General features: G+C 48.3%; 1 protein-coding gene across 1 annotated transcript; it reads right to left on the bottom strand.

The window, feature by feature from the left end:
- Positions 1-3,493: 3,493 nt before the first annotated feature.
- On the bottom strand, positions 3,494-31,200 carry Phgdh (phosphoglycerate dehydrogenase). Its single transcript, XM_052179654.1, has 12 exons — positions 30,930-31,200; positions 24,999-25,150; positions 23,517-23,582; positions 20,144-20,198; positions 19,944-20,042; positions 11,583-11,715; positions 11,007-11,155; positions 10,041-10,193; positions 6,424-6,556; positions 5,312-5,442; positions 4,498-4,732; positions 3,494-3,766 (listed from the first exon to the last, which is right to left on the bottom strand). Exons 1-12 carry the CDS (start codon positions 31,065-31,067, stop codon positions 3,612-3,614), a joined length of 1,599 nt encoding a protein of 532 aa, XP_052035614.1. The 5' UTR covers positions 31,068-31,200; the 3' UTR covers positions 3,494-3,611.
- Positions 31,201-54,602: the final 23,402 nt, after the last annotated feature.

Raw genomic sequence — 54,602 nt, 5'->3', positions numbered from 1 at the left:
TCACACTCACCACACACACACTCACATTCACCACACACACACTCACACTCAACACACACACACACACACACACACACACACACACACACACACACACACACACACACCTCTTGCTCTTTTCTTCATTAGCCCTTTATAAGGCCAGAGGAGGTCTTCCTTTGGTCACTCTGGGATACTCTTCATTCAAACTGACTGTCCAGGAGTTAGCATTTAAGGCCAGTTCTATGATACCATTCCAACATTGCCCTGACTCACAGTCTACATACTTGAGAGTGAAACTCCACAATGGAAGTTACAGGGAATAGATGCCACAAGGCAGAATATGACAAATGGCACTGACTGGGGGCAAACACCTTTCTTCACAAAGTCTACCCAAGTGACTCCCCCGACACCAGCTGCCTCTGCTCAACTTAGTTCTTCCCTAGACCCAGGAGAATCTTTACACAGTGTTCAGCCATGCCCACAAGACTGCTGGTGCCAGGTCCACCATGCTGCGTGAGGGGAGGTGTGACACAGTTCCTGCCCCTGGAGCATCGCCAGGCCATGGATGCCATGACCCCCACATGTGCTGATGGCTGCCGTTGCCCCAAAGTTGATCTGCTGTCTTTACTGCTCTACTTTCAATCTTTCTTTCTGAGGAATATACTTCCCCTCCATTACTCAGAGCTAATGGAGGGGAAGAGCAGCACAGTACATGAAACAGATGTGGTTCTGAGGAATGAGGAGTGGAGGTGGTCGTGGGGCTGTGGAGGGCGAGGAATAGGACTTCCACTTGGCCTTCAGGGCCGTGGGAAAGGATCTACCCAGCATCACCACAAGGGCCACGAAAGCCTACACGATCCTTTGTAAAAGTAGTTCATCGCCAGACTTGGCCTTGAATTTGGAATCACGAGGAGACACGTATACCCTCTGGTCCAGTGACTGCTGCATTGATCAGCCAGGATGAACTCGGAGACATCGAGGATAGCAAGTTAGAGTGACCTCAGGAGGAAAGGGTGTGGATAGAAATGAAGGGATTTATATATGATTTAGGAATAAATAGTATTAGAAGGAGAGTACGTGAGGCTATGGAATTGCGAGGATAAGGAAACAAAGATCAGAGATGGTATAGAAGCATATAAAAAGTTACGCTGATGGAAGAATTGGAAGTAACAGTCCTGGAAAGATGCTAGGGAGAGATGTTTTACTGTTTTACCGACATAAAGTCAAAACTTTGTAAGGAATTATTTTAAGTTTAGTACTTTGTCATTTTTCTTTTCTTACATGGAAGCAGTGACTAAAGACTGCTGTCTGCTGTACCATGGGGTGTAGCTCTGCCCAGGTACCTGTGAAGAACAGGCTGTGCAGGACTATAAGGAAATGTGCTGTCGCTGTGTGCTCAGTCCTGTTCTAAGGACTGGGGCAATTGATCCAGACTCAGAGAGTTTATGTAAGTCTAAAAATTCTTGATGATGATTAGCAATGATCAAAGCCTTGATGATGTAGCATTAGTAAGTGGAAGGCTATGTTCGGGCTCCCTCTACTATTAAGCTTAAGCTGAAGTTGTGGAATGAAGAATCCTGAGAACTGTCAGGAAACAGAGAGAGCCTGAACTGGCAGCCTGCATCCACTACTGACTCCGAGTCACTACTGAGTCAGCACCGTCCCCATTCCTGCCTTCCTTAGGACCCTCCTCACGCTGAGGCTGGACCTCGGCAGGTGCAGGTGTCCACTTCGAATTCTTCAAAAGTCAGTCATTATTTAATCAAAAAACTAATTCTAGATCAAGTGCAGCTATCTGGAGAACGTCCTTTAGAATGAGTGATAGATTAGGTTTGAGATCTTCCAATGGGGTGGGGGTGTGTGGTTGATTCTGCCTTTTCTGTTTGTGTGGATGTTACATGATTGGCCAAGGGCCACTACTGCAAAGAAATGTCCCCATCCCCTCCCACATGACCCTCAGCTGTGAAAGCATTTCCAAGTCAGCCCAGTGGAGCTTTTGGAATCGTCCCAAGCACCTTAGCATGTACTGTGCTTTGTGTGAAAATGGAAGCCATTTTTCTTAGCCTCACACACACACACCCTGGCCTGTGTTCCAGCTATGGGTGCCGAGGTCACACAAGCACAGCTACTTCTTTCCCAGATGAAGACGGGTGGTCTGTTATCAGGATCCCCAGCAAGCAGATGCTGGACCTCACTGGAGAGTGTGCAGAGGGCTGCCTGCCTGCTCTGAGGAGCCAGTATGCTCACACCCTCATATTCACTGAGGTCTCAGTGCTGCACTTTGAGCATTGTTATGTAACGCCCCCACTCTCCACCGCCGCCCTCGTCCGATTGATTAATAAGGTCTACAGCCAACAGCTGGGCAGAAAAGAGATAGGCGGGGTCTTGGGTTCCTGGGCTTAGGGCCAGAGGGAACCACGAGGAGAGAAGGGGAAAGGTGCAGAGTAGGAAGACACCATGGGTTAAGAGTCATGAAAACGGCCATGAGGGCTGGCCAACTGGGGGTAAGAGCAGCCCCGAGGAAACATAGTAATAACTCACTCGGAGTTATCAATAGGAAAGTAGATCCTAATAGAATAGAGGGAGGGATCTGCCCAGTTCTAGTGCTGATACAGGCTTCTTGTATGTAATACGAGTTGTGTGTCTTCTGTCTGGGAACTGAATGCACCAAGGCGGGGTAGAAGCCCACAATTGAGAGTAAATATTTTCCACACCAATTCCTCTTACAGAAGAACCAGCAGAGCTCAAGGTCATCCCACTGTGTTCCAGGTCAGACCCTGTATTCTGGTGGAGGCCCATGGCTTTCAAGGTGTGCTAGAGCAAGGCCAGGATCGGCTGCACTGAGACGGGCGCAGGCCTTCGCTGGAGTTCTCTCCCTGCAGGAAGCCGAGGCTGTGTGGCTTAGTGCAGAGGGCAGGCTGGGAGTTACATCTTCCCCACCACTGGGGCTAGAAGCTCTCAACAGACGACCATTCCGATGGAGTTCACTCTGCCATCTTCTGCGAAAGTTGTGTAACACACTATCCAACTCACACTAAGTTAGCAGCGCGCACCTTGCAAAGGCTGTCCAAAGTGACTTCCCAGGAACATCGACGTCATCTGCTCAAATCACTTCCTCTCCAGACCCAGAATCTCTACACTGCAGAACATAGGACCTGTGTGTTTAGTCATGCCCATGAGATTTCCAGTAGAGGAAGGCTCACTTTGAATTCTCTGAAAGTAAAGGACCAGCCAGGACCCGGCATACACTGTGCCGGGTTTTACTCTGACATGTGTACTCCCTAACATGAAAGCGTTCTGAAATACTAGCGATGTTTCTGTGAAAAATCCTCTGGATAAGCTTAGAATGGAAGGGAGGGGCTATCTTCAGGGCCCAAACAAGCCGAGGTACTTTGCAAACCCCAACCTTCCTCTCTCTCTCTATTCTGCTGGTCAGCTGCCAAAACCTAGAGAGGCGGCCTGTCGGCGCCCTCTGCTGGCTTTTCTGGATAATAACCACACAGACACTACGTGAAGTTAGATTCTTTACTAGATATTAGTCCAGGCCGATGCATCCCCTCTCCCTACAGGTCACAGCGAGCAGGTTTCTTCAGAAGAGCCTGAGGCACTGGGACCACGGAGCCCCAGGGTCAGAAGCAGAACTGGAAAGCCTCAGATACATGCTGCTTCCATGTTTCCAGGCTGGGCAGCAGGGAGGAGAGGCCCATGACGTGCCAGGTCTCTCCATCAGATACCTTGGAGGTTTGGTAGGACAGCAGCTGCACACCTGCCTCTGCCAGGAGGCCTGGGAGGAAAGGAAAGCCCTGGTTAGCATGGCGCTTGAGCCAAGGGGTGAGAGGGCAGGCTCCGGAGCATGGAGAAGTCAGGCTTCACAGCTGCATGGGGGAGGGAGGGGGAAAGGGGGGGTGGTGGAGCTTCAATGGCAGGACACGTGACTTTCCTCTGCTACAGACTCTTCTCAGCACCGCCTGAGCATCAGGTGAGGTGGAGGGAGGAAAGAAAAACAGAGAACCTCCCTCTGGGCAGCTGACAAAGATGGCGAGATAAGACGACTCCCCCCAACCTCCCAAAGTCTGGGGACACACCCTCTGCCAAGACCCAGAACCCTCAGCAGCTCAGGTCCCAGGGAGACAGGGGTCACACCACAGAAGAGGTGCTCTGACACACTTTGCTGTGTGGCTAAGCAGCCCACTAAGACCTACAGAAAGACAGCCCGTGAAGGAAGCTGCCAGGATACAAACTGAGAGGGGAACACGGCAAACTTGTGCCATAGGATAACAGGCACTCTGCCCACACTGCTGTGATGTCAGATAAGCCACACCCCCTCAGCCCCTCCCCCTGCCTCAGCCATTTCTTCCTAATGTAGAAACAATTCAGAAACCCTCTGTGAGAGACAGACAGACATGCCTGAGGCAGAAAGAGGCTCAAAGGAAGGACCTCTCCAGGGCCCAATTCCCCCCCCCCCCATCTCTACTTCAGAAGCCTGGCCAGCCTCCCCCACCAAAGCCTCCTCACCGATCATGGTGGGCAGCGTCACAGGGTTGGAGGGCGGAGCCCGGAACATGAGCAGGGGCTGGCCCCTGCGCAGTGGCACCTCTGGCATAAAGACAGCTCCGTTGAGCATCTGCAGCATTGGCGTGGTGCCCTGGACCAAGCCCACAGCTTGGTAGGGAGCACCAGCCAGGGCCACAGTCAGGAGGCATTCACTGCCCTGCTCCCCTGGGCCCCCAGGGCTGTGGGAGGTGGTGACCTGCAGAGAGAAGACAGAGACACAGTTGGCCTCTTCCCCCGCCCCCACCCACCCAATAACGTGTGTGTGTGTGTGTGTGTGTGTGTGTGTGTGTGTGTGTGTATGTAAGATCTAGCCTGGCCCACCAGTCCAGTGATTTGGGGCTAGGGACAAGTGTCATGAGCCTTACGCCCTGGGACATTAGCTTCTTGGGACAGTCAATATGCCCCACAAAGGGAGGACCCCCTCATTCAGAGCATTTTTGCACTATACAGACAATATTTTTGTGAGTATGAGCTCACTCCGAAATGCTCAGACATATGCTCTTTCCCTTTGCAGATGAAGGAATTAAGGCTAGCTCTAGTCAGCAGGCAGGGTGGATGGCAAGAAGCAAACCTGAGTGAGTGAAACTGTGAAGAGGCTTCTAAGATATGGGGTGGAGTGAGGCTCGGGGGCACATGCTTATAATCCTGGCATTGGGGGGCAGGTAGCAGGAGATTGGGAGTTCAGGGACAACCTGGGTTTTGTGAGAATGTCTCAGAAAAACAAATTAAAAGAAGGGGGTGGCAGAGCAGTGCTCAGAGCACAGAGGGGGCGCACATTGAGGCCAGCATCTTTCACCAGCAGCTTAGCGTTCACAAGGTTCACGTCTGCCTGCTTGGATGCTTCTCTCAGAAGGCCGACGATGACGGCGGGGCTCAGGCAGGTCCCAGCATTCTTCAGAGATGTCCCTGGGGACACAGAGAGCTGCCCTGAGGATCACTGTTCACTAGGGACCACAGGAGGTCCAGGGAGTCACAGGCACTTAACTCCCAGCTACAAGGCCTTTGCTGCCCTGGGAGCCCCAACTGCACGCTGCACTGGGCACTGTGGCTGCTTCCAAGTGCTGAAAGCCAGCTGGGACCTATCTGGGTCCAAGCCCAGAGACCTAGGAAGCTTTAACCAATGGGAGCAACTCCCCTCTAAAACGCAGACCAACTCCACTAGCCACCATGGCCTGCCTTGTCCTCCCAGGAGATACTTGGAAAACTGGGTGATGGCATGAGAGGCCGGAACTTAAGACCCTTGCACACACTCAGATAGGTGCGACTCAAGTAACTACAGCCCCCTGGCATGCTTCCTCGGGGCCTGGGTACTCAGGCCAGTGGGCATGGCACCTCCTGGCTCTGTGTGTTTCTGGTAATACTAGTGTTTAGGGTTTACCTGTCCTGCCCCACTACACATTTTCTCTCCATGTGGGAGGTGCCAAACAGGCAATGAGGGAAGATAGCCCTGTGTATGAAGGGACCACCCGACCCCATCTGCGGAAAGGTGGACCCGATACCAAGAAAGCAGAGTTGCATGTAACTACAGTCAGAATCAGACCCAAACCATTTTGCTGGCAAGTTTAGATTCTTTCTATAGATTCCAATGTCTTTAACATGAAACCTTCTGGTCTCTCTTGCATGGGAACATGTGTATCCTAAAAACATTGCATAAGCTATCAGTGACAATGAGATGTTTTCCCAGGGAACTTGTATCCACTTACACACTTCCTTTGTCCACCTCCATAGTGAGTTACACCCGGAGCAGGACCCGAGTCTCCTGAATCTGCTACTAGATCTGCAATGAGCACTGGACACACCCAGCAGAGGTAGGTCCACATCACAACTTCCCTGTTTCTAAGCAGTACCCCTAGCTCATGCTGTGGATCTAACCAGACGTAGGCTCACCTTGTGTAACCACCTGGATAGTCCCTTTAGGAGAGCCAGCCCAGGCGTGCATCAGTGTGCCCAGTGCTTCCGCCAGACCAATCCAAGGCTTGGTGTGTGGAGAGAAGGCACTGGTAAGGGCCTGGGCATTTACCTGCAGAAAGATGAGAAGGAGGAGATCAGGGCACATCTGCTGGAATGAATAGCTGAAATCAACGTGTGGCCATGGAGAGGCAACTAAGGTGCATGACAATGTCCACCAGCCACTGAGCAGGAGACAGGGACTTGTCCCTGTAGGTGGGAAGAACTGCCCAGCCCAAGGGGACACAGAAAGCTTCAACCACGCTGCATGGCCAGAACAGGGGTAAGAAGCCTGGCTTCCCTCACTGAGCAGCACTGGTCCTGGTCCCCCCTGTGGGTGGCTGGTTCTTATGGATGGAGGGCTCTGGACAGCACAGGAAAGCAGGGGAGGCACAGAGGGCCGGGAGGCAGAGTGGTGTTTCTCGGGGATGGTGATCTAATTTGCCTCTTTCTGTTTCTGTTTTGAGATAGGGTCTCACTCCGTAGTCTAGCCTCACGAAACTCCAACCTTCCCTGACTTCTGAACGCTAGCTAGGATTATAAGAGTGAGCTACCACATCTGGCTCATTTTATTTTCTATTTTGATTATTTTAAATGACTGTTCACATTCACCACTGAACACTATGCTCAGTTACCATGACTTATCCTGGCAGGTCTGATTATATTATATTATGCCTCAAACAGCCACCAATGCCAAGAAGCTGAGGCATGCTGGGAAACTGAGCATCCAGAACGGCCCCGGACATCCCAAGTATAGAGTCTCAAGGCACTCTCCCCCTCCCACCCCAGGGACCTCTAAAAACAGAGCTTCCTTATTCTGGGGTAAAATTCCTACTCCTTTTTGTGGTTGCAGATACTGTAGCTCCCAGTCAGGTGTTAACAATTTCTTTGAGGCTACTTAGAAAGAATCCATCCAAGAAGGATTTAATTAGAAAGCTGGGTTTTAAATCTGGGTACGGAGGCTCCTGCATGTGACCTCTAGCAATAAGGAGGCCAAGGTAGGCGGTTCTCTCTGTGTCCCAGGCCAGTTGTAGATTCAGAGTAAAACCCTGTCTCTACACACAAGCCAAATCCCTGCCCTACTGGCAAACAAACAAGAACTCGGGTTTGATGAAGAAAATCAAATAAGTGGCTATAAGAAAAAAGCCCCAGCGCTTCTATTCTTGCTTTCAGCTATCACCAGACGAGCCTCTAGTGCTACTTTCAAGCTGCAGAAAATGAAGGAGGGAAGAGCAGAGGACTAGGAGGCGGGCCTGACAGAGCCGATGTGCTTAGCTGAGAAACCGTGCGCGGGGCCCACAGTGCCCAACCTGGGGATGTGCTCGCTGACCGAGGTCTGTGAAATAAAAGGATGTCAGTGGTCAGTCTCAAAAATAAACAGGAAGATGCTGTGGCAGAGTCACGTGCCTCTGGAAACCAGCCTGGTCCTAGTGCTCTCTGTGCTATGGTCAGAGAGCTGGGAAAGATACAGGAATGGCCAGGGAGAGATGTCCTCTTGGAACAAAAACTTCTCTTTCCAAAGGCTACCAGTAGCTCGGGGTGGTTCGTTCCGATTTGCTAATGTTTATTGTGACTAAGAGATTCCATATTTTATATAGGATGGTAGCACTCTGTCTTTGTATTCCTATGGAGTTTGCATGAATAAGTTCCTGTCAGAAAGTCATGAGATCTCACCACCACCTCAGGGCAGGTGGCTAACTCGAAGGGCTCCCAGGGAGGGTGGGTGCAGAAGCCTGCCTTTGAAAAGGCCGAGAAGGTCAAGCTCTATCACGGTGCCCAAAATGGGGGACATTCATTAGCAGGGCATCAGCTGAGGCTGTTTCACTTAGACTTCCATTCTCTGACTGGACAACTGTGCCAGGAGCCCAATCAAGGTCACCTGCTCAAAACCTCACTGGGAGGACAGATGAACAGGAAAATGTGCTCTGGTCTCATGGAGCCAACACAGTGTGCAAAGGAGAGAGAGGACAGACAGGTCAATGCCATACAGTCACCACAGGCTCTGCAGGCTCTCATACCACAAGTGGCCCTCGAAGAGGCCCCTAATCTCCACAGACCAAATGGCATCCTGACTGTTTCGAGACAGAGAACTGAGATGTCTAAATGGAGGAAGGAGGGCTAAGTGACCAGGGAGTGTTTCCAGGCTGAGCCAGCTAGGAAGGCCATGGGGCCTCACATACCCAGTTGGATCCACTGATTTTTGCAACGTATTAAGCACTTGCTTGGTGCTCATTCACATAGGCTGAGAAGAAACTTAAAGACAGCCTTTCCGTCTTCAGCAGAACTTGGAATTCTGCTTTAACAAGACAATACCATTATACTGTATAAGCTGTGGACAGTGGGTGTGACACACCTTTAATCCCAGCACCCAGGAGGTAGAGGGATCTGGGTCTGAGGCCAGGGCTACATAGTGACACCCTGCCTCCAAAAACCCCAAACCAAACCAAAATCAATCAACCAACAAACAACACAATCATGGGTAGCAAAAAACTGAGGCAGAGCTGCAAAGGTTCAGCAAATGTTGAAGGAGGTAGCCAGTCCCTAGGAAGGACTGGGGCAGAATGTGGGGGGCGTCTGGGATTCCCCAGACTAGGCAAGGGGCAACTAACAGGGAAGGTTCACAGAGAAATCGGGGTGAGTTCTGACTGAGGACATGATGCAAAAAATGCCTAGTGCACACCCACCTCCCCCATCTCACATGTGTGCGTGCACTCACACACACACACACATCACACATACCACACACACTACACACACATGCCCTCCCCTATCTCACACACACATACTCACCCCCATCACACACACACACACACACACACACACACATCTCCCCCATCTCTCTCATACACACACACACACACACTCATGCCTCACCTTCCCATATCTCACACACACTCACCCCTCCCTCATCTCTCTCTCTCACACATACACACACACCACACATACCACACACACACCCCTCCCCCCCATCTCACACACACATACTCACCCCCATCACACACATACATCTCCATCTCTCTCTCATACATACACACACACACACACTCATACCTCACCTCCCCATATCTCACACACACACTCACACCTCCCCCATCTCTCTCTCTCTCTCTCTCTCTCCCTCCCTCACACCTCCCCCATCACTCTCTCTCACACACACACACACACTCTCCCTCCCTCACACCTCCCCCATCACACACACACACACACACACACACACACACAGCCTTGCTCCATCACCCTAGCAACACTTCCCCATTCCCAAGGCATGTGGACAACAAAGGAGCCTTTTTTCTGGGGCTGAGCCTGGGAAGGGTCACAATCAATCTCTGCAGCAAGGCTACAATATAACAGCTCAGAACCAGACTCCCAGCTCCCTCCAAGGTCTTAGCTAGCAAGATCACAGAACTGCTCCAGCCAGTCCATCTATCTAAGTGCCGACACAAGTCCAGGTTCCATCTCTTCAGTTCCCAGGGCTGAGCCTGCCCGCCCCTAGCTGCTTTGTCTGTCTTTTCTCTCTTCCCAGACTCCAGGCCCCAATCTCATGCTGAGATACTTACGACTCCCGTTAGAGATTTCCCCTTCACCATGTCCACAAACTGGACTGCGATTTCCTCCCCACAGCGGCTCTGGGCCTCCTTGGTGCTGGCGCCCAGGTGGGGACAGCTGATGACATTCTCGTGGTCCACTAAGGCCCGGTCCCGTGGTGGCTCCTGCCCAGAGAGATATCTCTAAGTTGGTTATGAACTGGCTATGCACCCTCTGCTGTTGATCCCACTGAGCTTTGAGAATTGCAATCATGGGGATCCCAGCAGACAATGCAAAGATACTCATGGCAGAAGATGCTACTGCATTATTAGGAAGGCGGCCCTACACAGTAGAGCTTGTGACAGAGTTGAGAACCAGAAACACAAACCAAAACACTGTGCACACTTGGCTGGGAATATCCCAGGGCTGTGGGGCTTCAGAGGGGGCCCCATAGCTAGAACTCTAATTTAAGGTCCAGCTCTTTCCCCTGGGGCCACACCAAGGAACCCGGAAGCCAAGATGACATCTCTGAGGACTGCTGGAAGTGCATACTCAGCACTCTATGCTGAGGCTGAACCCTTGAACGTGCTGGGAGAAGAGAACACTCTGGGGACTTTGGGAGAATACTGTCATCACTACTCAGCTTCTGATCCTCCCTGGGAAGGGAAGAGGCAAAGGGGAAAGCTAATGGGTACCAGGCGGGCCATCTCCTTAGTCATATGGCTGACTTAAGTATCAGGAGTGACACACTAACTCCATCTGTCTTCCCTAAGTCATCAATATGGAGATGCCCTGACCAAGAACAGGTACTATTTAACACCCTAGTTTTGCATAAGACAGCACAGTGGAAAGGCCTCTTCAAAACCACAGGTGTGATCTTGCCATGCTAGAGACAGTGAGTGGGCTCCTGTCCTTCAAGATGGCGCACTGTCTTACCCAAGGCCTCTCTGCTCCTCACCTTTCCCCTCTGACCCAACATAGAGGCTGCAAGCACTTACTTCCGTAAACACATCCAGTGCAGCCCCAGCACACTGACCAGACTGCAGGGCCCGGAGCAGGGCACCTTCATCCACAATGCCTCCTCGAGCACAGTTCACCACTCGCACACCTTTCTTGCACTGGGCAAAGGTGCTGTCATTCAGCAAGCCTGGAACAAAGAGGAGATGCTGACTGCTATGACGGCTCCTGACCCTTCCACTCAGCACAGGCCCCGTAAGTCACGTCTCCCCAGGGGCCTCTTTCTGCTGGAAAGCTACCTTGTTCTCACTGCTGTCTTCCTAGATGCTCTGGGATAACAGACCTTGTACTAGATGTGGGTTAGATTCAAGAAGTTTAGGAGATGATGGTGCTTTGTGTGGGTCCAAGAAGCAAATGTCCTGCAGGGTCCCATGAAGTACTATGCCAGTTGTACTATGTCAGTCGATTTGACACCTGGGCGTTTCCAGCGAGCTCACCCCTCCTCCATCTGAGGCAAGGGCTTGTGACAAAGTGTCATTGTGCTCAGCAGGCCCCAGGCAGCCCCCTCTCTACACTTGCCTGATGGTGTCTGCAGAAAACCCACACTGAGAGCCTACCTGTGGTGGAGGGCAGGAGCGGGGTATGGACAGTTATGAAATCACACAGAGGCCAGATCTCCTCCAGCGGCAGCTGCTGAACACCAAAGGAGGCCGCGACTTCAGGAGAAATGATGGGATCATAGCCTACAGTCTGGTCAGAAGTGAGAGAAGGGAGAAGCGCCTCAATACCAATACCGCCATCGTCGTCATCGTTATCATCAGTAACTGCACCATTAGTGACTGGCACCACACTAAGCCTAACACAATCCCCTAGTGTACTTCTCATGACTGTACGGTATGCTTGGAGCTGCTCTCCTGACAGCTGTAGGCCCGTGGAAGGAGGCTTGCAGAACCAGGAGGGAGCACAGCCAGAGCAAAGGGGAGGCTGTCTGTCACCAACCTCCAAACCCCTAAGCAAATATAGGAGCCCTCAGGTGTGGCTGGACCAAGTGGATCTTGGAAGCCCCGAGAGACAGGAGCGCTGGTAAGGGAGGGCGCTCCTGTGGGGAACATGATGCCTCAGGAAACAAGATAGGCTGATAGATGCAGCCACAAGGCCTAGGATAGACTCCAGAGAAGACAGCATTGACGGGATCGGAAGGGAAACTAAGAGGTGCCATTAGAAGGAAGGGTGAGAGCCAGGCAGTGGTGGCGCACGCCTTTAATCCCAGCACTCTGGGAGGCAGAGGCAGGTGGATTTCTGAGTTCGAGGCCAACCTGATCTACAGAGTAAGTTCCAGGATAGCCAGGGCTACATAATGAAACCCAGTCTCGAAAAACAAAACAAAACAAGAAAGAGAGGGAGGGAGGGAGAAAGAAAGAAGGGTGAGATACTAGGTAGGGCTGACTTTATCAGGGGGAGGAGCTCTCTCTCTCTTAATTTGGTTTACTGAGACTTAAAATGCCCCTGGTTTTGAAATAACCTAGATTACACAATATGCAGAGCTTAAAGTCTCAATTCAAACCGAAGTTCCAGTGACCAACGGCAATTTTTTTTTGTAAAGATTTATTCATTTACTTCATGTATGTGAGTATACTGTAGCTGTCCTCAGACACACCAGAAGAGGGCATTTGATCCTGTTACAGATGGTTGTGAGCCACCATGTGGTTGCTGGGGATCAAACTCAGGACCTCTGGAAGAGCAAGCAGTCAGTGCTCTTAACCACTGACTGACTGAGCCGTCTCTCCAGCCCCAGTGGGCATGTCAGCCTCATGAAACTGGTTCAGTGTCATCACCTGTCAGAGATGAGAAATGGGAAGTGGGCGGGGCAAAGTTCAGATGCTCACAGCTAACTAAGGCTAGCTGATAGCAGCAAGATTGTGTAATGTTTACTGTGTTTGGTGCTTTGTTGTTGTTTTTTTTAAAAGCCTAGGTTTGCCTTACAGTTGAAATCCTCCTGCCTCAGCCTTTGAAGTGCTAGGCTTACAGACCTGGGCGACCAGGCCTGGCCGTGAGGCTTTCATCTACCTGATGATTAAGTATTATTATTTCCCTGTGTTAGTGGGAGAAACTAAGTCACTCATTGGCATCATACTCGGGTCTCGGGCCTGCTCTTCTAGTACCTACATTCTTCCCAAGAAGGCAGAAAGGTGGGTAAGAGCAGGGAGCAGGTCAGCACTGGGGCAGTCGTGGGAGAGGGCAGCACAGTTCAACAGAGACAATTGGCTCCTCCTGACACACAAACACACAAACACACACGCGCGCACGCGCGCACACACACACTCCCACAACCCCTACACATAAACACCCCCACACCCCTACACACACACACACACCACACACAACCTCATGAGAGAATGGGAGTTGAATGCGATGAAACCCAGCATTGGAGACAATCTCAAGGAAGAATCACTCAAGTCTCAAGGAAGGGCCAGGACCTCAGTTTCATTATTCCCCATGAGCAGCCAGGCAGATTCAGAAAGCAGGCGTGCGGGGTTTACAATAACAAAGACTTAAGTACAGCAGGGCGGTGGTGTCCCACGCCTTTAATCCCCGCACTTGGGAGGCAGAGGCAGGCAGATTTCTGAGTTCGAGGCCAGCCTGGTCTACAGAGTGAGTTCCAGGACAGCCAGGGCTACACAGAGAAACCCTGTCTCGAAAAACAAAGCAAAACAAAACAAAAAGACCTAAGTACCCTTGCCTAAGCTACCCAGCTCAGCTTTTGTCTGAGATTCTGACGTGGAGAAAGGAGCACCGAGCCATAAGTCACAAAGGCCCGATGTCCTTATATAAAGGAAGGGTATGGTCAGGCCCTTGGGGCAGGTGTGCCTGGAACTTGGGACCGGCTGGAGCCAGGAGTCCTTCCTCAGCTGCTGACAGTGTCTGTCGGGCTCCTCTAGATGCCTGAGGACACTAACACCAAGAGCTGTGGGAGAGCTGACCTCGGCCACCCACTGCTCTAGCATTCACTCGTGTGAATATATTCTGAGAGAAAAGAAACTCCCCTTAACCCTTTAAGGGTGCTCACAGTGGACTTGGGTGTAAGAACAGGGAGGGAATGAGGCCTCTTCCTTGAGCAGCTGCTACCTCTGCAGAGGGGAGTGGTACCCACGCCCTTCCTGCGCTTCTATGTAGAGAGATCGTTTTGTATATAGTATGGATGTCTCGCCTGCCAATTAAAAAGCCTATGGTCTATGACTTAGGCAAGAACTAGAGGTAGGACATAGGGAGGAAGAATAATTCTGGGAGAGGAGGTGGTGGCAAGGGGAGTTGGGGGCTAAAATAGTCCACCGTACACATGGACAATGGTACCCGAGCACAGGTGACCAGACATATGGCAAAACGTAGGTTAAAATCAATGGGTTATCTTTAGTTATGATCTAGTCAGAGTAGAGTCTAGCTATACGGCCAAGGTATTTGTAAATATAATTTCAAATTTAATTTGTAAATATAAGTAAGAGTCTGAGTCTTGTTTCTGGGTGCCTGGGGCTGGGAGGCAGAAAGGGGACTTCAACACTTGTAGTCAGTCCTCTACAACATCACTTAAATCACTTAAAATTAGGGACTATAAACCTTTTTACACATAGAGCTTCTGGGAAAGAAAACAAAAACGCTAATGGTTATGAGTAAGTAAATACTTTGGGGCCACATTTTTGAATCATTAGCCTTGTTCACAAGTCAAGGAGCTCCCTTCCCCCATCCCAGCCACCAGCGAAGGCTAAAGAAAAAGACACTGTCCCTTGTGGCCCTGTAAGGGCCACAGCGCAGAGCATGAAGGGCTTGTGGGTTTGGAGGGCCCTAGTCAGACATTATTACCATCCTCTGATGGAGATTGCTCACTTCTGAACGGAGAAGGAAACGCTCAGGGGGAGAGATAGACTCAGGGGCCTCATCCTCACAATCCATCTTTGTCTGTGGGTGCCAACCCTGACCAGAACAATGGCCCCGTTCATGTCTAATCCAGATGTGTTGTCTTCTCAGATGCAGCGAGGAATGGAAAAGAACACCAGAGATCACACAGCCACGTGTGACTGAGGAGCTCCCAGTGGTCTGTGCCACTCTCGGGGACCAAGGCAGAGCTCCTGGCTGATGGCCAGGTCACTGTCCCTGCTGTGTCGGCAGGCACCTGGGGTGGGGGAGGGAAGGAGGCTGGAAAAGGAGAGGACAGAGAGCTCGGGCTCAGCTCCTTCCTCACAGAGAGATAAGAGCTTCTTCCTCACCTTCCTGCGGGCAACTGCCAGCAAAGAGTCTAGCTGGGAGAAGCCTGGCTCCTGCTTTTCGCTAGTGATAACTGGGGCATAAAGGAGATGAACTAGGCCGGAGTTCTCACAGACCAGTGACTGTGCTGGCAAAGTCAGACTGAATAACACCAGGCCAATATGCCTGGCTGGCTCCTACATGTCCAGGAAGGGCTCAGATGTCCTAGTGTACAGCAGCTGGGGAGTATGACGATTGGTTTGTGTGTTTGTTTTGTCAACTTGATACAAACCTAGAGACATCTGGAAAGAGGGGATCTTAACTGAGAAAAATCCCTCCATAAGATTAGTCTTAGGCAAGACTATGGGAAAGGGCAGTTGGCTGTGGGTGTGCCACCTCCTGGGTGGTGTAAGTAACAGCTTGAGCCAGCTAGTAAGCTGCACTCCTGGGTTGCTGCCATGTCAGTTCCTGCCTTGGGATCCTGCTTCCAGGTTCTTGTCCTGGCTTCCCTGTTAAATGCCCACCCCATTAAGTTGCTTCTGGCCAAGGTGTTTTATCAGAGCAGTAGAAAGGTAACACTTTCCTTTAGGGTCCCAGGGCCACCTTGCTGGATTACAAAAGGCAGAGCTGGGAGGCTCCTCTTCTAGCTCCAGGGTTCGAGATGAGGCCTTGAAGTTTAAGGGGCTCCAAGGCAGAGCTGGTCAGAACATGTCTTGCCCCTTTCCTCATAGTTGTGTTTTGAGCACTGGAATACCTTCTGCCAACCTCCATGGATTTTACACACAAACCTCACAAAATGTCATCTCACAGCTGCTTAGGTGAAGGTCTAAAGTCCACTCCCAGCTCTTCCCGACCCCATCTCCTCACTCCTGCCTGTGTCTATCCCATTGCACCTTTCCTGAACCTGGGGCTGGGTATGAAGGTCACTGTTCCAGGGCGGTTGAGAATTCTAGGTGTCAGGGGCAGTGTGGTGGCGAAGGCTACACACGGCCAAGGCAGACCACCAGAGTTTGGTCCCCAGCACCCACATGGAGAGATAGAACCAACACCTTCAGGCTGTCCTCTAACTTGTACACACACCATGACACACACACACTCATATACACACACAATTTTTAAAAAATGTGAAATATTTGAAATCAAATGGCAGTATTTTTTCCTGGGGTAAGAGCTGCCTCAGCTAGAGGGTGTCTGTCATTTGCACAGCTGAGCAGTGGCCACCTAGGGATTTAATGTGGGTCATGTGTGGAAAGAGCGTGACCCCAGAAGCCAGGATACCCCAAGTGAAGTAAGAACTATTAATTCTGGTCTTATTGTCTTAAGCTTGTACATGACCTTGCTGAGTCTCAGTTTCCCACAACTGTGACAACTGACACAGCAGACCTTAGGAAACAGGTTGGCCAGGAAAGACCAGTGACAGCCGGGACCTCAGGTGCTGAGGTCAAGATTCATCACAGCACTGGCCACAAAGACATAACTAAGAGCTGCTGATGGGCTCCCGTGGGGTCACTGGTCAGGAAGCACAGGGCTCAGTTCCAAGCTGGCTTGGACCTGGTCACATATCCTAAGGGACATGCCAGCATGAACAAGTTGTGCCAGTAACAATGGTCTGTTATTTAGCCACACAGTGAGGAAAAGTTCCAGGTAACAGCAGAGTGGAATCCATTCCTCTTTAACGCTGCTAAAGTCAGACACAACACTATTAGCCATGATTCATTGGTTCTGCAAAGATTCTTCCCTCTTCCCCCAGTGTTTCCAAAGTCCAACCCTGTCTAGTTGCCTTTTAGAGTCCCACCCCCACCCCCATACAGACAGAAGGATATATTCTAACTAAACTTCCTGTCAGGATGCCCATTCTATGCCTTCTAGGACTTAATTCTTTATACTTGAGTCAGGATCTCAGTGTGCAGCCTAGGTTAACCTTGAATTCTTGACCCTCCCTCAGTTTCCTGAGTGACAGAAATGATCCACCTGGCCTAATTTTAACTCCCTCCCTTGCTTTCTGGCATCCACTAATAAGGTATGGGACAGGCTGTTAGATGGTGGGCAGGGCAGAGCTCTGAACCATCATGAACCAATTTCCTCCAGCCTGAAAGGGCCCCACCTGGACCTTAATCCCTCTAACAGTGCTGGCAAGCCAAGGGGATGAGTTTTATCCCTGTGGGAATTATGAAAGGGCCTTTGCTGAAACCTCAATGTCTATCACTGGTGGAATGGCCAATAAAAAAACAAAACAAAACAAAACAAAACAAAACAAAAAAAACCAGTAATCCACACTACAGCACTCCACACACACGTTTAAAAACATAGGTCCAATTATTCTTCTACCTTAACACCATATGCAGCACTGTGTCCTACAGGGGCCTGCAACCTTCTCTGGGCATAGTGCACATTCTAGCCACATGCAGAGAATGCAGTGGGGGTGGGAGCGGGGGATATGTATGCCAGAGCAGTGCTACTAAGAGGAGGCTCATGCAGGGAGGCTGATCCAGGGGACACAATCATTTATTACATAGTTAAAACATTACTGTAAGTGGGGCATTCTGGATCATGTCTGTAATCTCAGCACTTAGAAGCCAAGAAAAAAGGGTCATAAACTCAAGGCTATTCTGCATATTTCTGCCAGACCCTGTCTCAAGACAAAATACTGAGAGGGACTGATGATGTAGTTCAGTGGTCTAGTAACTGGGCTTGTGTGAAGCTTTGGGTTTAGGACCCAGCACCCCAAAACAAACCAAACTCCCACATTTAAAAAGTCTAAAGGTAAAGAGACGTTTATAAATCTCCATGCTCTACCAGATTAATTATTATTTTTAAAGGGAACAAGACTAGTTTGAAAATGAGCTTAATAAGAGTTAATCACAGGGCTAGGGAGAGGGCTCAGCAGGCACAGGTGCTTCTCACTACCAAGGTGGATGACCTGAGTTGGATCCCCGGGACCCACACAGTGGAAGGAGAGAACCAAGTCTTACTATCTTTCTGACCTCCATAAAGTGCATTCTTGTGCACACGTGTGCGTACACACACAAAAATGTAATATAGTTTCTTACTGTGACCATTGTTTCCTGATCTAAATGCTCAGAACTATGTTATCTTGTTGTCCGTGGCTTCAGGGACACAGGCAGAGGCTTGGATGGTAGAGAATCTCTGTATCCCGAGATGACATTGACTAAAACCCAAGAACACTGCAGTGGAGTCAGCTGAGCGGGAGATCCCTAAAGACACTTGGCAGGGGAGGGCATTACAAGCCACGTTTTAGGAGTTCACAAAGAATGTTTCAAAACCAAGGCAGGTAGGAGTGACCAAAGCAGCCCCAAGTAAAGCTAACAGTATCCCCCAAACCCCAGGAGAAGTTAAACATGGCTACATTTGCTGTGCATTGCCAGCATAGCAGGACTCAGGAGGTCGAGGCATGGCGATTATAAGTTTGAGGCTAACCCAAACTACATTGTTAAATTTTATCCTATACACATTCAAGCATGTTGCATATGACACACTCAAAGCTACAGACCAACACTGAGATAAGCAGGCTCTAGACATCTGACACAAATGCAAGTCTGAGAAGTATCTATCACTTCTTCACACTGATGTTCAAGACCACGCACCTAGGTATGGGAGCAGCTGGGCAGCACCAGGTGGCTGGGCAGGCCTCCCTCTCACCACCATTACTCTGGAAACAAAACTGGGCTCTTTGGCTGCATTCAGTAACTGCCAAGGTCTCCCAGTGTTGGTGTTCAAAAGCTAGAAGAATCTAGGTATTGACGCCACAAGGACAACGGGAACCACGGGGAGACTGAGAGCCTCACTGTGTGCCCCAAGGCACTGCACACCAATGAAATGCTCAGCTAAATTGATTCCACATACTTAGGATTGCTTGGACCTTAGCTTAGGATAAGCATGGACCTTAGCTTTTAGATCAGAATTCATCATGGGATGATGATCTGATTATTGTCAAAACAATTTGCTTAGTATGTTTAACTAAAGCCTTCTGGCTGTTGTGTGACCACAATCCCTGTAATTCCCTCAGCAATCACATTAAATATGGAGTGTCCACTGGCATCCATTCAGCTGCCTTCAGCTCCCATGGCAGACAAGCACTGGTCACATTCGCCCAGCATCCAGCCAGGAGCTTCCTGGATCCCAGAGTTGGAAAAAGAGAAGGTTGAAGTTACTTCTGAGACAGACAGGAAGCTGTCTAGAAATTTCTTATATCATGGCATGCAAACAAGCATGTACTTTAAAGAAAGGGTCTTGTTATGTACCCCAGGCTGGGTTTGAACTCATGAATCACCTGCCAAAGTCTCCCAATTATTGAGATTATGCCCATCTATCAACACCTTTAAACTCTGCTGGGTAGTGAGGGAAATATGAAAGACAGAAAGCATTTCTTTGCTGTAAATCTGTTTGCTTTTAAATGATCAGAGGAGACACAGAATAACTAAGAGGTCCTTATAACACCACAAGAAAGGATGTGTGTCATAGAAGAACATTTGCTGGCCCACTGAGACCCACGGCTATTGATACCCAGGAGCTGAGGGACCTGCATCAAGTATTCTCAGCCTTTGAGTTCAAATGTCCCAATGGAGTGATCCAAGTTCCTTTTCTCTCTGACTTTACTGCCTATAAAATAAGAGGCTCTAGAGAGCCACACACAACAAAACCTTCAGCTTCGTCCATACCTAGCCATCTCTCCCAATACTGCTTCAGAGAGAACATGCCACAAGAGTCCTGAAACCTCTCACCTTCATTCCAAAGGACTGCATTCGGGTGGCCACCTCTCTTCCGATTCTGCCTAGGCCAAGAATTCCCAGGGTTTTCCCATTCAGTTCTGTCCCCATGAACTGCAACCAGAAAGGCAAAAAGGCAAAGATGACCAAGTCAGGACCAAGAGTGGAGGTTGGGTGTTGAGCCCCACGTGGTCGAGGCAAGGCAGCAGCTTTACCTTCTTCCGGTCCCACTTGCCGTCTTTCATTGAAGCTGTCGCCTGAGGAATCTGCCTGCAAGAACACGGCAGGTTCAGTGGCTTGCCCTACAGCCCAGGAAGAAGGTACAAGGGTAGCTCAGCACAGCCACCATCTATCCCTGTCATTTTCCTGGGAACCACACTCAGTGTGGGCGTGGGGGCTCAGCGCAGGGCCACTGTGTGTAAGGGAAGGCTGGGACAGCGAGAGCATGGGTAGGACATGACGTGGGAACCATAAGACATCTGTCTCTAGCCAGGCAGCTGGGGGAAGCATCTGATGTGCTCCACCACCAAGGTACCAAGAAGAGTGAGTGGGTTTGGCACGTTTGCTCCTGCAAGCAGTGGCTAGCCTTCCAAAGCTTACAGGGACAGATGCTCCAAAGACTCCTGTTTGGTTCCTCTTCTGGACCACTCTTGATGACTTCTCTAGTTAGCAAGGGGCAGGTGCTTAACCTTCTTCTTAAACCCCAAGAGAGCTAATCTGCGGCAGGTGGGTACCATACCAACACAGCCCAGACCATCCTACTCAGCCCTCAATGGTCTTAGTACTTCCGACACGTCCACCACCTGTCCTACCTGTTTCTGACCACACTCGCCCACACACCCCAGACCGTCTCTTTCTATCAACACCTGTGCAAGTCTGAGTTGCCATGTTGTTTTCTGGATCAAATAGAGAGGCAGTTAGGGCAAAGTCAGGACTTAAGGGTAAGACACGGCCGGCCCTAAGACCCCCTCTGGGAACAATGAAGAGCTGGGGAACCGTTTCCTGCTGGACACCTTCTCTGTGCTGGACTCTGAGAAGTGCTCAGGCCCACACCACCCATCTCCTGAAGGAAGGAGCCCACTGGTACTTGCTGTAGGCACACAGGCTAAACGACTCACCCAGACCCTGGGAGCTGTCTGGGTAGTAGAACACCCAGTAGTGTTCTGAGTCAGCTACTTCCTTCCTAATAGCTACACGCATCGAGGTTTACACCCATCTTGGATGAGGGGTATCAGCAAGGGATTCTGGGAGAGGGGGACCGTCTTCAAATTACAGTTCTCTGCCTGCTCATTTGGATAAGTTGACGCTGACACTGGAGGGAAACTTCCTCATTCTCAAACCTTTTCTTCACCCTCAGGGGTGGGGGAATCAGAAAACTGTGTTGAGGGAGACTCCGTTTACTCTGACAGGCAAATGTATCACCGAATTTAACAGCACAAACTAAACTATGGCCCGGGGCTTGTATAGTCCTCTTGGGAGAGGCACATCCCAGACATCCTGGGAGACCTCTGGGAAGCTTCTGAGGCCCTTCTGGTGCACGTGAGTGCTTTCTCCTCACCTTCCCTTCCCTAACCAGTGCAATGTTTGCACTGCTAGGCAGGAATCCGGAGAAGGTAGGGCAAAGGTCAACTCCCCCAGCAGGAGGGAGAAGATAGAAAAGAGATAACCTTTAAGGCTCCAGGCAAGAGTGCTAGGCTGTCTGGGTCTTCAAAAGGGATTCGGAACAGCTTCAGCCCCCTTTTACTAGAAAGCCCCTCTCTCTCTCTCTCTCTCTCTCTCTCTCTCTCTCTCTCTCTCTCTCACACACACACACACACACACCTAATAAGTGTGTCATATCTGGCAAACAAACTGTCTAGCTTGTTAGGATGCATTCCTTTTTTTTTTTCTTACTTTTTTTTTTCTTATTTTCTATAGTCTTTGTTTACATTCCAAATGATTTCCCCTTTCCCAGTTCCGCCCTCCCCATATGTCCCAAAAGCCTTCTTCTCTCCACCCATTCTCCAATCACCGCCCTCCTTTTTCTCTGTCCTGGTACTCCCCTACAATGCTAGATCAAGCCTTTCCAGGATCAGGACCCTCTCCTTACTTCTTCATGGGAGTCATTTGTTATGCTAATTGTGCCTTGGGTATTCAGAGCTTTTGGGCTAATTAATATCCACTTATCAGAGATTGCATTCCATGTGTATTCTTTTGTGATTGGGTTATCTCACTTAGGATATTTTCCAGTTCCAACCATTTACCTAAAAATTTCATGAATTCATTGTTTTTAATTGCTGAGTAGTATTCCATTGTGTAAGTATACCACATTTTCTGTATCTGTTCCTCCACTGAGGGACATCTGGGTTCTTTCCAGCTTCTGGCTATTATAAATAAGGCTGCTATGAACATAATAGAGCATGTGTCCTTATTGCATGCTGGGGAATCCTTTGGGTATATGCCCAGGAGAGGGGTAGCAGGGTCCTCCGGAAGTGTCATGTCCAGTTTTTAGGATGCATTCCTATTATGTATTATGCGCTCCATCCACTGGGTCATTAGACTGTCCCCAAGGAGGCTCACACATCCCAGAACCCTGCCTGAGAGCTCCCTTAGATAGGAATCCACAGGCAGGCACATGGACGATAAGGGTGTTTATTCCATGCATTACAATACAGGCCTAGAGAGCGGTTCTCAACCTTCCTAAGGCTGCGACCCTTTAGTTCCTTACATTGTGGTGACCTCTTACCATAAAATTTTTGTTGCTACTACATAACTGTAATTGTGTTACTGTTATGAATTGTACTGCAAATATTTTTTGGAGCTAGAGATTTGTCAAAGGGGTCACCACCCACAGGTTGAGAACCACTGGCCTAGAAGGGCAGCCATCAGGTAGACACTGGGGACTGTGGCCCCAACCAGTGTCAAGGCTTAAAACGGAAAATCTCAATGTTTAACAAGTTAGCAGAGATACCTGGATACACATGGTGCTTGAGGTTGCAGGGTTCAGAGAGCATCCTCAAAGGTTTGGGGGCTAGAGAAGGCACAGCACCCATGGGTGTGAGGATAGATAGTGTGTAGGAGGAGGGTGTGTACATTCTCTGTGAGTTTGCTGTTGGTTCATATATGCTTGGTCCAGGGAGTGGCACTATTAGGTGTGGTCTTCTTGGAGTAGGTGTGTCACTGTGGGTGTGGGGTTAAGACCCTCATCCTAGCTACCTGGAAGTCAGTATTCTGCTAGCAGCCTTCAGATGAAGATGTAGAACTCTCAGCTCTGCCTGCACCATACCTGCCTGGATGCTGCTATGCTCCCACTTTGATAATAGACTGAATCTCTGAACCTGTAAACCAGCCCCTATTACATGCTATCCTTTATAAGACTTGCCTTGGTCATGGTGTCTGTTCACAGCAGTCAAACCCTAAGACAACATCCATCCTCCCATGCAAACTTTCAAGCCACCAGGGAAACTACATTGTGTCTGTGCGCTCAGCACCCTGCAGAACCCCAGACTGAGACACCTGCACCTCGTTTCTAGGTCTGTTTGAGCACCAAGTGGTAATCATTGACCTTGCCAGAATGCAGCTGGGTCTTCTGAAAAGACAGGGACTTACCTGGCCAGGCACATGATCATGCCGCAGGTGAGTTCCGCTGCACTGAGGCTGTTTCCGTTGGGGGTGCTAAAGACCAAAAAGAAGAGATATCAGTAGGCCAGGCAGACCCAGTACTCTACACTTCCAGCCCCAAGCTCCCATTCTGGCTTCTCTGACGCTCTGCTGCCCTAAGAACCAGGTTACCTTGGCCTCCTGTTCCAAGGCAGAGGCCCTCCCTCAGGCAAACACAAGTCAGGGAAGTACCTGATGCAAGATGGAAGGGTGGATTGGCCCAGTTCTCTTTCATTGCAGGGACACTCCATCTACACTTTCCTCTGGCCCTTCCTCGCCTGAGTCTCTGAGCAAATCTACAACACTCTGGTGAGCCTGCTACCGGGTAACCTTCCTGGTGTCCCGTCACCTAGCTCGAATTAGGAATGAAGCTCCTGTTTTTATCTCTACCTGTTTGGTTTCTTCTTTTTCACTCAACAAATTTCAAACTGAGAAAAAGCCCAACTCCTCAAAACATAACAACAAACAAGCAGACCAGGAGATTTCTGGCCTGGCTCATCTGATGGAACGGAGAATAATGTTGACAATTTCACACATTTATTTAACCCTTCTGCTTCCTCTACAGGGTATGCTCATTTGTAGAAATGAAGGTTCCAAAGAGTTATGAGACTCTCTGAAAAACAAAAGGACTGTAAGAGTTCGTCTCCGTGCAAGATAAGAGAACTTCCAGCTCTTTCCTCAGCAAGCAGCTAGGGTGTAGGCAGAAGTGGGGCTGGCGGCCCCTGTGTCAGGACCACGGAGGTCGTAGGATGGGTTAGCCTTTAACCTTTCCACCATCACCTACTGACCTCTGTTAACCATTCTGTCAATTAACCCCTACCCTCCTGGGGGGAGGGGAGGCAGGCAGGACTGGAGTCAGCAAAGTGGACTGGGACCGACTAAACCACCAGGTTCCTAACTCAGGGCAGGGCAGCAGTAGCCTGCTGGCCATGACCTTTGCCCCTGGGCTTCTATAAACACAGTGCTGACAGGGACCCCTCCTCTCTGGGGCCTAGAGTGCTAGAAGAGAAACTGGGATCTTTGCTTCAGAATGGCACAGGGAAATGAAGGAAGAGACAAGACGGGAGGTCACTCCACCAAGAAAGCTCGTGCATCTGTTCAGGGTGCAAGACCACTGAGCTAGTAAAAAAAACCGCAAGAGCCAGGCTGGAGCAGGAAACAAGGGAAACCTCACCTACACTCTTCCGGTTCCTACACTAGGCCGCAGAAGTGCAAGCACCACAGGAGGGTGAGCTCCGCACCCTGAGATTGCCGACACCCTCGGCTTCACCTTCACAGCCTTGGACAGCCACACTGAAGTCGTCACCATCACAGGCGCCCTGTGTCTAGCTCAGACAGCCCTCTGACGGGACATCTACCCGGCTCCCATTTGAGCTCCTCTTCCCCTCTTTGTATTGGTCTCCACACCCACCCTCAGCTTCCACAACTTACTTCATGACTAGGATGCCCTTCCTCGTGGCAGCCTCCAGATCCACATTGTCCACACCTGTACCAGCCCTGCCCACCACCTGGAGCTTCTCCGCTGCGTTGATGACATCAGCAGTGACCTTAGTAGCTGACCGGACGATGAGGCCTTCACAGTCCTGGGCAGAGGAAGACAATACCAGGGTTTATATAGTTGTTCTGTAATCTACCTGAGGCCTCTGGCGCATTCCTGGTGGGCACGAATGCCCTCTCACAAGCAGGTCTGGCTTCTTTGCACACTGTAGGGTAATGTAGACATTTGAGGGCAGTTGTGAGACATAAGTACCTAGTGTACTCTAGTTATAGCATCAGCTTGCTGGGTCTAGGCATCTGACGAATCTTTCCATAGATGGTGCTCCAGTAAGGACCTAGAGCCAGAGGATAACCCATCCTGACAGTACCTCAGTGCGACCAGACATGGGCCCTAGTCAACTCTGACACACTAACATTCCCTGCCTTGGGGGGAAATTCCAAAGAAAGAACAGCAGCTCCTGCATACTCATCGTCAGTCTGGCCTGCATCCTCCTCACTGCATCCCTTATCACTGAGAAGGAAACAGGATAGGCAGGTCTGCCCTGGGCCCTGTTCCACATCACATCCTCCATCGGACACCGAGCCGCTAAAGAACAGAGGCGAGATCCAATTTCCCGCCGAGAACCCCTCAGCCAGGCACACTGAAGGAAGACAGCTGTGAATGCTAGCTGGCTGAATAAATAAGCAAATGGAAGGCAATGCCTGCTGAAAGGAAAATGGTTCTTGAGCCCCCACAGGAAGGGAGAGGGAAGAGGTGTGAGCCCGAGTCTGGGTGAGGCCCATGCTGCCTTCACTGGGCTCGAGCCGGGGATGGAGGAACGAGTGTGGGGTAGTTACACGCGGAGAGGACAGAGCTATTTTATTTCTGCTGGGAAAAGTGATGTGAAGGAAGTTGGGGCTGCTCAAAGGGCACTGAGGCTGGGGGAGGGGTGGCTTAAATACTGAGTGGGCTGACGTGATCAAGGGCAGGTGTAGACGCTGCAGCAATGATAGGATTCAAGGCCAGGCCACAAGAGACCTTGCCTTAAAAAAAAAAAAAAAGGAAGAAAGGAAAGAGAAAAACCAACACGAATGGTTCTAGAATCAGTTCTCTGGAGCTGTTCAGGCTTGAGGCATCCTCTCTGGGTGGGGCTGTGCCTGGGGGGTGCTCCAAGCAGGCCCCAGAAGGTGGCTGTTGTACATAGAACAGAGTAGAAAACTCCAAAAAAAGGTTCATGGGTGTCTCAGGCCTGCAAATGAGAATCACATGCCCAGTCATGCTTGTGCCACCCCACCCCACCCCCACCCCCCACGAGTCAGCTCTGTCAATCTTCACCGCCCACCCCAGGTCCCAGTTACTCTCTTCCTTCTGGCTAGGTCACTGGCAGGTTCAAGGACCAAGAAACCATCCAGATCTTAAAGTTCAGTGACAGATATACCAACATCTGCCAACACTTTCCATAGTGGGACAGCGAGTACCAGCTTGGACCAAGAGGTGAACTAAAGAAATTTAAAGCACCCAAGGAAAAAAAATGTATATTGGGTTTTCTTAAGATCTTAGAATGACCAAGGCTTTTATAAGAAAGACACAATCCCCCAAAACCCTAAGAAAATGGCTATATTTAAAATTTAAACCTCTATATAGAAAAAGGTCTTGTAAAAGGAATTAAAGGCAGATGGTCTTGATCTGGGGAGAAAATCCCATGCTGAGCACTTGTTTCCAAAATCCTTTAAAGAAAAATAAGTCAATAAAGCACGCATGAGCATTATCGGCAGCAATGCACAGACCTGTGCCAAGACCTGGAACATGAGGACCACCACAAATCTGAGTGGGTGAGAGGGCTCAGCTGGAAACAAAACCAAACCAAAAACAACAACAAAAATGCTTGTTGCACAATCCTGAGATCTTGCACCCAGGAGGAAAGAAAAACTGACATCTGAAGGTTGTTTTGTGCCCTGCCTCCTCTCCCCTGCACCCCTAATCTCTCACACACAGGGAGATAGGGAGAGGGGACCCATTTCTCTCTTCTCCGGTCCTATGCCCAGGTCCTGCTCTGTTCCAGGTAACTATTGCTCTGTGGGATTCCCCACAGGAAACAGCAGCTGCAGAGGATGCCAGGCCTTCAACTGCCTGCCTCTCTGAGAGCCCCTCAGCACAACCAGAACAACAGTGCTGTTTTTCTCCCTGGCTGAGTCTGCTTTGTGGGGCCCTCGCCCTGGAACGATACTTTCCACCTCCCAGCCCTAGCCAGCTCTTGCCGCTGATGAACTTTTAGCGTCTGCAGTAAGACCAGAGCAGACATGCTTTCAAAGCTGGTATGTCCTAAGGGCCCAGGACTACATTAGAGCCAACAGCGGTCAGCGTTTGCTGGCTGCCAAGGCCTCTTACCACAACATCAACTATATGCCATTTCCTCAGCTTATTCACTACAAACTTACTGAGGCCACCAGCCACCCCACCCCGTGCTGAGCCCTCAGGCCCCTGCACTCCTAAACACCATTTGTCCCTTCCCTAGGACCATAGCTCATCCTTCAAAGACTCCTCCAGGGTGCTCCTCCCCTGTTCTACTTACACAAACCACTGAACAACCCAAATGCTCACACCTAACAAAACTCCTAGTGTAGTGCTGGGATTAGGATGCTCTCTGTCACTCATGATGCATACCTGTAATCCCAGGACTCTATCCCTGGGCTCCAACACTGGAAAGAGGCAGAATTACATTCAAGGCTTTCAAAATCAAATCCCCACCCCCACCCCGGCGCCTGCTCTTCCTCCTCTCCTGCTCACCAAGTAGGAATGCAAGCGCCTTGATACAAGCCCTAGAACCTCACCAGGAGCACACACTCTCCACATTTGCCTACAGACCTGTTGCTATTCCCACCCCTGGGCTTCCGAGCTGGGAACCAGCAGGCCACTGACCTGCTTGATTTATGGCTGTTCCAGAAAACCTGTGCTAACTCAGTAGAAACCTATCCCCACTCTTGTTCAAGTTCACACATGCTTCCTCTCCTAGGAGGATGGCCTTGGCCTTGTAGGTAATTCTATTATTGCTAACACTTAGTGCACAGGGCACGTTGGGGAAGCTCTCCTAGTGAATCCTCTGTTGTAGGGAATGTGGGTATGTCCTGGCTGGCTGGGGACTCACAGAGATCTGTCTGCCTGCCTCTGCCTTCTGGGCTGGGATTAAAGGCACGAGGCAACACCCTCTGCCTGCCTGGCTCCCTCTCCCTCTTTCTTTGGTTTTTTCGAAATGATCTTGCAATGTGGCAATCCTGATGTTCCAGCTTCCCAGGCAGGAGGATTGCACGGGCATGCTTTGTCACATTCAGAGCACGCTGTGTTTCTCTGAAATCTCAACAACAGCATTTACAAAGGATCCAGCTGTATGCATGGGCATACACATTCACACACACACACACACACACACACACACACACACACACACACACGCACAGACCTTGTCTCAAATAATAACAGTTATGATAAAAGAAAAGGAAGCCCTCTGACTTGCTCTAATTTGCATCTTTGTACTCATACACTCACACTTTCGAGTGCCCTCATACCCACTCCAACCCCCACCCCCACTCCAACCCCACCCCCACTCCAACCCCCACCTCACTCCAACCCCCACCCCCACTCCAACCCCACCCCCACTCCAACGCAGGGAACTGAAACCGCACACATGCAATAAGACTCTACCAATATTATTGTGTCTCTGTTTTCCATAACAGCGGTCATGACTCTCAGTGTCCCAGTGTGCTGTGACTTGATGACTGGCAGTCCACCACTAGGGGAGAGAGTGACATCTCCTTGGGCTTAGGACCAACAGCCTGCCCAGAACAAGAAGCAGCAGAGGCCAGTGTGAGCAGGGGGCGGGGGGTGGTGTTGCTTCTTACTGCAAAGATTAAAATGGGGCCTGGCAGGAGACACTCTGCCAGACTACTCTCAGGAGAGAAAATGAGGAGGGAGGTGGAAATGTGAGTCCTACTACAGGTTACCCAATTAGTTAATTGGCATTCTGGACTGGGTATTTTGCCAAGGCACACTGAAGGCGGAGAGCTTCCCAAGGGGTCAGCCAGCCAAGTCAGCAGCACCCTCTTCTTTCCTGCCAAGTGTCTCCTCTGCTCGAGAGCACCCTGCATTGCTAGCACTGGACTCCCATCCGGACCCTTCAGGCGCGGCCTGCTCCTCACCCTCCTCACACCCCCTATTCCCTCCCCTTTCTTGGACATAACATTTCTCACTGCCCCTAGAAAGCAGCAAAGCCTGCTGCAGCCACTGCTGGACTGAAAGCCACCCTCCAGCCTTCCTGCTCGGCCCACTGCTTAGATTTTAGAACCAAGGTCACAGTTACAGGCCGTGAGAAGGACGCCGTGAGTCACGGCCTGAGCCACCCACCCATAAAGACCAAGACAACAATCCCTTCTCTGGACTTTCCATTCCCACAGGCCCCACTGTTTGTTGCCTCAGAACTGTCACCTGACTAGCTGTCTCAGTGTGCCCCGTTCCCCAAGAAACCCACAACCTTGCCCCTTTTCTTTTTCTTGTCGTAGGAAATAGGGTCTCATTCTGCTCCTCAGGCTGTCCTCGAACTCACAGAGCTGCTTCTGACTCAGCCTTCTTAGTGCTAGGCACGAGCCAGCAAGCTCTTTTTCACTTTTTCTTTTCGTAGTCCTGGCTGTCCTTGAACTCATGGAGATCCACCTGCCTCTGCCTCCTGAGTGCTGGAATTAACTGCATATGCCATTTCCACCTAGCTCTTGCAAACTTCTTAAAGACCGGGACTAGAAAAAGTCTGAGAATAAGGGCTGCTGGGCACATGGATATCAGAGGATATCAACTCTGAAGAGGAAAGGGACTGGGGGCGGGGCGGGGTCTTGGGAGAAATAGACAAGCGAGCTCAGAGTGTTTCCAGGGCGGCCGGAGCAACCCTGCTTGGTCTCTGCGGTTTGAGGCCTCAGCCTGAGCAGGAGGACTTGCACGTTCCTCCTGGCTGCAGGCCCGAAACCGAGCACGTGGAACTTTGGGGGTGGGGCAGGACAGCTGGGAAGGAGACAGCATACCTGGTTGGATTAGATCTGCAGGAAGGGCAGGAAGGAACTGAAGTGCTCACAAGGCTGAAACCCCTTACGTCTAAATAAAGTCACCCGTTTACAAAAACTTTTCAAATAAGTGAAAGACTTTTAAGTTTTATAACGATTAGAGGTTTGCTCCGAAGACCTGTGCCTATTGCGCTTGGGACAGGATTCTGATGCAGTGAAGACGGGCCTGATCGAAGGTGAAGCCAATGGTTGGAGGTTGACTCCAGGCGGCGGCCGCATAGGCGGCGCGGGTCTCCAGCTGCACCCCGGCCGGCCGGCCCCGAATCCCGCGAGCGCTCCCCGGAGGCTCACGGCCGGAGAAAGAGCGCCTAGGTCTTGCATCAGACAAAAGGCGGTGCGAGTCCGCTGCCACAAATGCCACGGGACCAGCAGGGACAGAGCCAGGGCCCCCTGCCCCCACCCTAGGAGTCCGCACTAGGCAGGGATGGGTTCCCGGTGCACACGTCTCTGCGTGTAGCTCCCGGAGCCAGGAGCTCGCAGCCTGGGTCGCTAGGCGAGAAAGCTCCGGAGAGGTTCTGGCATCCCGAAGTACCAGATGGAGCAGCTGCACTTTGCAGCGCCGGCAAGAAACGCGCGGTTGCAAACAGCACAAAAAGTTTGCATTCTGCAGCTCCAGGCCATTCGTTCCTCTCCGCTTTTCTTCCCTCCCACTGCTGGTCCCCAATCTCGGGAGGCCCCGGCACCAACTGATAAGATAGGGGAGGGCAGTCCTGGCACCGCTGGGGTCAGCCGGTTTGGCCCTAAAGATGCCGGGTGATTTCGCTTGTGTCCGGCTCGCCTTACCTGGAGTTCAGCTATCAGCTCCTCCTTGCTCAGGTTCTGCTTCTCCACCACCTGCAGCCCTCCATCTTGCAGGATCTTCCGGCAGCAGGGGTCCAGGCTGTCACTGATGAGTACTTTGCGCAGATTTGCGAAGGCCATTGCTACTGCCAGGCCTTAGAATCAGTTGCTCTGGGTGAGCAGAAGCACTTAGTTCAGGAAAATGCAAGCAGGGCTGGCTCGGGTGACTGGGCAGGGTTCTCGATCTCCCGCTCCCCCTTTATCCTCCCCCTCCTCGCGCCAACGGTCTCCTTTTGATTGGTCAGAAACGCTTAAACTCTGCTGACTCCGCCTCCCCGGGCAGAACCTCCCACACACACTTTTTTTTTTTTTTTTTTAAATCCTACCCAGCCGAATTTCTCCAGCAGTGAAGCTCACCTGCACCGGGTGAGCTTTAACACGCACGATTTATGCTGACTGGCTGATTCATATCTGAAATAAACGGAGATACGCTATCTCTGCAAGGGAACGAAATCTCATAGTAACTTCACTTAGGGACCATTCATTGGCTGGGTATTTATAGCTCTTAGTTGAACATAATTAGAATGAGTAAAGCCACTGGTTCGAGTCCCAGCAACACACACACACACACACACACACACACCCCCCTACACCTTGTTTCTTAATCTCCTAAACCTGTGTGTGTGTGTGTGTGTGTGTGTGCATAAGAGTTGGTTCTTGCCTTCCACCAGTTCCAGTGGGAGAACAGAGACAAGGCTGGGAAAGACAAGAGCTGCTAATTCCTTAACTCCCCCCCCCCCCTAAAAGAAAGACTTTAAGATTAACTCTAGATACAGTAAAGGCCACGGATGAGGCTAGAGGACCACTTGAACCCAGGAGTTCCACATCAGCCCCAGTTGGGAGTGGGGGGGGGGAGAAGTCTTGTTATTTTTAAACAAAGTACAAGGTTGGGTAGTGGTTTTATTCTTTAGAAGTTAGATGATTAATTTTTTTTTTTTAGAAAGGATTAAATCTATTGGGCAAGTTCAGCCTTGATTATACTATATAAATAATATCTTTGACTACTATACCACACAATCTTAACATCAAATGCAAGTAAGAGTATCTCTTTCAGAACTATGTACTGACAATTCCTCTGTCTGTGCTGTTACCTCCATCCACAAAACAGGAACCCTGGCCTTCTTGGAAGAACTGGGGAAGTGGTTCTGCCCTTTCCTCTAGACTTTTATTCCTTTCCCTTCTTTGGCCCAGCCCCTTGGGAAAAGACACTTGAGCAGCTACAGCTGGCCAGCTCTGCTGCCACTGCAGGGTTAATGGGACCAGAGGAGAGCAGCGGGACTTAATTTTCTATTTGGAGCCCAGCTGTGAGCCCCAAGCCTGCATGGTGAGAAATAAAGCAGATAGTTTGGTGGGTAGAATATAAATGATCCAGCTGGGTTTGAGTTCCAGCGTCTCAAACAAAAAACAAGCACACTCTAAAAGTACCTCTCCAGGCTCTTGCTTTCTTCTCTGTAATGAGCCTGACAGTAGGGAAGTGTCTGCTGTGGGGGTGAGATAAGACATGCTGGGGATTAGTGTACCCTGCACCCCTTCTCTCTGCAGGTATCTTTTGAGACAGTGTGAAGAACGCTGGAATTGACACTTCCATGGAGAAAAATCCTGTGCCAAACCAGCATGGTGACACCTGTCTGTGATCTCAGTACTTGGGACGTAGACATGGGGAATTCAGGGCTGAATCAAAAGTGATTCCAGGCTAGCCTAGGCTATCAGAGATTTTGTCTTGAACAGTGAAACAAGAGATGATTTCCTGTTGTCTGTGAGCCCTTGGGCTGGGGTTGGCAGCCTTGGCAGAGAGGCTTCATTGATGTGCCTATGACCTTACAACTTGGCCCCGGGTCAAAGAGAGAAGCCCCCCACAGTGCATCCTGCAGCCTGGTCCTACGGTTACAGTGACCCCGCCCTTCTTCACTGAGTAGACTTTTCTGGGTTCCTGAACATTCTGATTGGCTGTAGCAGCAGTGTTTATGAACACACCCTACCTGTTCTCATTGAGAACTCACCCATATAAGATCTAGTATGCTACCAGCCACGTTTCAGTATCAAGCTTTCTCCTTCTTCTTCTTCTTCTTCTTCTTCTTCTTCTTCTTCTTCTTCTTCTTCTTCTTCTTCTTCTTCTTCTTCTTCTTCTTCTCCTCCTCCTCCTCCTCCTCCTCCTCCTCCTCCTCCTCCTCCTCCTCCTCCTCTTCCTCCGCCTCCTCCTTCTTCTTCTAAAAGACATTGTCTCTCTACATAGCTTTGACTGTCCTGGAACTGGCTCTGTAGACTAGGCTGGCCTTGAACTCACAGAGATCCACTGTCACTGCTTCTCTAGTAGTAGGATTACACACCCAGCCCCTGATATGTTTGCAAAGAAGCTTTCCAGTTAGCTCTGTGGAGAAAAGGAGAAAGGGGAAACGGGAGTTAATCTCACAATCGGTGGGACTGGAGTGCCCATGTCCCCTGACCTTAGGAACGTTACTGGGACATTCCACTGGTTGAACTGAGTCTTACTCCTTATTCTTCAGAGGACATAAGCTGTAAAGTCTGGATGGCACAGTAACTTTACAACCCACAACCTGACACGCTTCTGGCCGTGTAGGGGTTTTGCTGTCACTTGGGGGTGGAATTCATCCCCAGGGCCATCCTGTTTTGCTCTTTTCCGTGGGATCTTTTTATATGGAGAATTTGTCATGTTGTATGGATAAGTGTCATTCATACTAATGAATGCCCTGGGTGTGGAATCAAGGGTCCCCTTTAGTTTTTCCATTGAAGATATTTTTAAATGAAGTTTTGCAATTCCAAGGGAGAAGATGCTTCTTGAAGTTTATATTCTGGCTGAAGAAAAAAATTAAAAATAATAACCCGTGGTGATGGTAAGTATAGTGAGGACTCTAAAGCCCAGCGATATGGTGGGAAGGACAGGAAGGTGGTTGCATTTAGGCTTTATGCTCAGGGAAGGCCTTCCTGAGAAGATGGTATTTGGGCTGAGACCGATAAGGAGTTAGTTATATAAAGAACTAAGGGGCGTGGGGCTACAGCTCAGCGACAGTGTGAGCACTGGGGAGATGAAGCCCAGCCCAGTCACAAGCAGCCTGAGGAGTCCCCTCCCTTCCTACTTAGGGACCTCCACTAAGGCAGTGCTTCTCCACCTTCCTCGTGCTGCAGCCCTCAAGTTCCTCACGTTGTGCTGACCCCCAACCATAAGATTGTGTCATTGCTACTTCATAGCTGGACTTTTGCTACGGTTGTGAATTGTAATGTGAATATCTGACACGCAACCCCAAAGGTGAGAACCACTGACCTAAGGAAATTTACCCCTCGCCTATGCTGCAGAAAAGAACTCAGGGGAGTGTTAAAGAGTATTAAGATAAGGGAGACTGGCCATGGGGTGGGGGTGAGGTTAGGAGAATTATAGTCCATTATAGTAAGTGCTAGTACATATCCGAGATAGGGTTGTAGGCTTCTCCAAACAATCCTATTTAGGTGTCCTTACAATGGCCATGCATATATAATCCTGTGTCTTTCTAAGTTAAAATTCTCGAGAGTTGCAATTTACCCCAAGGCTTAAAGGGAGAACTGAGCTAGGGCTGCAGAGGTGGCTCAGAGTTAAGGGCACTCCTGTTCTTCCAGGAGACCCAGGTTCGATTCCCAGACCCCACATGGCAGCTTACAACCATCTACAACTCTAGTTCTAGAGGACCCAGTGCCCTTTTCTGGATGCCATGGGCACCGTGCAAACATGTGTGTGTGGGGGGGGTGGTGCACAGATAAACATCAGGGCAAGACACTCATATACATCATTGTTTTTTAATTTTGAAATAGTGTTTTAAAAAGTTAAAAGTTAACCTTCAAATTTAAGAATAGTTTAAAAATTAAGTAAAAACATGAACTGGTTTACTTGTTTTTTTTTTATTAAAAGATTCCCTTTTTAAAATAAATTTATTTATTTTATTATATGTAAGTACACCGTAGCTGTTTTCAGACACACTAGAAGAGGGTATCCTATATCATTACAGATGGTTGTGAGCCACTATGTGGTTTCTGGGATTTGAACTCAAGACCTTTGGAAGAGTATCCAGATGGCCCTTAACCACTGAGCCATCTCTCCAGACCAAGATTCCCCCTTTTTATAAATGAAATCCTAATTACAAACCATCATATACTGTTTAGGTTTGATTTTGGGATAATAGAGGGGTACTAATAGTTAACTCAAGGTAGAAACACTTTGTTTTAAACACTCACATTAGAGGTGTCTTTAGGAGCATCATCTTTGTAAGCAGGTCCAATCATATCAGTTGTGTTCAGGGGTTCGATGTCTAGCCAAATTCAGAGTTAGGGGCTTTGGTCTCTGAGGCTGCCCTGTTTTCTGTCCTGCCTCAGTAAAGAATCCTTGGATTCAAACTCCAGCACCGAAATAAAAGTAGAGAATGAGGGAAGGAGAGAAAGAGAGTATGTGTGGTCTGTGAGTGTATGTGTGTGTGTAAGAGAGTGTATGTGTCTGTGAGTGTATGTGTGAGAGAGAGTAAAAGTGTGTGCGTAAGAAAGAGAATGTGTGTCTGTGAGTGTGTGTGAGAGTGTGTGTCTGGGAGTATATGTGTGTGTAAGAGAGTATATATGTCTGTGAGTGTGTACATGTAAGAAAGAGAGTGTTTGTCTGTGAGTGTGTGTGAGAGTGGGTGTCTGTGAGTACTGTGTGTGTGTAAGAGTGTGTGTGTGTGTGTGCATGTACACTCACCTGTGTGGTGGTGGTCTGAATGAGAATGTCTCCTGGGCTGGCTAGCTTTATTTATGGCATAAGCTACAGTCATTTGAGAAGAGGGACCTCAACTGAGAAAATGCCTTCAGAAGATCAGGCTTGATTGTGAGTGATGATATTCTGGTCTTGTGGTCTGGTGGTCCTGTCTAAACCCAAACATCACGTCACTATCCCCAAAATGGACCTAGGGGGCCACACTGAGGAACTCTTCTCCCCGTCCTTTTTATTGTCACTTGTCTCTCTAATTGGTGTAATGAGGATTGGTGACTGAGCCCAGCACATTTTGGCTGCCAAAGCCCAGGCTTTGACTATAGAAACCGAAACAGAAGCAGGCACAGAGGAGGCCACAGGATGATGAAGTTAGGAAGTGGTCTGCTGTGTGCCTAGAGGAACCAGGGGGTCAGGAACCCAAGTGCACACGTGGCCCCCAGAAGGAGGAAATGACAGGGAAAGGCCTATCTGTCTCCTAGCCTCAAGAAGCAACCGCCCACGCACCTTGACTTCCCTTCAGGGAGAAGGTTTTTAGATTCTTGGACTATAGAGCTGTAGTAAATACATGCTTGTTGGTATAATTTGCTACAGTGGCAAGAGGAAGCACCTACTCAGGAACAGGGAAAGAATGAAGAGGACAGGAGCAGAGAGCAGTTGAGAGAGAAACTAACTTAAAAGATAGTGACAGTGTAGGGAACGCAGGACTCCTGCGGTTTCTCATCCGCCATGTTTATGTTAACTATTGACATTAACATCGCAATCGCAATCGGGTTGAACTGGATGCAGTGGCTCTCAGCTGAAGCTGAGGCAAGACAGTGGCTAGAATCAGGGGCCAGTCAGCTACGCGGTGAGTACAGCGCTGTGCACTCACTATGCACAGAATGAAATTCTACGGGGAAACAAAATCAACCGCATAACAAAATCAGAAGAGCCGAGGGGAGGGTGTAGCTTGGTGTAAAGCTCTTTCTTGCCTGGTTTCTCCGCGGACCACCCAAGCCTAGAGCGAGAGAGAAGGATGAGGGCGGGGAGCTCCTCCCACTCTGGCCAGCATCCTCAAGCTCCTCCTTTCTGCAATGATTGACTGATTCGGACCTTAAAATCCAAGGAAAGGCTGGCCACCCCTGATCATTTACAAAGGATTGCACTTCTCGGAAGAGTTTGCAGGCTGCTGGACCACGGCTGTAATTATGGAGACAGAGACTGTTAAGCGATCTCAGGCCCCTTTAACAGCTGTTGACTATCAAACTCTGTATCTAAGCTACAGTTTTCCCAGTAGATAAATCTCACAGTTGTTATAATTAAGCCTGGCAGAGCTCTTTGTCTCTACCAGCCCCAAAGCTAAGGACACAGTCGAATAGCTTAAGATTATATGTAGTTCCTTGATTCATCATGTCTTGTGTTCTGTGACTATAAAAGTTCTCATGGCCTTTTCCACAAGGGAGAGACACCGGCAGGGCAACTCAGACAGGTGGTCTGGGTCATGCTCACTCTTGTTAAACTCAACGTTAGTTTCTCACTCCTTTAAATCAGGGTTGTTTTTTTTATTCTGTCAAGCAGAGAGGAAACCAATTTGTGCAGCTGTGTGAGCAAGTGGGGCAAGATGCAGAGCAGGAAGCTCTGCCCTGTGGGGAGCGAGCAGGAAAGATCTAGAACAGCCTGATCTGCTTGCTTAAGGAGGTGTTCACCCAAAAGCAGAGACCAGTGTATGCTTCTGCCATTCCTTACAGCTCCGATCTGTTTTTCTTTCCTTTCTCTCTCTCTTTTTTGAAAAGATTTATTTTACTTATCATATGTAAGTACACTGTAGCTGTCCTCAGACACTCCAGAAGAGGGCGTCAGATCTCATTACGGATGGTCGTGAGCCACCATATGGCTGCTGGGATTTGAACTCAGGATCTTCAGAAGAGCAGTCAGTGCCCTAAACCGCTGAGCCATCTCTCCAGCCCCTTCCCTTTCCTTCCTTTTCCATTTATTTCCATCTCTTCATAACCTGCTGCATCTTCTTTTCCCACTTAATCCCAGGACCCTGTTAATACCAGCACTCGGGAGGTTAAGGCAGGAGGATAGACCTTAAGGCTAGCCTGGGCTACAGAATGTGAGATTCTGCCTCTAAGAAAAGCAAAATAAATTCCAACTCCCATAAAAAAACGATGGACAAATAAGGAAAGAGAAAAGAAGGTTGGCGGGCATGATGTCTCTTGCCTGAAATTCCAACGCTTGGGAGGACCAAGAGTTCGGGGTCAACCTTGCCTATATTCCAAGCTGGAAGCCAGTCTGAAATACATGAGACCCCGACTTGGAATTTTTTATATATATATTAACTTTACATAATTATTGGTACTATATTTTCATACTTGCATGTAACATGCTTTGATACTGTTCATCCTCACTACCTTCTCTTGCCCCCTCTCCCACTCTCGCTTTCTCCCACCCAGTCTCCTTTCTCCTTTCCTTGCAGGGGGTTAGCCCTATGAGTTTAATTTAGGGTGTTCACATGAGTGTGCTGGGCACGGGCAGCTTACCAGCAGCTACACACTAAAGAAAAAGTCTCCCTCTCGCCAGCAGCCATTAGCTGCCAATAGCTCCTCGAGGGAGGCTCTGGTGAGCCCCTCCCCCCAACTGCTAACCACCTCTACATCCTCAGTGAGGGTGGGGCCTTGTGAGTCTCGCCCCACACTCTTCACTTGCTGAGAATTCAAGAGTGCGGTGGCCGTGTCATCCAGGAAGACAGCTTTCCAGCACACTCCCGACCTTCCGCCCTTTCATTCTTTCTAGCCCTCTTCTGTGATGCTCTCTGAACATTCGGATGGGGTGGGACAGACCTCCGTGCTTAGGTTAGAGCATTCAACCATTCAACGATGCGCGTTGCAGACCACAGTAGTACTCTATGGGCATAAACACGGTTATTTACAAAGTAATTGATAGACACGGTATCCATTTTTTAATTACAATAAAGCAAAGCTAAAGAAGCCTTGAAGGTAGCAGGAGTGGGGACAGAAACCATGACACACACAGGGAACTAAGAAAGAAGGCATCAGAACATCTAAGTGTGCAGAGGAAAGAGACAATCGGTAGCCAGCAAATGTGCGCATGTATCTTTTATAAATACAGACCACGTTTTCTTTTCAAACACACACACACACACACACACTGAAAGGAATTAGCTGAGTGTGGCAGCTTATGTCTGTAGCCATACTGGGCTTCAGGATTCCAGTGTGAAAGACAGAGGCCACTCGGAGGAGGCTGGCCTGGGTTGGGGCAAGCCTAACTCTTTGGGGACCAGCACTCCCTGAAGGTTCCAGGGAGTGACATAGTCACTGAAGAAAGGGGAACACATCCAAGTCTGAAGCGTGCGGCCTCAGAACCTCATCTGATGTACTGGACGGGCACGCCGGCTAATTCCACATCCAGGGAGATCTGTAGAGCCCCTACCATGCTTGGGCAACATTCACATTGGGAGACCTTGCCTGGGGTTCTGTAATCGCTAGTCTTCATCATCAACTTCTCTGGGTTAGAAGCACCTAGGAAACAGACCACTGTGTGGACTTATTAAAGTGTATTCAGAGAAGACTCACCCTGACTATAAGGGGACAGAGCCTCATGTGCTGGGGTCTCTGTCAGAACGAAAGGGAGGTGGGGAGATGGAGTGGTGGCTCATCAGGGAAGAATATGCCTTGCCCTGGCAGAAGACCTGAGTTCAGTGGCCAACACTCACACTGGGTCTTGTACAACCACCACCCTCCGGCTCGAGGGGGTCCTATACTCTTTTCTTCCTTCTAAGGGAAAATTGTACTCATATGTACAAACTCAAACAGACACAGGGCAGACATGTAATTACAAAATTAAATCTTTTTAAGGGGGAGGTGAGCTGAGCATTAATTTCTCTTTGTTTCTTAACTGGACACAATGTAACCAGTTGCCTAACTCACACACACACACACACACACACACACACATACTGGCATGCTTTCCCTGTTATGGTAGACCGTATCTCTTGGTTTCTTCCTTAAATTGTCTCTTGCCAGGCATTTGACACAATATCAAGAAAAGTGAGTTATCCAGGTCTGCTTGGGAAGCGCTGAGCTCATGGTCATTTTCTTTAAAGGAAGCATCAGATGTTCCTAAGGGCTCGTGACCAACGGCTTTAGAAAATTTGCCTGTTAGCCTAGCTAAGTCAAGGGATCAAAGGTACGTGTGTGTGTGTGTGTGTGTGTGTGTTGTGTATGTCTGTGTGTGTATGTATGGTATGTGTATGTGTGTATATGTATGTGTGTGTGTATGTGTGTGTGGTATGTGTGTATGTGCAGTGTGTGTGTGGTGTGTATGTGTGTGTATGTGTGGTGTGTGTGTGGTGTGTATGTGAGTATGTGTGTGTATGTGTGGTATGTGTATGTGTGTGTGTATGTGTGTGTGTGTGTGGTGTGTATATGTGAGTATGTGTGTGTATGTGTGGTATGTGTATGTGTGTATGTATGTGTGTGTGTGGTGTGTGTATGTGTGGTATGTGTATGTGTGTGTGTATGTGTGTGTGTGGTGTGTGTATGTGTGGTATGTGTATGTGTGTGTATGTATGTGTGTGTGTGGTGTGTATGTATGTGTATATGTGATGTGTGTGTGTGTATGTGTGGTGTATAGTGTGTGTGTGTGTGTGTGTGTATCAGGTTTGAATGTAAACCCTGGTGCACTATATACACTGTGTTTTGTTCCTATGTAATATAATCGAGTCTGTCAACATCAAACCTATTTTTTCCAAACCTATCTTCACAGCCCAAGTTGCTAGAGTTGCTGTTTCAGCCCACAATGCCTGATGAGAATCAGTTGAACAGCACAAATGAAATCTTAAAGTTTAGAAAAAAATGTTTCACTGTTGTGAAACTCAGATTGCAGAGGCTTGGTGTGGTTCAGGTGCACAGGACAGCAGGCTGTGGGCAGCAGGAAGCACAGGTGAGCTGTGTTGGCTATTTTGGGGGCGGGGAAGGGCGGGCACCACTTTAGAGCTCTGGAAATCATTCATCTTTAGAGAAGAAACACCGTGGTCTTTCTCTGAAGAAATGATTGTCCTGAAACTTCAAAGAAAAATCACTCCTGCCCTCTGGGCCTTGTTAGCCCTCGATCATCAGCTGACCTCATTTAAAAAGCAGCCGTGCATGCATGCAGTAGGCAGAGAGGGGAGCCACAGAGTGTGGCGGAGAGGGGAGAGAGCGGAGATTCTCAGTGAAGGCACACAGAGGGAGGCTTTTGTTTGCTGTTGTTCATGCATTTCAAAGGTTATTGGTGCCAACATTGTAAAATTAAAAAAATATTATATAACAATAAAGATATACTTTTCGTGTGTGTACATGAATGCATGCAGAAGCCGGTCCTGGTATAGCATGTATATGCCAACATACACAGCCTTTTTCGTTTGTTTGTTTGTTTTAAAACATGAGTTCTATATCAAGTTCATGTTCTAAAGTACTTTACTGAGCCACACTCCTCGTCTTCTTTATTATTTTGAGATGGGGACCACATATTCTAGGTTGCCTTTGAGCCTACAAAGTGGCCGAGGATGACCTTGAACCTAAGATCTTTCAGCCTTCGAGTCCTAAGTCCTGTGAGTACAGGCATGTGCCACCACACCCAGGACATATGATGTTGGGGACTGAACCTAGCCCAGAGGTAAGGATCAAACCCAGGGCTTCATGCTCAGTAAACAAAACTCTTACCAGTGAAGCCGTATCCTCAGGGCTGCTCCCCTGACCCTTCTTTCACTGTTTAGTAGATTTACCATGCACATGTGGAGGTCAGAGGCTAACCTGCAGGTGTTGGCTCTCTCTACCGTGTAGGTCCTGAGGACTGAACTCAGGTCTTCAGGCTTGACAGCAAGGGCCTCTATCCACTGAACTATCTTGCCACACATTAATTTTCTGTTTTCTTTTTCTTCCTTCCTTCCTTCCTTCCTTCTCCTTCCTTCCTTCCTTTCTTTCTTTCTTTCTTTCTTTCTTTCTTTCTTTCTTTCTTTCTTTCTTTCTTTCTTTCTTTCTTTCTTTCTTTCTTCTTCTTCTCCTTCTTCTTCTTCTCCTTCTCCTTCTCCTCCTCCTCCTCCCCCTCCTCCTCCTCTTCTTCCCTCTCCCTCCCCCTCCTTCTTCCTCCCTTTCTCCCTCTCCCTCTCTCTCTCCCTTTCCTTCCCTCTCTCCCTTTCTTTTTGAAACAGGTCTCATTATATTAGCCTGGCTGTACTAGAATTCACTATATAGACCAGGCTGTCCTGGAACTCACAGATCCACCTGAGTGCTGGCATTAAAGGCATGGGCCACCACAGCCAGCTTACATTTCATGTTTGAGTCACAGTCTCACTGTGTAGCCTAGAGTGACCTTGAACTTTTAGTAATCCTTCTGCCTCTGTCTTCCAAATTCTGGATTTACACACATATAGCACTGTACCCGGCTAAGAATTCTATTTCTAAATCTGTGAATAGCTACTGGACCTCTCAGTGAAGGCTCTCTCTAATAGAAGGAAAACTATTGGCTGATGTCCTAAGGTCTGCTCTCTGGGGGCTTGGAACTGTGGAGTTGGGGGGGGGGCCCTGCTAAAGTGACATGGATAAGTTAAGTCACTTTATGTTCCTTTATGGCCTGTGTCCATTCCTTTATGAGACATTAATTAGGTTCATAGAAAATTCTGTAGGCTCCGGCAAGAACTCTGGGAACTGGTTTCAGGTGCTTTGGAGCCTGGGATGGATTTTCCTGCTCAGTTCTGGCACTGTCCTGGCCTTTGCAGTCAGAAAGGCCTAGAAGTCGTTCCTCAGCTTCTACCCACCCTTCTACCCTTCCCCTGTAGCAGTTCGCAGTGAACTTCCATACTCCCAACTAGCTCATATTACATCAGTGTTTACTCTTTCAACGGGATTTCTGGTTATCTATTATGTGCTAACTGTGCAAAGTGCTGGAGAACTGAAACAAAATCTGCTCCTCCAGGAGAAGAATCGAAGCCATCCTAGCCCAGTTTGTCATCCAATTGGAAATTAGAAATGTGTCCACCAGGGGGCGCTCAAGAGAAGTCAATATAAATTTTTTTTTTTTTAAAGATTTATTTATCCCCTCCCTCTATCTACCTCTGATTGGTATTTTCTTTCTCCTTCTGAGTGGGATTAGGCATTCTCCCTTTGGCCTTCCTTGGCTCTGTGGATTGTAGCATGGGCATCCTAATATCCACGTATAAATGAGTACACACCAGGGATATCCTTTTGGGTCTCAGTTACATCACTACTCATGAGGTTTTTTCCTAATTCCATGGGTGGTGGTCAGGTGTAGGGAGAGATGAGGAGAGAGCGCCTGAAGAGTGAAGAGAAGTGGATGGGGGTGGGGTGGAGGGCGTATCTCTAGGTTGTGCCAGAGACCTGGGATGAGCGAGGCCCCAAGGGAATCTATGAGGTTGACTCTAGCTGAGACTCGTGGCAGTGGGGAATATGGAGCCTGAAGAGGCCACGTCCTGTAGCCAGGAAGGAATCCCAGAGAAAGGACAAGGACACCGACCCATCCACAAAACCTTCAGCTCAAAATTTGTCCTGCCTCGAAGAAATGCAAAGACAAAGATGGAGCAGAGACTGAGGGAATGGCCGACCAGTGATTGGCCCAATTTAAAACCCATCCCTTGGGCAAGCACCAATCCCTGACACTATTAGTGATACTCCGTTACCTTGCAGACAGTAGCCTAGTATCACTGTCCTCTGAGAGACTCCACCCAGCAGCTGACCGAAACAGATGCAGAGACCCAGAGCCAAACATTAGAGGGAGTCTGGGAGTCTTGTGGGAGAGTTGGGGGAAGGACTGAGGAACTCAGTGGGGAGAGGGACTCCACAGGAAGACCAATAAAGTCAACTATCCTGGACTCTTGGGAGCTCCCAGAGATTGAACCACCAACCAAAGAGCATGCGTGGGCCGGGTCTAGGCTCCCACACATATGTTGCAATTGTGAGCTTGGGCTTCACGCAGGTCACCCAACAACTGGAGCAAGGCTGTCCCCGACCCTGCTGCCTACCTGTGGGTCCTGTTCTTCTAACTGGGCTGTCTTGTCTGTCCTTAGTGGGAGAGGATGTGCCTCGTCCTGCCCTGCCGTGACTTAATGTGCCAGGGTGGGGTGGTTCGCAGGGGTCCTCCCCACTTCTCGGAGGAGAACGGAAGGCGATGATTGGAGGGGCCATGTAAGAGGACTGGGGGAAGGGGCTGTGATCGGGATGTAAAGTGAATGAATAAGTATATTAATTAGCGGGAAAATGTGTATTCAATTTATGTGTAAGAAGAGGGCGTCAGAACCCCTGTGACTGGCGGTCCAGAGGGCTGTGAACCACCATGTGGAAGAACAGACACGCAGCACAGTGCTTCGTGTGTACGTCTCCTTTCTATTGGTTGTTTTAATTGTTCACTTTCCTGGCCTCACTGAGGCACCCAAGACAGAAACACAAGGCCCTCCCCGCCCCCACGCTGCACACTCGTCCACGGATTGTGAGCGGCACATTTTATCGAATGGAATGCACAACGTGAGGTGTGCCCTCGGGAGGGAATTCCTGTGTGGATGGAGGACTGGCTCCAGTTCATTACCACCACGGCATCCTTCAGAGATGCACGTCTCTCCTCTTCCAGCTGCGCCTCCCCTGTCTGCTCAGTCACTGTGTAATTTGATTAAATGTGCCTTTTCCCCCTGTCTAATGAAGAGCCCATGATCCTAGTACGCTAGGGAGAGGGGTGCGGGCTGAGGAAACCTGAAGACAAGCAGTGGCTCCAGTCAGGACTCCGCCGTATGGAAGGCAGATGGAGGCGGGCAGGGGCCGTGCAGGCCCCTGTGATGACCCCTCGTGACCTGGATACGGGATACACAACTGCAGAATCTGGGGTTCATGCTGCTGGGTTTCAGTCTTGTTTGATGCAGTCTTTTTTTTTTTTTTTTTTTTTTTTTTTTTTTTGCTATTTTTCTGCTCTTCCCCTTTGAGATGTAATTTTAAAATTTTATTATTATTATTATTATTATTATTATTGTGTGTGAGATATATGTGAGTATGCATGCATATACAGTGCACATGTAGCCAGGGGTCAGCTCTCAGAATCCATTCTCTCCTTTACCGTAGGATCCAGGGATCCAACTCAGGTGATCCGATTTGTGGGTATCTGTGGCCATTGGTATCTGATGGATGGCTAGTATGTTATCTTGTTTTCTTCTTCTTCTTCTTCTTCTTCTTCTTCTTCTTCTTCTTCTTCTTCTTCTTCTTCTTCTTCTTCTTCTCTTTCTTCTCCTTCTTCTCCTTCTCTTCCTCCTCCTTTTCCTCCTCCTCCTCCTTTTCCTCCTCCTCCTCCTCCTTTTCCTCTTCCTCCTTTTCCTTCTCCTCCTTCTCCTCCTCCTCCTCCTTCTCCTCCTCCTCCTTTTCTTCTTCTCTTCTTTTTCTTGTTCTTTTTGTTTTTCTTCTTCTCCTCCTCCTCCTCTTTCTCCTCATCCTCCTCTTTCTCTTCCTCCTCTTTCTCCTCCTCCTCCTCCTCTTTCTCCTCCTCCTCTCCCTCCTCCTCCTCCTTCTCCTCTTCCTTCTTCTTTGAAACTAAAATCTCCTTTCCTGAGGGGGGAGGGAGACTTGTGGGTTCCATCTCCCAGATTTTATAAGCATTAAACACTTATGAGGAAGAGGAAAAAGGAGTCTTTGGTGACTGCCTGCACGTTGAGCAGGGCCTCCAGGGATGCCGTCACCCACTTTAGTGGCTGGCTTTTGGGTGGTGCAGCTTGTTTTGAGTCATTGTTTATCTGGTCTGTCCATGCTATTAGGAGTGAATTGATATTTCTTTATGTCCGCTTTGGAAAAATACTGTAACAACTACCCCTCCTGGCTGCATTGCCTCAGCAAGTTTACTGTAGTCAGAATTGCTTTGATTCATTTAGATTGGGAGTCACATGACCCTTCCTGGTTCTCCCCTACAAGGAATAGTCAGCACCTCAGTCTCTCCCTCTTCTGTATTCAATTTACCTGTTAAAGCAGAGGCTGATGTGGAAGATGTCACAGATGTCACGTATCTGTGCTAGTCTGCTGCAATCCCTTCCTTAGAGGGACATGTTCTTTCTAACATAGCCTTGACTGGCTTCTCAGCCACGGCAGGGGAAGCACAACTACTACCTGGAGTTATACTTTGGAGGTATGTGATGACATACCATGTGGTGAAGTCAGCCATGTTGGATTGCTCCCTCTTCCATGAATGCACCACCCTTAGACTGCTGAGCAGGGGCAATGGAACTTTACCCAAACTCATCTGTATTCAGGAACCAAGGGCAGATGTAAACAAACACTAGACAGGGCAGCAAGAACAGACCAAAGAAGCAGTTGTATCCGCGTGCAGCTCTATGAGGCAGGACGATTACTGGCCTGACTTACACAGCTCGTGGCCCAGGCTGGCCTTGAACTAAGTCGTAGGGGAAGATGACCTTGCACTCCCTCCCTGTCCTCCTGCTCCCACCTCCCGAGTGCCGGGATCACAGACATGCACCACCATGCTTGGCTTAGGAAAAGTTCTCATATAAATGGTTTATTTTCTTCTTTTCTATTTTTGAATAAAAAAAACGTATTTATTACTATCATTGTTTGTGTATGGAGGTCAGAGGACAACTTTGTGGAATCAGTTCTCTCCTTTCATCCTCACATGGGTTCCAGGGATTGAACTCAGGTAGACAGGCTTGTATGGCAAGCACTTTTAATCCCCTACCTATCTGTCATCCCCTTCTTCTCTCCTCTCTCTCTCTCTCTCTCTCTCTCTCTCTCTCTCTCTCTCTCTCTCTCCTCCCTCTCCTACTCCCCCTCTTCTCCCTTCTCCTCCCCCACACCCTCTATAGCTCAGGCTGTCCTGGCACTCACATAGCCAAACTTAGGCCTCAAACTCGTAGCAATTCTCCTGCCTCTTGCCTCAGTCTTCCAAGTGCTGCGATCTCAGGCACATGCCCATCACACTCAATGGAAATGAGTTATCTACAAGCCAGATCTCTTGCAAACACATTCAATTTCCCCAGAAAGAGAGAAGCCATTAGCTCTTGCTAGCTAGCCTTCTGCAGCCATGACAGAACCCTAAGAAAAGCAACTGGATAAGGAAAGACTGACTTTGGCTCCAGTCCACTTGGCTCTTATGTTTTTGTAGAGAGGCGGGTGACTATGGAGGGTATACACTTCATTGGGACTAGGTGGCATACAGTGTGTGTGTGTGTGTGTGTGTGTGTGTGTGTGTGTGTGTGAGAGAGAGAGAGAGAGAGAGAGAGAGAGAGATCATTCTCTTCAAGGGCACACCCTCATGATCTCCTTTCTTTAATGACGTCTTATCTTCTCCAGCTTTCACCACTTCCCAGTAGAACAGCCAAAAGAGGACAAGGATTTCAACTCACACCACTTCATGGACTTTTAAGAGCCCAGTTGTGACCTCAACAGACATAAGATGATTGAACTAATCCCATGCCTCCTATCGGATCACTATGGAATAAGGGTCATCTTCAAGAGCAACAAAAACAACAAAAAGCCCACATACACATGGAAGCTGAACAATTCTCTACTCAATGACACCTTGGTCAAGGAAGAAATAAGGAAAGAAATCAGACTTTTTAGAATTTAATGAAAACAAAAGCACAACATACCCAAATTTATGGGACACAATGAAAGCAGTGCTAAGAGGAAAACTCATAGCTCTGAGTGCCTACAAAAAGAAGCTGGAGAGAGCATACACAGCAGTTTAACAGAACACCTAAAAGCTTTAGAACAAAAAGAAGCTAATACACCCAAGAGGAGTAAAAGGCAGGAAATCATGAAACTCAGGGCTGAAATCAACCAAGTTGAAACAAACAAACAAACAAAAACTATACAAAGAATCAATAAAAGTATGAGTTGGTTCTTTGAGAAAATCAATAAGATAGATAAAGCTTTAGCCAGACTAACCAGAGGACACAGAGATAGTACCCAAATTAACAAAATCAGAAATGAAAAGGGTGATATAACAACAGACACTGAAAAGCCTATACTCAACACTACTGGAAAATCTGGAGGAAATGGACAATTTCCTACATATATACCAATTACCAAAATTTAATCAGGATCAGATAGACCATCTAAACGGACCTATAACCCCTAAAGAAATAGAAGTGGTCATTGACAGTCTCCCAACCAAAAAAAAAAAAAAAAAAAAAAAAAAAAAACCACAGGACTAGATGGCTTTAGTGTAGAATTCTTCAATCAGACATTCAAAGGAGACCTAATGCCAATACTCTTCAAACTATTCCATAAAATAGAAACAGAAGGAATGTTACCCAACTCATCCTATGAAGCCACAATGTCGCTGATACCAAAACCACACAAAGATCTAACAAAAACGGAGAACCTTAGACCAATTTCCCTTCTGAATATTGATGCAGAAATACTCAATAAAATTCTTGCCAACCGAATCCAAGAACACATCAAAACAATCATTCACCATGATCAAGTAGGCTTCATCCCAGGGATGCAGGGATGGTTCAATATATACAAATCCAGCAATGTAATCCACTACATAAACAAACTCAAAGAAAAAAACCACATGGTCATTTCATTAGATGCCGGAAAAAGCATTTGACAAAAGTCAGCTTCCTTTCATGTTAAAGGTCTTGGAAAGAACAGGAATTCAAGGCCCATACCTAAACACAATAAAAGCAATATACAGCAAACCAGTAGCCAACATCAAACTAAATGGAGAGAAACTTGAAGCAATCACACTAAAATCAGGGACTAGACAAGGCTGCCCTCTCTCTCCATATTTATTCTATATAGTACTTGAAGTTCTAGCTAGAGCAATTAGACAACACAAGGAGGTCAAAAGTATACAAATTGGAAAGGAAGAAGTAAAACTAACACTATTTGCAGATGATATGATAGTATACTTAAGTGACCCTAAAAACTCCACCAGAGAACTCCTACAGCTGATAAATAATTTCAGCAGGGTGGCTGGTTATAAAATTAATTCAAGCAAATCAGTAGCCTTCCTATACTCAAAGGATAAACAAGTTGAGAAAGAAATTAGGGAAATGACACCCTTCACAATAGCCACAAACAATATAAAGTATCTTGGTGTGACTCTAACCAAACAAGTGAAAGATCTGTATGACAGGAACTTCAAGTCATTGAAGAAAGAAATTGAAGAAGGCCTTAGAAGATGGAAAAATCTTCCTCGCTCTTGGATTGGCAGGATTATTATAGTAAAAATGGCCATCTTGCTAAAAGAAATCTACAGATTCAATGCAATCCCCATCAAAATCCCAACTCAATTATTCATAGACTTAGAAAGAGCAATTCTCAAATTTATCTGGAATAACAAAAAACCCAGGATAGCTAGAACTATTCCTAACAGTAAAAGAACTTCTGGGCAAATCAGTATCCCTGACCTCAAGCAGTACTACAGAGCAATTGTGTTAAAAACTGCATGGTACTGGTACAGTGACAGGCAAGTAGATCAATGGAATAGAATTGAAGATCGGGAAATGCACCCATAGAATTATGGTCACTTGATCTTTGATAAAGGAGCTACAACCATCCAGTAGAAAACAGATAGCCTCTTCAACAAATGGTGCTGGTTCAACTGGAGGTCAGCATGCAAAAGAATGCGAATTGACCCATTCTTATCTGCTTGTACTAAGCTCAAGTCCAAGTGGTTCAAAAACCTCCACATAAAACCAGCCACACCAAAACTAATAGAAAAGGAACCGGGGAAGACCCTTGAGGACATGGGCACAGGGGAAATTTTCCTCAACAGAACACCAGTAGCTTATACTTTAAGATCAAGAATTGAAAAATGGGACCTCATTAAACTACAAAGTTTCTGTAAGGCAAAGGACATTGTCAAAAGGATAAAACAGCAACCAACAAATTGGAAAAAGATCTTTACCAACAGTACATCCGACAGAGGGCTTATATCCAAGATATACCAAGAACTCAAGAAGGTAGACTCCAGAGAGCCAAATATCCCCCTTAAAAATGAGATATAGAGCGAAACAATACATTTTTACCTGAGGAATATTGAATGGCCGAGAGGCACCTTAAGAAGTGCTCAACATCACTAGTCATTAGGGAAATGCAAATCAAAACAACCCTGAGATTTCACCTCACATCAGTCAGAATGTCTAAGATCAAAAAGTCAGGAGAAACAGGTGCTGGTGAGGATGTGGAGAAAGAGAAACACTCCTCCACTGCTGGTGGGGTTGCAAGCTGGCACTTGACCACTCTGGAAGTCAGTCTGGCGGTTCCTCAGAAAACTGGGAATGATACTTCTGGAGGACCCCACTATACCACTCCTAGGCATATACCCAGAGGATTCCCCAGCATGTAATAAGGATACACACTCTACTATGTTCATAGCAGCCCTATTTATAATATCCAGAAGCTGGAAAGAACCAAGATGTCCCTCAACAGATGAATGGATACAGAAAATGTGGTATATATACACAATGGAGTACTATTTAGCCATTAGAAACAATGAATTCATGAAATTCTTAGACAAATGGGTGGAACTGGAGAACATCATCCCAAGTGAGGTAACCCAGTCTCAAAAGAACACTCATGGTGTGCACTCACTGATTAGCCTAGAAACTTGGAATACCCAAGACACAATTCAAATATCAAATGATGCCCAAGAAGAAGGAAGGAATGGCCCCTGGTTCTGGAAAGGCTCAGTGTAGCAGTGTAGGGGAATACCAGGACAGGGAAGTGGGAAGGGGTGGATTGGGGAACAGGGGGAGGTAAGAGGGCTTATGGGACTTTCGGGGAGGGGGGTTCCAGAAAAGAGAAACTCAATTGAAATGTAAATAAAGAATATTTCAAATAAAAATAAAAACAAACAAACAAAGAAACAAAAGAGCTAAGTTGTAACAGCATTGGAATCTTGATCTCAAGGACTTCCCTTGGGGACATTCAGGGAAAAAAAAATAGGATCCAGAAAAATCTGCTAGATCTGAGAACAAAGCTTAACTTGGGGGGTGGGGTCTGGTGAGGAGCTCAGCAGGTTAAAGGCTTGTGGCCAAGGCTGACTGCGTTCAATCCCCAGGACCCACGTGGAGCAAGGCAGAACTGACTCCCCCAAGTTGTTCTCTGACCTCCACACAGGTGCTTGTGGCACATGCACACGGTAAAAATGTACCGAATTTTACATAGTGGAAAGTCCCATGGCAGTACTTTGCCTTGGAAGTCCAAACTGGAAATAACACAATGACCAAGAGAACGGATGAGTACGTTGTGCATGTGTCTGGTGGAATCCCGTTCAGTGCTGAAGATATAAACCACAACCCGCTGACATGACGTGGATAGTTCTCACACATAGAGTGTGGAGTCAAAGAGGAAGACAACGGCTTACATGACTGCCATTCATCTGAAGTTCAAGCACAGATAAGGCCAACCTATGCTGAGTCTCCAGGAAGAAGACGGTGAGCCCGGGAGGAGGTTGAAGTTCTATTTCTTGATTTGGGTTTGGGGTTACCCAGACATTTTATTGGAAAACCCGTGTCAGGGCATTTTTATTTCAAGTACGTGTACTTGATAGCAACTTTGTTTTTATAATATCTTGGTGTGATTATAGTTTGTATGTCTCCAGCTCTGCTAGGCAGTTTTGCATAACAATAGTCCAAGGTTATGTTTATAATAATAATCCCCGTTGACTGCCTTCATGACCATAACTGCCCATTGTTACTGTCCTTTAGTGCTTATGTCTCCAAGTAATTCGGGGAAACCTCCTGAGATGTGTAACTTTAGTAGAAAGCCAGTTCTTTGGGTGGTTTTCCTCTGAGATTCCTGGAAGTTGCACCACAGCTTCATAGCTAGCCAGAGGTGCGCTTGCGGCTCCCCTCTGCCCACTGGTACGTTTATCACCCCCAGTTACTGGCTTGCTTCTGCAGCTCTTCTCTGAACTCTGGATCTTCCGTGAGCCTTGGCGGTGGCATCCAGATGTCTCAGGAAGGATGCCTGCAGATGTATGAGCCCTTAGATACAATTTAAACTTTCTCCACACCCTTACCCGTCTGAGTCTTACGAGTGCTCTGAGCATGATGGTGGAACATATAAAAAGGAAGGAACACATGCTGGGTGTTGTGTTGGAACCTCCGATCCACTGAGAGTGTCAAATCCTAACCACTAGACTCCCTGTCTCGATTGCTCAGTCGATACTGCTCAATGCACGGATCTTTATTCTTGGTCATCTCTGAAGAGACAAGTTGAGAGTCTCTCTTATCCTGTCTTTCTCAGGTTTCTCCATTAGATGACTCTACATGCTTCTGAACCCTGATTTCAGACAAGGTTTTGACCTTTCCCACTAGTGAGGCAGTCAGTGCCTCCCAGTTTACCTGAGACCTTGGTAATTTTGAAATCAAGGTTCTGCCCCTGCAGACCTCCTTGGTCTTAGGCAAAGCAGGAAGATTTGTCAGTCTCACAACCCAGCTTTTGGGTCTCAGAACAATACTGCATTAGACATAATCGAGCATTTGCTTAGTTCTTGCAAATCTTTCAAGGCACTTGGGAGGCTAACATGCCCCCAGCGTATGCAAAGCCTTCAGAGGATAATGCCGGCTGATCACGTCTACATGCAAGTCCCCCGACTGGAGCCTGACAAGAACATTGAGAAACAAAGTTCAAAATAAGCAAACATTGCCAGATATGGCGGCAATGGAATATCTAGTGGTCAAGAGACCAAGACAAGAGGATTCCTGCAAGTTCAGGACCAACCTGGGCTGAACTTATCCCAGTACTATCCCAGAAGGGGCTACAGAACAAGCTTCTGTCTGAAAACAAGCAATCAAACTTAGGCCTACACTTTACAGTTAGCTAAATCTTTCAGACCTTAGCTCTTCTTGGCCAGGTATTTAGAAACAGACTAACAGGTCCCACTAATTCCTATCCACTGCCTTTCCAGATCAGCCCACTTGGTGTAAAAGTCAGGCTCCTGGGGAAGTCAGCTGTGTGATGTAGGTCACCCTATATGGTCATCAAAGGAGGAAATAGATACAGTTGTAGCCCTGAGGGTCCTGGGGATTTATTAGAATTGGTTCCCAGGCTCCGAGGAAGGTTCAGTGTATTTAGAGTAAAGTCAAACAAGGAAAGAGAGTTCTCATCCTAATGGCCCAGAGGATGAAATGCACAGGAGCTAGAGCTGCTAAAAACACAGTTACCTGGGAGACTTGTCAACTTAGGCAAAGCTAAAGAACAATGAAATAAATCCTGGTCAGCCCATTTGTCTTCAATGATACTTTTACTGGTTACTGTGCCGATCTGTGGAAGTGGTCCTTAGATGGGCTCAGGTGAAGAACTGTCTGAAGTGAAGGTGTTTTCACCAAGAATAAGATAATATATGTATGGTGGTGAGATATGTGGTGGTGCATGCTTGTATCCCAGGAGTCAGAAGGCTGGTGCTGGAGGGTCACAAGTTCAAGGCCATCCTGAAATACACAGTGGGACTCTGTCTGAATAAATGGAGCATCCAAAAAGAAAGGAAAAGGGAGAGAGGGCGGGGTAAAGAGAGCAAGAGAGAATCTACTAAAATACTGCTGTGTTAAATGTTCTCAAAGTCCTGAAACCCGTGCTTACTTTTTGAGATGGAGTCTTTCTATGTAGTCCAGGCTGGCCTCCAACTTGAGATATTTCTTCCATAGCTTCTCAGGTAGCTGGGATTACAGGTGTGAACAACCATATCTAGCTGAAACTAGATTTCTGAATATATTAATATAATGGTAGCTACGGATGGAACTGATAACTCCCAGCTATCTTCAATAGGGGGCACCCTGTCACTACAGTTCCCTTACATATTACACAGTTCCCACCCATATCCAGCAGGGGGACTCAAGCGCATCTCCTCCCCATCTCCTGTTGCCCCAAGCATCAATATCCTCATACTGCCCCTCCCTGAGGATCTATGTAGGTGGTTAGTGGTTGGGGTGGGGGGAGGGCGCCTCAGTGGTGTAGCTTCTGGTAAGGGGTCCAGGCACCAGCAAATCTCTCACTTATGCTCCTGTGAGCAATCTGAACCAAACTCATCAGACTCACTAGGTCATAGCTTCCCTGCCCTTCCCCAAGACATGAAGTAGAGGGAAGAGGGGGGCATACAAAAGAGGGTAATGGTCAAGAACGTGATAAAAATATGCATATGTAAAAATATACCAATGAAACCCATTTTGTGCATAATTCTATTTGTTAATAAAATCATTAAAATATTCTGCTAATTAAAGCTTTTTTTTATTTTTATTTTTTTGTGAGACAGGGCTTTATTATGCAGCTGTGCTCTGCCAGGAACTTACTGCACAGACCAGGCTGGTCTTGAAGTCACAAAGATTCATTCGCCCCTGCCCCTGCCTCTGCCCCTGCCCCTGCCCCTGCCCCTGCCCCCTGCCCCTGCCCCTGCCCCCTGCCCCTGCCCCTGCCTCTGCCCCTGCCCCTGCCCCTGCCCCTGCCCTGCCCCTGCCTCTGCCCTTGCGGTTCTGGAATTAAAGATGTGCACCACCTGGCCCAGCTTCAATTCTGTTTTGTAGTAACTGCTTTGTAAATATTATTTAATTCAATCTTTTCTTTCTTCATTTAAGAGATGCACTTATTTTCTTTCTTTCTTTCTTTCTTCTTCTTTCTTTCTTTCTTTCTTTCTTTCTTTCTTTCTTTCTTTCTTTCTTTCTTAATTATTTTTTTACATCCTGACTATAGTGACCCCTCTCCCCGCACCCAGTCTGTTCCCCTATCTCCTCTCTGTCCCCCCATCCACTGCTCCTCTATTTCTTTTCAGAAAAGGGCCCACTTTATCTTTTATAACAGAGGTTGACAAACTATGACTCCAATATGAAATTCAGCTAGCTGATCTGTTCTGCAAATAAAGTTTTATTAGAACACAGCTATGCTCACTTGTTTACA

This window comes from Apodemus sylvaticus, chromosome 4, assembly GCF_947179515.1.
Source record: "Apodemus sylvaticus chromosome 4, mApoSyl1.1, whole genome shotgun sequence".
Taxonomy (NCBI): Eukaryota; Metazoa; Chordata; class Mammalia; order Rodentia; family Muridae; genus Apodemus; species Apodemus sylvaticus.
This window is presented reverse-complemented; position numbering and strand designations above follow the sequence as displayed.

Excerpts from the sequence above, each read along its gene's own strand:
- Phgdh (XM_052179654.1), bottom strand. The coding sequence starts at position 31,067 with ATGGCCTTCGCAAATCTGCGCAAAGTACTCATCAGTGACAGCCTGGAC. Across the intron at positions 6,557-10,040 it reads GGAAATCTCTAACGGGAGTC|GTAAATGCCCAGGCCCTTAC; the intron begins GTAAGTATCTCA and ends ATCTTTCTGCAG. Across the intron at positions 4,733-5,311 it reads TGAAAGATGCTGGCCTCAAT|GTCACCACCTCCCACAGCCC; the intron begins GTGCGCCCCCTC and ends TTCTCTCTGCAG.